At 49.6% G+C, this 60,948-nt stretch overlaps 12 protein-coding genes across 12 annotated transcripts; 7 read left to right on the top strand and 5 right to left on the bottom strand.

The window, feature by feature from the left end:
- Positions 1-255: 255 nt before the first annotated feature.
- EI90DRAFT_3114957 (uncharacterized protein) lies at positions 256-4,433 on the top strand (the record flags this gene model as incomplete). The annotated part of the gene is made up of 5 exons (XM_039062728.1): positions 256-426; positions 486-631; positions 684-834; positions 889-2,481; positions 2,529-4,433. 5 exons carry the CDS (start codon positions 256-258, stop codon positions 4,431-4,433), a joined length of 3,966 nt encoding a protein of 1,321 aa, XP_038924090.1.
- Positions 4,434-10,366: 5,933 nt separating this feature from the next.
- Positions 10,367-14,528, top strand: EI90DRAFT_3114956 (uncharacterized protein; the record flags this gene model as incomplete). Its single annotated transcript, XM_039062727.1, has 5 exons — positions 10,367-10,660; positions 10,719-10,864; positions 10,917-11,064; positions 11,119-12,714; positions 12,762-14,528. 5 exons carry the CDS (start codon positions 10,367-10,369, stop codon positions 14,526-14,528), a joined length of 3,951 nt encoding a protein of 1,316 aa, XP_038924089.1.
- Positions 14,529-15,432: 904 nt separating this feature from the next.
- On the bottom strand, positions 15,433-16,194 carry EI90DRAFT_3114955 (uncharacterized protein; the record flags this gene model as incomplete). Its single annotated transcript, XM_039062726.1, has 2 exons — positions 15,433-15,890; positions 15,990-16,194. 2 exons carry the CDS (start codon positions 16,192-16,194, stop codon positions 15,433-15,435), a joined length of 663 nt encoding a protein of 220 aa, XP_038924088.1.
- On the bottom strand, positions 16,034-19,015 carry EI90DRAFT_3028678 (uncharacterized protein). The gene is made up of 7 exons (XM_039058072.1): positions 18,778-19,015; positions 18,543-18,710; positions 18,237-18,431; positions 17,984-18,181; positions 17,353-17,934; positions 17,023-17,295; positions 16,034-16,959 (listed from the first exon to the last, which is right to left on the bottom strand). The coding sequence occupies exons 1-7, from the start codon at positions 18,929-18,931 to the stop codon at positions 16,457-16,459; spliced, it is 2,073 nt and encodes a 690-aa protein (XP_038924087.1). The 5' UTR covers positions 18,932-19,015; the 3' UTR covers positions 16,034-16,456.
- An 8-nt stretch (positions 19,016-19,023) lies between these two features.
- EI90DRAFT_55780 (glycosyltransferase family 21 protein) lies at positions 19,024-20,969 on the bottom strand. Its single transcript, XM_039067793.1, has 3 exons — positions 20,579-20,969; positions 20,222-20,478; positions 19,024-20,153 (listed from the first exon to the last, which is right to left on the bottom strand). Exons 1-3 carry the CDS (start codon positions 20,692-20,694, stop codon positions 19,099-19,101), a joined length of 1,428 nt encoding a protein of 475 aa, XP_038924086.1. The 5' UTR covers positions 20,695-20,969; the 3' UTR covers positions 19,024-19,098.
- On the top strand, positions 20,877-22,017 carry EI90DRAFT_56108 (uncharacterized protein). Its single transcript, XM_039067799.1, has 3 exons — positions 20,877-21,118; positions 21,267-21,552; positions 21,645-22,017. The coding sequence occupies exons 2-3, from the start codon at positions 21,311-21,313 to the stop codon at positions 21,856-21,858; spliced, it is 456 nt and encodes a 151-aa protein (XP_038924085.1). The 5' UTR covers positions 20,877-21,118; positions 21,267-21,310; the 3' UTR covers positions 21,859-22,017.
- EI90DRAFT_2902425 (guanine-N(7)-methyltransferase domain-containing protein) lies at positions 21,938-23,348 on the top strand (the record flags this gene model as incomplete). The annotated part of the gene is made up of 4 exons (XM_039054089.1): positions 21,938-22,522; positions 22,624-22,808; positions 22,890-23,242; positions 23,302-23,348. The coding sequence occupies 4 exons, from the start codon at positions 21,938-21,940 to the stop codon at positions 23,346-23,348; spliced, it is 1,170 nt and encodes a 389-aa protein (XP_038924084.1).
- A 2,680-nt stretch (positions 23,349-26,028) lies between these two features.
- On the top strand, positions 26,029-27,312 carry EI90DRAFT_3114951 (uncharacterized protein; the record flags this gene model as incomplete). Its single annotated transcript, XM_039062725.1, has 5 exons — positions 26,029-26,158; positions 26,220-26,406; positions 26,466-26,760; positions 26,826-26,963; positions 27,049-27,312. The coding sequence occupies 5 exons, from the start codon at positions 26,029-26,031 to the stop codon at positions 27,310-27,312; spliced, it is 1,014 nt and encodes a 337-aa protein (XP_038924083.1).
- Positions 27,313-27,735: 423 nt separating this feature from the next.
- EI90DRAFT_3143312 (vesicle-mediated transport-related protein) lies at positions 27,736-30,451 on the bottom strand (the record flags this gene model as incomplete). The annotated part of the gene is made up of 10 exons (XM_039065005.1): positions 27,736-28,209; positions 28,266-28,565; positions 28,615-28,972; positions 29,026-29,239; positions 29,290-29,504; positions 29,558-29,922; positions 29,984-30,060; positions 30,129-30,191; positions 30,248-30,344; positions 30,398-30,451. 10 exons carry the CDS (start codon positions 30,449-30,451, stop codon positions 27,736-27,738), a joined length of 2,217 nt encoding a protein of 738 aa, XP_038924082.1.
- Positions 30,452-30,529: 78 nt separating this feature from the next.
- On the top strand, positions 30,530-31,087 carry EI90DRAFT_55326 (uncharacterized protein). The gene is made up of 2 exons (XM_039067782.1): positions 30,530-30,981; positions 31,036-31,087. The coding sequence occupies exon 1, from the start codon at positions 30,547-30,549 to the stop codon at positions 30,880-30,882; it is 336 nt and encodes a 111-aa protein (XP_038924081.1). The 5' UTR covers positions 30,530-30,546; the 3' UTR covers positions 30,883-30,981; positions 31,036-31,087.
- Positions 31,088-33,767: 2,680 nt separating this feature from the next.
- On the top strand, positions 33,768-35,635 carry EI90DRAFT_3010979 (uncharacterized protein; the record flags this gene model as incomplete). Its single annotated transcript, XM_039056429.1, has 8 exons — positions 33,768-33,867; positions 34,124-34,166; positions 34,221-34,282; positions 34,409-34,535; positions 34,636-34,688; positions 34,897-34,960; positions 35,335-35,514; positions 35,560-35,635. 8 exons carry the CDS (start codon positions 33,768-33,770, stop codon positions 35,633-35,635), a joined length of 705 nt encoding a protein of 234 aa, XP_038924080.1.
- A 615-nt stretch (positions 35,636-36,250) lies between these two features.
- Positions 36,251-39,935, bottom strand: EI90DRAFT_55362 (uncharacterized protein). Its single transcript, XM_039067783.1, has 6 exons — positions 39,917-39,935; positions 39,732-39,863; positions 39,527-39,672; positions 39,326-39,473; positions 37,679-39,271; positions 36,251-37,631 (listed from the first exon to the last, which is right to left on the bottom strand). The coding sequence occupies exons 3-6, from the start codon at positions 39,613-39,615 to the stop codon at positions 36,417-36,419; spliced, it is 3,045 nt and encodes a 1,014-aa protein (XP_038924079.1). The 5' UTR covers positions 39,616-39,672; positions 39,732-39,863; positions 39,917-39,935; the 3' UTR covers positions 36,251-36,416.
- Positions 39,936-60,948: the final 21,013 nt, after the last annotated feature.

The raw sequence follows: 60,948 nt of genomic DNA, 5'->3' as shown, positions 1-60,948 counted from the left end.
CCGTTTAGATACTGGTTATCGTGCAATTAGACTGGATGTACCGATTACCTTAACGGGTCCGGGTGATGCCGCCGCTAGAATTCGCCGCTGGTGTCAACCAAATAGTCAATGCATACATCATATCCTTCCTCGATATTCCATAATCAGATGCATGCCTCGTGGCTCTAGCTTCTGGGCATTTAGGGGCTCACACCTTGCGTTGCGCGCCCAAAACTCTCTTTCCTCCATCCACTCGTCCGCTCTCTAGTATCAACCATGTCGTTGCGGCAAAAGGCTGACACTCTCAGACAAACGATCGATAATCTCCTCGTGGCGGGGGTTGACATGGCGGTTCCAATTCTCAGGGTTGTCAATGCTACCGCTGATTGGTGTCCCCCTCTAAAGATGGTCACTGGCGGTGCACTCTCCATCTTCGACGAGGTTAAAGTTGGTAATGATTCAAGCTTGATTATGGATGAAAGCTCATGCTAGTTTTCCCCACGTAGAAGTTCAAGGAGGACAAGGAGCAATGGGTTGGTTTTGGTGAATACGTAGCTAGCACTACGGCCAAGGCAGTTTCAGCCATAAAGTCTTATGATATGTCAGCGGGGGAGGCAGGGTCATGGGTAGAGGGTATCGCGGAGCTTGGGAGGTATGTTGTATTGGTTTTGGTTTTTCCGATATCATCTTACGTCCAGTACCAGCGCGTTACAGGAGATATTGTCCGAAATCGGACAAAGACTTAGAAAACTAGAGGAACGGTCGGCTGTAAGAAATGCATGGTCCCACTATCGAGACCCTGGAAGAATTGAGGGCCTAAAGAGGAATTTAGGCAAGGCGTTGGCATCGTTTCAGGTAGCTCTCCTCGCAGTGTTGTTCCATAACCATTCTGAATTTCGACCGGTGCAGTTTAGGACGAATTTAACAATTGGTGTCAAATTATCGACCATAGAGGACAGCTTAGACCATCTGAAGAGTGACCCAATCCTCGGTAGTCTTCGATACCCTCAAATTGCCCACCACGATTCAACAGAGGCGTGCCTAGAAGGCACTAGGGTGGATCTCACGGAGCGTATTATGAACTGGTGTCGTAACACCGGGGACAACGAGAACCGGTTGATGCTACTGACCTCCGTCGCTGGTGCTGGCAAGACTTCGATTGTACACACAATTGCAGATAGATGTAACAGGGAGGCTATCCTGTTGCTGTGCTTTTTCTTCAGGGTTGGCGAACAGCCGCGGCCGGACTGTTTATTCAGCGGCATTGCTCGAGCTCTAGCAAGCCGTGATGCAGATTACCGCACCTTCATTATCTCTGCCCTTCGAAAAGACCCCACCCTCTCAACAGCTCCGTTCACGATGCAGTTCGAGGAATTGGTGGTTTCACCTCTCCATATCCTCCGGCGTCCCAGCCATCCTATGGTGGTCATTATCGATGCTTTGGACGAATGTGACGAAGAAGCATATCAGCCCCTTGCTAAGATTCTCTGCGAGGAAGTACCCAAGTTACCAGCTTCCATAAAGTTTTTCGTTACTTCGAGACATGTTGATCTCGTTAATCGCTCCCTCTCACGTCATTTCCCTATCGATCACCTCACCATCGATCTCCTCGATGACACAAATATGCATGACTGTGCTGCATACATCCGTTTCCAGCTACAAGAGCTTAAGAATTGGCATCCCAATTTAGCGCATAAACTCCAAAATGAGGATAGTGCGGTGCAGGAGATCTTGGATCGAGCGGGTGGCTTGTTTATTTGGATCAGCACCATCTTTCGTTACATGAAGAAGCCTAGGAAGGATCCTATGAGAACACTATCGAACCTGCTCGACACCGGCACGGAACGATCAAAGGTGCCGACTGAGAAGATGATGGATGACCTGTATACGAGGATTCTGAAGAAGTTTGATTGGGAGGATGAAGATTTCGCGCACGACTACCCGATTGTGATGGGGGCGATTTTCGTTGCTCGGCAGCCTCTGTCTGTCACAGCCTGGGACGCAATATTGTCACCTTCTCTTAATTCTTCGGTTCAATATGCGTTGGCCGAACTTGCTCCTCTGCTCTCAGGAGTTGAGGATTCCCACATTCCGGTTCGCATCTTACACCAATCTTTCCGCGATTTTATTGTCAATCGGATCAATCCTCAAACAATCAGCTCTCATTGCACTCCCGTAGCGGTGGGGGTGGAGAATGCCAGGGTTGCCCTGCGATGTACCAAGATTTTGAACGAGGGTCTCTGCTCTGTAAAGGGCTTAGGACAAATCGAAAACTTGACCGAAAAGGATGAAATGCCGTGCATTCCTCCAAAGGAGTTATCTGAGCACTTTCGTTATGCATGTCGCCACATTGTCCATCACCTCAGTGAGGTCCGGGAACCATCAGAGGAGCTTTCTGGGTCAATTGGTATGTTTCTGAGTCAGGAAGCAACTCGGTGGGTGGAAGTCTGCGTGAGAATGGAATGCTATGTCAGTATCTTGTTACTCCCTGAGTGGGCCAAGGTATGGGTTATGAACTGTGTTAAAGAAACTATCTCATGGTCTTCCAGTTGGCTGTGGACCACAGCGCTGTTTGGGCACTGGCTAATGTGCTTACTCAGCTTTCGTCGAATTTGGTATTTTTTTCAAGATTCCAGGAGGCATATGAGGCAGCAAATGATTCTGTTGTGCTCTGCCGTTACCTTTTCTCTGTGGACTCAAGTTCCCACACCCCACATTTGGCCGAATCACTCAGTAGTCTATATAGAGCCCTTCACAAACTCGGACGGAACTTGGAGGCACTCTCATCTGTTGAAGAAAGTGCCAAACTCTACCGCCAGTTGGTTGCCATTCACCAAGGATCATACACCCCAAATTTGGCCATGTCACTCAATAATCAATATTTCGCTCTTTCCAATCTCGGACAGCACTCAGAGGCACTCCCATTCATTGAAGAAAGTGTCAAACTCTTCCGCCAGCTAGTTGCTGTTCACCAAGGATCATACATCCCGGGTTTGGCTGCATCACTCAACAGTCAATATTCAGCTCTTTCCAATCTCGGACGGCACTTGGAGGCGCTTTCATTCATCGAAGAAAGTGTCAAACTCCGGCGCCAGCTAGTTGCTGTCAGCCCAGAATCATATATGCCGGATTTGGCCATCTCACTCAACAATCAATATTTTGCTCTTTCCAAGCTTGGACAGCACTCGGAGGCGCTCCCATTCATTGAAGAAAGCATCAAACTCTACCACCAGCTAGTTGTCATCCACCCAGGATCATACACCCCGGATTTGGCCTTGTCACTCAACAATCTATATACTGCTCTTTCAGATCTCGGACAGCACTCAAAAGCGCTTCCATTCATTGAAAAAAGTGTCAAACTCTACCGCCAGCTAGTTGCCATTAACCCAGAATCATACACCCCAGATTTGGCCATGTCACTCAACAATCTATGTGATGCGCTTCACAACCTCGGACAATACTTAGAGGCACTCCCATTCATCGAAGAAAGCGTCAAACTCTTCCGCCAGCTAGCTACCATTCACCCAGGATCATACACCCCATATTTGGCTGTGTCACTCAATAATCTACGTAATGCTCATTCGCATCTCGGACAGCACTTGGAGGCCCTCCCATTCATTGAAGAAAGTGTCAAACTCTACCGCCAGCTAGTTGCCATTAACTCAGGATTATACACCCTGAATTTGGCCGTGTCACTCAGCAATCTATGTAATTCCCTTTCCGATCTTGGACGGCACTCGGAGGCGCTCCCATTCATCGAAGAAAGTGTCAAACTCCGGCGCCAGCTAGTGGCTGTTAACCCAGGAGCATACACCCCAAATTTGGCCATGTCACTCAAAAATCTATGTAGTGCTCTTTCGAATCTCGGACGGCACTCAGAGGGGCTCCCATTTGTTGAAGAAAGCCTCAAACTCTACCGCCAGTTAGTTGCCGCTCACCCAGGATCATACACACCGGATTTGGCCATGTCACTCAACACTCTATTTAAAGCTCATTCGGATGTCGGACGGCACTCGGAGGGGCTCCCATTCATCGAAGAAAGTGTCAAACTCTACCGCCAGCTAGCTGCCGTCCACCCAGGATCATACACCCCGAATTTGGCCTTGTCACTCAACAACCTATATGGTGCTCTTTCGAATCTCGGACGGCATTCAGAGGGGCTCCCATTCATCGAAGAAAGTGTCAAACTCTACCGCCGGCTAGTTGCCATCCACCCCGGATCATATGCCCCAGATTTCGCCATGTCACTCGACAATCAATCTTTGGCACTTTTGAAACTCGGACAGCACTCGGAGGCGCTCCCATTCATCGAAGAAAGTGTCAAAATCCGTCGCCAGCTAGTTGCTGTTAACCCAGGAACACACACTCCTAAATTGGCCAAATCAGTTGAGATTCTACGTTATGCTTTCTCCAACCTCGGACGTCATTCCGAGGCACAAATGGTCCACATTTGAGCATGCTCTCCTCATCATTGCATCAGCCGCTTTACTACCTGCACATGGCAGGCAAGCTTGAACTGGATATTCGGCTCGAGAACACCAACCTCAATTACTTTGATTGCAAACTATATTGATAAAATATTCACAGAGTTCACTAGCCGCAACTGCACCCATAACAAATCACAGTCACATCTTTCAATTCTGATATCGTATCCATTTCTTTCTCTAACACATTTTTCATCGCATCGTTCATCGCTGATGTACTGATCTCCGTTTCTGCATCCTAACCGATGACATCGAGGTCTGGATCGATCGGCACGTTGGCACAATGGAAGGACGAAATCGTCGACATGTCGACACTGTCTGGCGGGAGTGAAAGTCGAGAACCGGTGAAAGCATAATGGTGTGCAGTGACGGGGATGTCCAACTCCACTATATACGTCAGGGACACACACATCAAGCTTTGACTTGACACTATTATCTTGATATGGCGGGCTTCATGAGTGTCGGGACTTGGCGCATTCCCCGCATCAACCGTTTCCATTCAAATTACCTACGTACCACCACTGGCCACTCTGCATAGCCTACCGAGAATCCTGCTCAGAATTGGATGAAGGGACTCCTCGTACTGTTCGAGTTCGAGGTAATTCTTTTTCGACGCGTATCATACTCTTTTTGAATAAGAAGGATAGGGGATCGTGGACAAGGCTGTAGTGGGACGGAGCGGTGGGAATGCGGGTGGTGTGGGGAGGCGGAATGGGAGTGCGGGGAGGGTCAATGAGGATGTGAGTGAGCGGAGTGTGAGGGGTTTGGGAGAGCACCTAGTATATTTCTGGAGTATACCGGCAGGGCCGGGCAAGAAGGATTGAATAAGGCAGCCGAGGTTTTCGCACGCGAATAGCCCGAGGCTGGGTATTTCTCAGTAAGTTTTCGTTCCACAGTTTTTTTTTTCTTTTTTGTTCGGTCTTGTATAGGGCTAATGATGGTGATTTTGGTTGGCCTTCTAGCTTGACTCAATTCAAGTGACTGATACGACACATGTGTGTAACTCGTTTTCGCAGCGGCGAAAGAGGTGATACTACATAATGCGCTCGGAGACGCTGGGATCATCGCATGTAGACGCACTGGACTCGACTTGGCTCGGTTCTTCCTTCTAAACCCACTAGTAACAGTAACATCGCCTCCCTCTGCATGCCCCGCTTTCGATCCAAGGTCTGTGATGACCTAGCTCATAGATCGAAGCTTGTCCACTTTTTCTCGCTCATTACAAGCCATCTTCGCATGGAACCCCCCTTGTCCGCACCCGTCCATCCTTGACTGCCAGGCACAGGCAACAAACTTGGCAAAGATTTTTTTCTTGCCTAATAGCCGAGTTCCACCACCTGAGTGTCGAGATGTTCGACCTGATTCGGACATTAGCCTACCGATGGGGGCCTACTACAGTGATGCTAACCCATCCCGTCTCTGGTTCCACTCCTTATGCCCCTAATTGCTTCACCAACTCCTACGCACAAATTGCCGTCCCCATCATTGCTTTGTACTATTACACGATCACCGTTCGCTATGATGCACCCTTAACTTTCACTCATGCCAGCCGGGTTGCACACACGCACACGTATCAACAGACAATTCGACCCAAATTATTCGATCCTGCGTTTGGGTGAGATGGTGGTGCCGGGGCTGGTCGTGTGGATGATGCGATTTCCATTCTCGCTGGAGAAAATTAGGTGTGTCGTTTAGGAAGTGGATCATGCTGGTATCTGGAATTGTGAGGTTATCCCCGATCCGCGGCAGCTTTCCTCCGACGGACAACGACAGTTGAATTCACACTTTTGATATTCTTAGCATTCTCGGACGTTCAGAAGCTAAGGTGAGCCACCCTTGCGAATTGAGTGTGTGAATACAATTCCAGTACGGTCACACACTGTGTGCTATATATGTTGGAAAATGACATGGAAATGGTGCGAAAGTGCATGCTGCGGGGGCCAACAATCGACGACCAAGTGAACACCACAGTCGGCACCGAAACAGCTCGATCTAAATGAGGACGTTTTGCCGACCGATAGTGTTGTATATATGACCTTGTACTGGATGTCGTTCATCAAACGACGACATCCAGACATGATTCCCTACCTGGCCTGAAGGCTCTTCCCGCCCTTCTCCTGCTGAGATTTTTTGTTCAGTAAGCGGGATAGTAAGGTTGGTCCTAACCCTGGAATGGACCGGCTCCGGCGACCGTGCGCCACCCGGATCATAATTATTAGGAAGTTCATGTCGATCTTCGTGAATCGATCAACATAAAAGCGCGATGATGTAGTACTTATGTCAGCAGAGAGTAGCGATCAATTAACGCCGCTGCCCAGTTAAATAATATTGCTCGGCACGAAAAGCCACCGAGATTATCGCTAACTCGATAGTGTCAGTACATACTGTCTCTTTGCGTCTGATCAAGGTCAACCTTGGCAGTACGTTATCCTGCCGTACTCTTGTTCGTGTTCAAGTGTGCAATCACCTCAAATCCCCACTTCTACAACGAGCTCAGACAACGACCGCTTTCTCTTCGTTCTCCAACTCACTCTCAGGCTGTTTCCGAAGGCAACAGTTTCGGATATGATTGCGCTAACATGCTTCTAAGCTCGCTACCTTGGCTGATGGTAGCACTTGCACTCCCTAACTCGTATGTATGGCAACACGAATGACCTTAACACCTACAGATGCACCACCCATTAATTCGATGGCCTGGATTATTCTGAAAGCCATCATGTCTACCTATTGTGCGCGTGATACTCGTGGAGACCCTAGGGTATTCGATAGCGTCGTTGCTGAGTCTGGAGGGCCATCTGCTTACTCCTATCCCACCCTGTGCATCAAATTGGATCCCGCCGGCGGATACAGTATTACCACACGGCACAACTGAGCGGAGCCGTTCCTCGGCAGTATTGAAAAACGCCATTGTTGAACCAAGCGGCGACTCAATGGACAGCGACATTGATCATTGAGATCGTTCCGTTGGGAGCATGTTCTCCTTCATGCGGAATTCCCTTTGTTCTTTTGGTGCCATTCCATATTCGTTACCAGTCTCCTTCTCACGTTCCTCCGACTCCTCATTACACCACGTTGCGCAGCCAAGTTTGCCAGCAGTCCAGCCGTATTTACTTTCTGGCGCTGCCGTCCCCTCCCCCGTGCAGCTGCTAGCTCAAAGGCTTCTTGGGGTGCATAGGCTGGCCCAAGGAAGCGAATTGAATGATCATTGCCTCCTCCCTCCGTCTAGAGCACCCCTTCCTCGCATATTCACCGTTGCCAGCACTTGTCCCTCCATCTGGCAAGAGAATCAGCATTTCGGTCAGGGCAATTCACACAATCTGAGCGAACCAAACGGGGGGGGGGGGCTTACCCTTTCTCCAAGTTAATAACGATGACGCTGGGACGACTCGTTCATTCCGTGGATTTTCTGGCTCGTCAGACAGTAAGAGTGGAACTTCGTTCGAGTGGGGTAAAATGGTTGATGAGACGAAAGAGGACTTGGTGCGACATTCCTGAATGTGGAAGACCCCTTCAAGTACGCGTCTGGGATGAGCCTTTTTTCCCGCTCATGCTGGTATCAGTTTCTACGTACTCGGGTCATTCTAGCTTTCCATGTTGTTTGCCCATGGACTCATGCATAATATAATCTCAACGCTGTTCAGTTTGTTTTACATGATAGAGCCGTTTGATCTCAAGAACTGCTTCTGAAGTACTGGTCAACCATCTCCGCAGTCAGGTGGGGTACCCATCACGCGCATAGGATACCTTCTCCGCGGCCCGAGTGACAACGACCCTAGTACTCTGGACTCCGAGTTCATCTGTGGAAATGCTATTGGATCCTAATCGAACGGGTTTACGTGCCCAGCACCTGGTTTCAAACAGCTTTTAACATTGCTGTCTAACAGCCGAATTTAAGGCCCAGCTGAGGCACCGCTGAGTGAGGGTTCGGCATTGCATGTATCATACACAGTCGGTGAGAAAGATCTTTATGCGAGTGCTGCAATGTCATCTTTGAACTTGGTCCACTCCATCTCTACCAAGCAAGTAGTAGATTAACCATTGATCGAAGCCATTTCCGGGTAGCTAACAGCACACGTCAGAGTTCTTGCATGCTGCACTTGGAAGCACCATGCGCAGACATTGTAATTCCTACTCGCAGTTCGAGAGGTCAAAGCACCCTTCAGAGCCTTCGAACGATCTGCCGCACGCTCATCCCTGGAATCAGTTATACTCGGGGGGGGGACCAGGAATAATGGTGATGAGACATCAGCGGAGTCCTCGTTACAGCAAAATGTCGTAGAAAATCAGTCGCCGTCGCCTCTGCCTGCTTCCCTTGCAAGTGTCCAGACGTAGGGCACTTGACAATAATTGTGAAAGGGCGGAGAGGGAGGGTAAGAAGAAAAACAACTAGAACGAGACCGTTACGGAAAATGGCATAGTGAGGTGCAATAGGATGGTGATGGGAAGAGGCGCGAGGGCAGAGGAAGAGACCACATCATCATTGGTTGAGCTCCTTGTGCAGTTCAGTAAGAACCAGCGTCAACCACGGCTCAACCATTGTGGGACCCTTCGACATTCAGTACACCGATAGAAGTGAAGGAGATGTTCCTTCAACGCGCCCATTTGGTGTCGAGCACAGTAATTCGGTAATTCTGAACTGTGTCCTGTGACCGCTTGGATGTCAGGCTCGATTTCCAGGCGTTGTGAGCACAAAACCTATGCCTGAGTAGGAGTGCCACATGGACACATGCATGGGTTGAACGTGCGTGTAAGAGGCAGGATATCTGTGCACACTCACACTTGACGAATTAAACAAGGATACCGGAATGGAACGTCGCAACGAAATTGCGTTGGAGTGTCTCAGCCAGAGTGAGCATAATTGTATGGTTATGTATCGGCTTGAGTCAAGCCTATATAGATGTTGACGAGCACCGTAAGGATTGACTGGATTGACATGGTGTTTGACATGGTAGTGTTAAATAAGATAATTTCGAGCTCGGTGATCGCGCAGTCCTAAATGGCCAGCCAGTACATAGCCAGGGAACGAAAGCTAATTGCTGCACCGTGATTTTAAACCAAGAATTTGGCGAAAGAGCCTGGGGCCCCTTCACCGCGGGGAATCTTTGCTGCGTCGGAGTTGGCCGAACACATTGCGGATAGATCCTCGATTTCGCATCCCGTTTGCTTTTGCTCGATTGTGGTTTCACGAAAAACTGGGCTACTGGGCATCAGAAACTGGTGCCACTGATGTGTCGGCGCATCGCCAACTGTCAGTACATATACTTAGGTTCAGATTGAGTGGTGGCACTTTCTCGTTATCACCGTTTTCGAGTGGTTTGGTACCCCAGTACATACATTATCTCACACACTGTCCTATGTGTTTCGTAGGAGCAGAAGCACATGTTGAATTCGTTTGTGCATCGGGCCTTTTTTTGCGAGTCGTGAGCAGGGGAATATGCACATGCATATTGAGTTCGATGTCGGAAACGTTGTAATGCGTCACGAATTTTGACCGGGTGCTACAAGGTGTGTTACAAATTTTTATGCGTGTTACAAGGCGTTACGAAGTTTTATGAGGGTGTTAGGAATCTTGATACGCATTAGTCGCTCGAATCTATGAATTATAATATAATCAGCCTTTGTCCGACGCGTGCGCGTGCCATAACCGGCGCTTACCGTCGACCTTCTGTACGAAGCGAACGCCGCGATCTGTGCCGCAATATCATGTTCCATAGTGTCCTTGCTAGTTCATATCTAGCTTGCACACTCATATTCCAGTTCTAGGTGGCCGCATACTGGTTCTCTCCGATAGAGCCACCTGCCCAGGTTCCCCATAAGCCAAGTCATGGATCGTTGTTCTGGATTTTTAGCGTGCAAGCTATAGGTTGCTCATGAAAGCGCCAAAAACCTGTGGTGTCAACTAAATGTATTCAATACTGCTATCCTCAACTTCCATAACCGTACAAAGGCCTCGTGGCTCTGAGCATTGGCGCCCACACGTCTGTTGCGTGCCCAAAGCTCTCTCCATCAACTTGTCTACCACCAACCATGTCGTTGCAACAAGAGCTGAAACTCCGAGGCAAAAGATCAATGATCTCCTCGCAGCGGGGGGTAACCTGGCGGTGTTAACTCTTAGAGGTGTCGACGCTACCGCAAGTTGGTGCCCACCCTTAAAGAGTGCGACTAGCGCTGCACTCTTCATCTACGACGAGGCTCAAGTTGGTAACGATCATGCTCGTTTACGAATGAAAACTCACGCCGATTTGCGCCACGTAGAAGTTCAGGGAGAACGCAAAGGAATGGACTGATTTCGGTGAATACGTAGCGAGCACCATGGCCAAAGTATCTTCAGCCATAAAGTCCGATGATGTATCAGCGGAAGAGGTAGAGCCATGGGTAGAAAGTGCTACAGAGCTTGATGGGTAAGTTTATTCATTCTGGTGCCTTCGATATCGTACTTACATCAAGTCCCAGCGCGCTGCAGAAGATTAAGTCCGAAATCGAAAGACGGGGAAAGGTAGAGAAACGATCGGCTATCAGAAAAACATTCTCCTACTTGAGAGACCCGGGAAGGATCGATGGCCTAAAGAAAGACTTTGACAAAGCGTTGGCATCGTTTCAGGTAGCTTTCCTTACAGTATCGTTCCATAACCGTTCTGATTTTCGGCCATTGCAGGTTAGGACAAACTTGATAACTGGTGCCAAGTTAGCGGCCATAGAACGTCGTCTACACGAAGACAAAATTCTTGATAGTCTCCGATACCCTCATATTGCCCATGATGATTTCACTCAGGTGTGCCTGAAAGATACTAGGGCCGCCCTTATTGAGCGTATCATGGCATGGTGCCACAGCACTGGGGATAGCGAAAACCGGCTAGTGCTGTTGACTGCCGTGGCCGGTGCCGGCAAGACTTCGATTGCACTCACGATAGCCGAACGATGTGCCAGCGAAGGAGACGTTACCCTGTTACTTTGCTTCTTCTTTAAAGCGGGCGAACGGTCGCGGCCTGATTTCCTATTCAGCGGCATGGCTCGAGCTTTGGCAGACCATGACCCTATTTACCGCACTTTCATTACCTCTGCTCTTCGAGATGACCCTAGTCTCTCAACAGCTTCATTCGCGACGCAGTTCAAGAAATTGGTGGCTCCGTCTCTCCTCCATAAACCTCCAACTTCCAACCGTCCCATGGTGATCATCATTGACGCTTTAGATGAATGTGACAAAGAAGCATTCGAGCCCCTTGCCGAAATCCTTGCGGAGGAAGTGCCCAGGCTGCCATCCTCCATAAAATTCTTCATCACATCGAGACAATTTGATCTCGTGAATCGCTACCTCTCCCCCGATTACCCTATTGATCGTCTCACTATTGATCTCTTGGATGAGGCAAATGTGCAGGACTGTGCTAGATTCATACGATTCCAACTGCAGAAGCTAAAGAAGTTACATCGGGATTTACAGCGTAATCTTAAGGATGAGGATAAAATGGTACAGGAGATCTCGGAACGAGCAAACGGCTTGTTTATCTGGATCAGTACCATCTTTCGCTACATGAAGCTGGCCAACAAGGATCCTATGAGGACACTAGAAAGTTTGCTTGACACTGGTGGTGCCAAACGACCAGAGGTCCCTGCCGAGAAGATGATGGAAGACTTGTATACAAGCATTTTGAAGAAGTGTGCTTGGGAGGATGAAGATTTTGCGCACGATTACCCCCTTGTGATCGGAGCAATCTTCGTTGCTCAGCAGCCTCTGTCCATCACAGCCTGGGACTCAATTTTGTCGCCTTTCCTCAAGTCTTCTGTTCGATATGCGTTGGCCGAACTTGCTCCTCTGCTCTCCGGAGTTGAGGATTCCCACATTCCGGTTCGCATCTTACACCAATCTTTCCATGATTTTATTGTCGATCGGATTAATCCTCAAACAATCAGCTCTCGTTGCACTCCTGTAGCGGTGGGGGTGGAGAATGCCAGGGTTGCCCTGCAATGCACCAAGATTTTGAACGAGGGTCTCTGCTCTGTAAAGGACCTAGGACAGATTGCAAACTTGTCCGAAAAAGAGGAAATGCCGCGCATTCCTCTGAAGGACTTATCTGAGCACTTTCGTTATGCATGTTGCCATATCGTCCATCACCTCAGTGAAGTCCAGGAACCATCAGAGGTGCTTGCTGAGTCAGTTGGCATGTTTCTGAATCAGGAAGCAACTCGGTGGGTGGAAGTCTGTGTGAGAATGGAAAGCTATGTCAGTATCTCGCTACTCCCTGAGTGGGCTAAGGTATGGGTTATGAATTGTGTTAAAGAAACTACCTCATGGTCTTCCAGTTGGCTGTTGACCACAGCGCTGTTAGTGCACTGGCTGATGTGCTTACCCAGCTTCCGTGGAACCTGAGATTTTTTTCAAGATTCCAGGAGGCATATGAGGCAGCAAATGATTCTGTTATACTCTGCCGTTACCTTTTTTCTGTGGACTCGAGTTTGTACACCCCACATTTGGCTGAGTCACTCAACTGTCTAAACTTCGCCCTTGACGGACTCGGACGGTACTTGGAGGCACTCCCATTCATTGAAGAAAGCGTCAAACTCTACCGCCAGCTCATTGCTATTAATCCGGGATCATACACCCTGGATTTGGCTGTGTCACTTGACAATCTATACAATGCTCTTTCCAAACTTGGACAGCACTCGGAGGCACTCCCATTTATTGAAGAAAGCGTCAAACTCCATCGCCAGCTAGTTGCCATTAACCCAGGATCATACACCCCAGATTTAGCCTCGTCACTCAACAGTCTACACAATGCTGTTTCCAATCTTGGACAGCACTCGGAGGCGCTTCCATTCATCGAAGAAAGCATCAAACTCTACCGCCAGCTAGTTGCCATTAGCCCAGGATCATACACCCCAGATTTGGCCATGTCACTCAACTTTCAATATTTGGCTCTTTCCAATCTCGGACAACACTTGGAGGCACTCCCATTCATCGAAGAAAGTGTCAAACTCCGACGCCAGCTAGTTGCTATTCACCCAGGATCATACACCCTGGATTTGGCTATGTCACTCAACGATCAATATTTGGCTCTTTCCAATCTCGGACAGCACTTGGAGGCACTCCCATTCATCGAAGAAAGCATCAAGCTCTACCACCAGTTAGTTGGTGTTAACCCAGGATTATACACCCCAGATTTGGCCATGTCACTCAACAATCTGTACAATGCTCTTTCGGATCTTGGACGGCACTCGGAGGCGCTCCCATTTATCGAAGAAAGCATCAAACTCTACCGCCAGCTAGTTACCGTTAACCCAGGATCTTACATTCCAGATTTGGCCATGTCACTCAACAATCTATGTATTGCACTTTCCAATCTCGGACGGCACTCGGAGGCGCTCCCATTCATTGAAGAAAGTGTCAAACTCCGACGCCAGCTAGTTGCCATTCACCCAGGATCATACACCCCGGACTTAGCCGTGTCACTCAATAATCTACGTATTGTTCTTTCAGATCTCGGACAGCACTCGGAGGCGCTCCCATTCATCGAAGAAAGCGTCAAACTCTACCACCAGTTAGTTGCCATTAACCCAGGATCATACACCCCGGATTTGGCCATGTCACTCAACAACCTACGTAATGCTCTTTCCAATCTCGGACGGCACTCGGAGGCACTCCCATTCATCGAAGAAAGTGTCAAACTCTACCGCCAGCTAGTTGCCATTAACCCAGGATCATACACCCCGGATTTGGCCATGTCACTCAACAATCTATGTATTGCACTTTCCAATCTCGGACGGCACGCGGAGGCGCTCCCATTCATCGAAGAAAGTGTCAAACTCCGACGCCAGCTAGTTGCTGTTCACCCAGGATCATACACCCCATATTTGGCCATGTCACTTAACAATCTATCTTATTCTCTTTCGGATCTCGGACGGCACTCAGAGGCGCTCCCATTCATAGAAGAATGTGTCGAAATCTGGCGCCAGCTAGTTGCTGTTAATCCAGGAGCATACACCCCGGATTTGGCCAACTCACTCGAAAATCTACGCAATGCTCTTTCCAATCTCGGACGTCATTCCGAGGCACAAATGGTCCACATTTGAGCGTGTTCTCTTTGTTATTACATTTTCATTTTGCTCTCTGTGCACGCTTGAATCGGATATCCGGCTCGAGAACACCAAAAAAATCCAACCTCATTTTTTGATTGCAAACTATCGACAGAGTTCACTGGCTGCGCTTGCACCCATAACAAATTGGAGTTGCATCTTTCAATTCTAATTCCAGTTGTTTTGCTTTTCCTACTTGCATGCGCGGACGCCTGGTTCGACTGGGCCACGGAGGTCTGAAGAACCCAGAAAGGAATGACTTGAGGCTTGTTCCTTGCCACACATTGTGAGGAACGCGAATGAGGCATGGTGTTGTAGAACAATCTGATGATGTACTTATTAAGTGCCTAAATGGAAGCTACGACATAGACTCCCAGGAATGGACTTAGTTGTTTGAAGAACAAGCTCTGCAACCATAGAAGCGTGTTATAGGACTACCGTGGCCAACGGGCTCTTCGCGACGAATGAATTTTTAATGATACCCCATAGTTCCAAATCGCTTGTTTCTTTGCTCGAACTTCTGCTAATTTACGCGTATCTTACATGTGAGCGGTCTGATGATCTGACAAACCCATGATCATGCTATATGGTCACCGCTTTAGGTACCATACGTTCATTAATTTCCTTTTGATGTGAGTATGCGGATCATGACGTGTACAGTTCGCCACACAGCAAACCCTATGCATGACAATACTGCAAGAAATATAGCAAACATGGATGAGCAAGTGGGGGAAAAAAACACGGAGACAACACTAGTACAAGCACACGTATACGTACTTAACGTAACACTAAGCAATCAAAGAAAACAATCGCAACCCAAACTAGATAGTATTCCGACCAAACCCCACGATGTCCGCCTTCCAACGCACTCTTGCACCTTGAGTATCCACCCAACCTGCCACTAAGCCCTACCCCAAACAGAAAGCGTCCTTAATGCAGCATTCCTAACAAGCTGCGGATTCCTCCCCCCAATTATCCCCGTGCCCGTAGAAGTAGTCGAAACAGGCGATATCGGTACGCTATCACCCCCTCCGACACCTCCACCAAAGCCACCCTGCTCATTAACAAGCGCGAGAATAATAGGTCTGGCTCTCCTCTTCACTTCGTTCAGCAAGCCCGCCTTCCCCTTCCCACTCGATTCGGTCACTGCCGTCGCAGAAGATGAAGACAATAAATTCGAAACCTCGGCATCCTTTCTCCCAACACTACTTAAGAGTGAGCACGCATTCGATCTAAGTTCAGGCGGGAAGAGTTGTTTCCCCTTAGGTCCTAATATGTAAAGTATCATATCTAACGGTGTTGAAATCGTTGGGTGCTGTGTTTGCTGCGTTTGAGGGGCTGGTGATTGAGTGTCGGCACCTGAAGAAGCAGTTAGAATTAAATATCATATGAAATACCAAGCTGTGCCAAAAGTAGAGAAGACGAGAATGAAGATGAAAATAGAAGACAATTACACACCATTAAGAACCGAAGCCCCCACATTCGTATTCAGCCTCAAACCCGGCGCGACAGCCGTGGCTTCTTCGGAAGTACTTCCCGGTAGAGACGATTGCTGTTGAGGTTGCCCTTGTTGTTGCGGTTGCTGTGGTTGCTCGGGCCCAAGAGGCACAACAAGGGCCGAAAGAACGTGAGATACTACAAACCCCACCGTCACCATCGCCATAGTGCACGTATGCCCGACCCGAGGGGAGAAAGAGGGAAACGGTTTTGGTCAGTAAGGATCTCGGGTTCCTTGCGCCTCGGGCTGCCCCCTAGGTGAGAAAAGGGCAAAACAAAACGTGGAATGGAGACGAATCAACAATGGGGGTTCCCCAGCAACGGGGGAAAGATCAATGAAGGCACACAGCGCCAATGAGATAACAAGCGAGTGCGCTAGGGGGGACGACGAGGGACGCAAGGGAATGGGGACAGGGAGCAGAAGCGGATTACATACCTCCAGCAGCAGGGCTAGCCAACAACGTCAACGCCATAATCCCCTCATTCAGTAGCACAGGATACTTCACGTTTCTCCCAATCATCTCACCCAACGCATCCGCCACTTCCTCACACGTTAGAGCTCCAAAGGCGTTCTTCCTCAATGAACTCACTACTGCAGAATCATCAACACCGCTAACACCTGTCGTGGCTACAGTGACCAAACTTGAGGTGGTCGGTGTCCGATTGTTATTTATAGGAGATGCTGTCGGTGACGTTGCCGCTGCCGCAGAGAAAGGTGGAGGAAAGGGAGGTGGGTGTGAGACTGAAGGTGAAGATGAAGGTGTAGGTGGGATCCACAGCGTTTTGATGAGGTTTACTAAAATCCGAGTTGCTTCATTCCGGATAGCCAAAGAATCTGTGCGACGGATAAGGTCCAGAATTTGGTCTATTCCTTTGGAATCGGCGCCGTCATTATTCTCAGGCTCCACGAACAACTTCAAGGCATTCCAAACTAAGCAATCCACCGTAATTAGTGCGATGCCCCAATTAAAAGGAGTCATCATCAATGACACACCATGACTGGTAACGAGGTGTTTGACGATCCCAATCGCAGACAATTGTACAACATCCGCCAAATCCGCTGCATTATCCCATACTTTCGAACGAATGATGGCCTCGATAGTACCTAGTTCCCCCAGATAATTGCGATTCCTTTGAGGTTGTGACAAGTGCTTCAAAAGTCCAAGAACACCATGCTTAAGCTTGAGATCCATCTTCGGATCAAGCAAGTTTAATAAATTCGGAACGAGTGACACCGGAGGCTGCACCAATGCAACGCATCGAGCTTCTAAAAAAGAGAAGGGGTCAGAGTCCCCGGCGTTTCGAAACCAAAGCCAAAACCCACCCCTTCTCGCTAAGTTCCCTAAACACAAAGTCGCACAAATCACCAGATCATCCCGCTCCTCGTCTCGTCGCGCCTCAACGGCGGCAGGGTAGTCCTTAATCCAATGAACCATTTTCTGAACGAACCACCCCCCAAGTGGATCATTCTGACCCCATAATACGTTCACTTGCGCCTCTTCTCCAGCAAGATTAACGATCCCTCGGATGATTGCCCCTTTACAAAACCCAAATGTCTTCCCCCATCCCTTCCTTTCATTCTCACTCTCGTCGTTCCAATATGAAGGTGGCTCACCACGTTCGATAAAGACGAGTAATTGTGTAAGTGGAGTATTCGGTTCATTCAGTGCATTACGTGATGAATTGATAGGTGTGATTAGTTTCCCTCTGAAGTCATCATCCTCTGAGGGGAGAGCCTCTATTTGAACGGCGTATTCTTGGAGTGTATCAACATCCGTGTTTATGAGCGCTTTTCGGAGTTGTGCGTCCGATGACGCGAATGGGGGCGTGGAGGATGGGAATGGAGGAATGAATGAATTTAGCGATTGGGTAAATGATTTAAGAGATGTTGCTTCCCATGCCACATCTGTAAGGGAGTCAAGGAGCAGTTAAACAAAATGACATGAGTTCCTGACCATTGTCTGATTGGGCCAAAACCTCTAGAACGCGCCAGGACCATGCGGCTATCCCAGACCGCCAGGACCACACCTCGGCGAGTTCTGTCTGTGGTATCTTGGACGGTATTCTCCATACGCCCGGTGGATATATCGAGGAAGCGAGGCTTAGAACTAGTTGCTGCGTCTTCATCTCCCTCAGAGCACTCTGCACAGGTTCTAACTCCAGGGTTAGCTTCCTCAGGGTCCCAATGGGTGAATGAAGGGAACCCACTGTAATCTAGTCCAGCGTTCAGCAAGAAACCGAATGCCGTCTTCACGATCTTTAAATCTTGTAATGATAGTATGGAGGCGGGATCGGGAAGGGTCGAAGAAGCAGGAGTCTTTTCCAAAAGAGCGACGTAACTTCTCAGGATTGAAAGGACAATCTGAGGAAACTCTGCATCCAAAAGACGACCTCTGTTGATGTCTACCCCAACATAAAACGACGTGCGCAATAATGGGGTCCGAGGGAACAATAACCAAATCAACCGTCGCGATGCCATTCATGAAGGGTATCAAAACTTCGCGCTTTACTCACCATGATCCATGCAAAGATTTGCACTAACGCGTAAGATCTCAAAGACGGCGCTAGCACTGGTCCTTGAAATAACAGGTTCGGTTGTTTTGTCGGCGCTTGTTTGAGAATACTTCAACAAGGTCGTCATGGAAAAGGGGACGCTCGTTCCCCCTATAATTCCATGATTATCTACACGCATTCCGTCATGCATAAGCTTCCAAAAGTTCAAAACAGAAAGGCGGGAGGCAATACGAACCTATCGAGTCCTTGGATCGAAGAGCATTTGCGAGATTTCTCGCGATCGATTCTGCGCTGAACCAATCCGGGGTGGAAGTCTTGGGTGACAGGGGCGTTTTTCCAGGAATGCATGTTTCCAGTTTTTCCGAAAGGCGGACAAGGTCAGCAGCCATTGGAGTGAGTTGTTAAATCGCAGTGCTTGGCTCGGGCGAAGTTGATGGGTGCGTTTTCAAAACAGGCACAAAACATTCGAATTGCCCAATTAGGGTCACAATTCAATTTTCCTGGACATCACAGCAATATTGTTCCCATCATCACAGAATCGAAGAGAGTACAAGTACTAGGGAAAAACAACCCCAAGCAATGTCCTACCAGGCAGATACTTTGCAGAATCCTGTTCCCGTCTGCGCACTTTCCCATTTCGTCGAACTGTGTAGGTTTGCCCACGCCAAACCACATCACTCCCAAGCACACCGTACAGCCATATAGGAAACGCCATCAATTCCCTGAGCAGCCAGGCAAATAAGAACGCAAATCGCTTTGATGCCGGTAAAGGATGTCCAGCAACAGCAGCGTAAACGCCCAAATCCAATGCCAGCCACCCGCCAATGTGGACCAACGCGAAGGCCCAGAACGGTACAATACCACTGACGGAGATGACGTACCACCCAATGAACAGCAAGGCTAGGCATTCGGTGAACGGTTCGAGGAGCGTGGCGGTCAGGACCATGTGTTTTCGAACGCGAATCCAACGAACTCTTCGCTCAATGTAGTCATAAACTGACATCGGCCCGAGGGCATTAATAGCAACATCACAGCTCATACCGTGCGATAAACCCAGTTCATGCATCATCGAGGCCGCGATCATGTTGTCTTCCGCGAGAAACTCACCAAATGCGGGAAGGCCGGTGATGATCTCTGGTGGGTAAATCGGCGGTTCTGGCTCGCCCGTGTCGGTAATTCTCTGTCTCTTATATTGACCGCGAGATGAAGGTAATGCAGTGAGGCGTTCAATGTCCGAGCGGCGATACATGTTGGATTTACCCATGACGCAAGACTCGATGGCGAGGTAGTTGATGGCAATGTACATTTTCGCATGAGTAGTGTTCAAGAAAGCTTCCTCTATACGCGAGCCAAGTGATTGAGAGGCGCCATAGGTCATTGCGAAGGGAACGTGGTGGACAACGCCGACGCGCGAACGGCGCGTGGGCTGAACGGTGGTAGGAAGCGACCCTGAGCGGGGAGATGGCCGCGTCAATGCGTCCACTGAACGCGTGAGTGTCCCGGACTCAGTGCATACGTTTGAGTCTAGAATCCAAATTATATTGTGGCGAGCTTGTTGGAACGACCGCACAAGATTGTTAACTTTGGGGTTGCTGCCAACGACCTCATTACCTGGCAGAACAATACCATGAACATAAATTAGAATCATGATGGGATAACAAAAAAATCACCATGCTCACCGACAATTATCTGAGTAGGCACTGATGGATAGTTGGCAATGAGGTCTCTCACGACTTTCAACGCTTGGTCATCCGGGTCTTGCACGGCGAAGATAACCTCGAAGTTGGGGTACTCCTGCCTAAGGGAGGACTCCAAATTTTCATACAAGTTTGGGTCTAGCCCTCTGAGAGGACGAATGATCGACACGCCAGGCACAGGAGTGTCTGGGCGTGCTGAAGCCAACGGCGAACGTGGGCGGCGAGTATATACAGCCCGACTGTACCGGAAGAGGGAAAAGGTTTCCCGAACGTAAGCTCCATGTGCAGGGGAGCAAGGGCCGGGTGATTTGCCAGGATGGAGAGGAAGGTTGTACTCACGCGACGGACCATCCCAACATGCTAATTCCCCAAAAGGCACCATACCATCCCGAAGCGAGGAGCAGGGTGGACCAGCGGACAAAGTCCCAGGTTGTATAGGTTGCCTCTAACACCATATGAGTTGCACGCAACCAGCAAACGAGCAAGTTGTTGCTCTCAGCGCTTAACTTGACTGGGCTCGGTGTTAGGACCGCGGCTTTTCAAAAAAGCGGCGGGTCAAGCGTTTACACGTTCAGGAACAAGGAGAAGGCTCGTTTTGTTGTGGAACCAGCGATCTGCCTCTCAGGCCTCTCGCCAACGGGGCCAATCGTTCAACCCCCAGTGGCAAGTAAGAAAGTATTTCTCCATTGTGGTCCTATATAGAACGGATACATTGTTTTTGTGTTTTACATATTTCCACTTGTACGGCTTCACTATGTCCTACGATGAGGTAGGCGGGCCAGGGAATGATGAAGACGGCGAGGAGGTTGGATGGTTTTGACTGTCAGGGACTGTGTTGACGCGTTCGGCGCCATCCAGATCTCTTGACTCTTTTTTCGAGTGCGTCAGTTCGACACGACTCGTCGTCGCCCGAGAACTCTTGCTCACCAGCCACAAATCATCCATTATTCTCGACCGTCACGCTGGCGGTTCCTGGCTAAATAAATCACTCTTCGCGCTCTCGTGATGCCGTACGACCCGATCCGAGATGCCCACTCACAATCCCCTACTATCCGCCGATTGGACGTTAACATGCTTCTCAATGACAAGGAAACCCCTCTAGCCACTCCCATTACCACTGTACCAACCCAGAAACGCCCTAGATTCGATCCTGTTCATCACCCCGACGAACCCTCTAGTCCGCTCTTCGAAACTACTCCCCGTCCTTCCTCTTCTTCTTCGAACGCCTCAGGTTACTTCCCAAACGCGCTCCGCCTCGATGCATCGCCAGCATTAACCGACCAGGCGTTGCCAAAACCCCTTGGCGAAGCAATGCAAGTGGCATTTGAGAATCATCACATTTCTAAACCCTTGGATAGCGCCGGCTCAACTCAGCGATCCATTACTAACTCACCAACGCTAATAGTTTCAGAACGCCGCTCGGTCGCTCCTACTACGTTATCCCCTCTTACATCACCCAGCATCCTCCCGCGTGCTTCTCCCACGATTTCCACGATCATGGCCCCTCCTCCTCCCCCTCCCCCTGCACCCTACAACCCGCGCAAACGAATAACACCAGCCTCTTCTCTTCTTGTCCCTATCCTCCCAGAAGAAGCTCAGCGTTTGAAACGGACAAGTAGGAATCCCTTACGTTATCCGCCTGCCGCTGCTGCGGGTAAAGGCGTGTTATCGTTCCAGCCGACTAACAATGCCGATGCAATGGAAGAGCATGGGTCACAAAGCAGCGTAGCATTAACTTCGGGTTCCTGGTCCCCATCTCGAGTCCCCGACGCCAATCAGGCTCAACCACATCTTATCACTGAAGAACCAACCCCACGAAGTAGTAAACGTCTTGCGCCGGACGACTTTACCTCGGATCATGAGCGTCTCCTTCATCCCTCACATCGTGAAAATGCCGAGCTTGTGGCAGAGCATTACAATCAGCGGCCGGAAGTGGGTAAACTTAAACGCAAAGATTCTCCCATCATCGGGCTGAAGAACTTTAACAACTGGATCAAAGCCGTGATGATCGCCAAGTTCGCACGACCGCCGATCGAGGAGACGAACTCGAAGCCGCCACCCTTCGTTTCCGTCAGCCAGAGGAAACAACCAAAACATCTAGGGCGTGTATTGGACGTTGGTTGTGGGAAAGGCGGGGATCTAGGTAAATGGGCTAAAGCGAATATAGCACTCTTCGTCGGTGTGGATATAGCGGGTGTATCAATAGAGCAGGCACGTACCCGGTGGAGAGATCAGAAGCGGAAACAGTTTCAAGCGGAGTTCTTCGAATTAGATTGTTATTCTGTGAGTGAGCCTCCATATCGTCTTTTTTCCCCTATTCCATTTCACTCTGACAACCTCGACATGAGGCGGGTACTTACTCGGATGTTTCTGGGGGTTTGTAGCATCCGCTGGCGGATGTAGTACCTGCTCCGTTGTTGACTGCTTTCGATGTTGTATCGATGCAATTTTGCATGCACTACGCGTTCGAGAACGAAGAGAAAGTGCGTATGATGCTCAAGAATGCGACGGATCACCTTCGCCCCGGAGGTGTATTTATTGGTACGATACCTAATGCGAAATACCTACTGTGAGTGTCAGGCTTGAAAGGGGCTGTATTTCATTTTCGCGTTTCGCACGTTCGTATTCAAATGTTGATCTTCTGTTTCAGGAAGCGGTTAAAAAAGCTGGGGGACAAAGAGGAAGAACTCTCTTTTGGCAATGAGGTCTATCAGATTCGGTTCGAATCAAGACATCCTCCGGCCAAAGGCGCACATCCCTACGGACATAAATACAATTTTTATCTCAAGGATGCTGTTGACGCACCCGAATACGTTGTTCAATGGGATCCTTTCGTAGCGCTTGCGAAGGACTATGGCCTTGAGCTTGACTATAAGAAGGAATTTCACGATATATACCAGAGCGAGCAGGAGAGTCCAGAATTCGCAGCAATGTTGCAAACAATGAACGTTGTTGATTCGAAAGGGGAAAGTTTCTTGGACAATGATCAGTGGGAAGCTGCCAGTGAGTAATTTGTGTTTACTGCAGGGACTGTGGGACGACTCAATATTTTTTAACAACAGACATCTATATCGGATTTGTCTTCAAGAAGGTTGCTCCGACAGAGTAAACCTATGTTTGCCATCACGCCAACATGCCCTTGCCTGTTTTTCGTTCCTGTTCTCTCCTGTCTTATTCTACGGCTCTTTTGTCTTTTCGTAAAGAGGATCTCTCTCAATGGGTGCGCATTTGTTAGTGAAATTTATCTATCTATCCATCATTGTCGTATAGCTAATGGCTTGATGTGCCGAAGTAATGCATTCCACCCCCCAAGTTGTTTTCGATGCCACTGCTGCGCTTTTTCCAGCTAGGGACCCGTTAGGCACCTCGTCCCGAATCCCGTTACATCAAATCTGAAGGATATCATGAGTCCTCGAATTAGAATGAAATTCCGTCGTTTTGGTCTTGTAAACTGATGGCCGGCGACTGTCCGACGCCATTTGTCACAGCCTCGCATTGAGAGATCAGCTAGGGGGAAGAAATTTTGCTTATCTCTCACCGAGCATGATTGAGGGTGCAGATGGAGTTCTCAAATGCAGATCCGTGCCCTGAGCGGTCTCGCATTTGTTTTTGGCATGTGCGTAGCCGACCGTCGCCCAGGCAGTTGCCCTACCTTTGTCCTCCAACGCCCCTCTCCCCCCTCGGAGGGAAGGAACGGATTTTCTGCGACGAGGCGTGAATGTTCATTCCGGACGGATTGGTAGTATAGTACTATATCTCGAACATTGCGGAGGATGTACAAAAACCCTCCAACGTACATACATGGTGTTGTAATAAATCATACCGCCCTGACCTTTTTGAGCATTGGATTTCCAAGGGAGAGCGCACGTTTCTTTCACACAATCTGTGTGTGTGGACAAGGAATATTGTCTATTTAGGGATTGACGAGGGTTTACGTAATATCACCATGGGTATTGTGGCGGAGTCGGCCGTCTCAATTATGTCTTGTTGAACACTGCGGACGGTTTTTGAACCCCACTATGGGTTGCTGTGTATTGCTGCCTGCTGTAGTTGGCAGATCAATCAACGCGCTGATCATCTCACTCGGGGTATAATTCGAGTTCCCAGATTGGCCCAGCGACCGCGTTGGTAAAGCCTGCTGGTCGCCTGCCTACGCGTACGCTGGTTGCCCTACACAGGTGTTCACTCTCACCTGAACAGGGTTTTGATGTTACGGTATCAGTGTGGAAACACTCACTTATGTTAGGGGTCCGTCCCATTTGAGGCGGTGGCTAGTGAACATGGAAGCCGACTTAGCTAAGATGCCGCGCGTCGTGATTAGCGAGCATCGCCGATTAGCGGTGGGGCCGCCGCAAAGCCCATCCTGCAATGGCATTGCTATTGATGTTAGATTTTGCGCGCGCCTTGCTCTGTAAGAGAGCCGCAATGCCTTTCGCTTCTTTCACAACACCATTGTGCTTCGTCGTGTGTTCATGCGCGCGTTCTTCCAAATGGAGGCGTGACGCCACCCATGATGGCTACAACACCCAACTTTGTCAGTAGATCGCTTTTCTAAGTTGGAGTGATTGCCCCGGTCTCGGAGCGGCGCCAGCATCTATTCGGGATGGCGGCCGACCAAGCAAGTTGATCGGTCAGGGATTATGACTGATGGTGGAATGCCGAGCCCACCGTCCTTGTGTTTACTGCAGTTCCCTGCGAGCCCACTGCAGGAGCGTCTCATGCTCGTCGCTTAACAAACACGGTGCCAGCTTTGGTTCATCCGCAGTTGGCAATAGTGTACCTGAGGAGGACAAGGTCAAATTCGTCCACACCCTCTATCCGACCCCTCTTTCGTAGGTTCTGCTCTCGCGACCAACCCCCTGGGCCACCAGTAATTTTCCAGTGACATATCTATATATGGGAGGCAAAGGCGTCCCATGTATTTGAGGGACCAATCACATCCGCGCCACAGCCGGGCATCCGTATCATGGACTTATCTGCTTGGTCAGGTAAGGACCCTGGCCTCGGCGTAACATCGGACGAAATACTACCACCATAGCATGGCCCCAGTAACGGAGAATCGGATTTTCCAGCATCATTCGTAGCTGTGAGAGTCCGTTGTGAAAACGAGGAGGGGGGGTGGCTCGATCAACCAACAACGGCGCCCGAGAGTCAACAGGGCTCGTCGGAATCAGTCAAATAATGTTATCGCACTTTCTTGAGCGCTTTTCCAATACTGGTCTCACATGCCCCCTATTTGCATATTGAGAAACTTTACAAATACTGCAGTGTCATTCGCGCCGATATCTGTCTAATTGAACATATCTCGGCGGCAAAAACCATGACTTCCGATAAGAACTGCTCAAATAACGCTGTTGGAGCATGCGGCAGCCAGTTCCCGAAGCCGTCGACCGGCGTTTTGGGTTGCGTCGGTAGAAGCTACTGATGTAGTGAAATCCTCCTAACTCCCACGGAGTCGTGTGCTCCTCCGCATCGTTTGGACTCTGCCTATTTCCGTCTTAGGTCTCTAAATGATGGTCCCATTCACTGTTAAAATGATGGATACGTAGTTCCGAACTTCTACACCTTCGTAGTGATTGGGAACAAACTTCCCCCCTGTTGAGCCTTCGATTGCTGATAGCGCCCCATAGAGTAAAGAAGACATCCATTCGGTTGTGGTCTTAATGAGGTTTCTCGGATTCGGTTTTGGGGAACTTCTCAACCACATTTCGTAGTATATAAAGTTGTAAACCCTGTTGGTCGCCCACTTCGTCTGACCTGGGTCCCCTTCGTGGCTATCTCGTTGGACCATGAGCGATCTATCTGATTTATTGATGGACAGTCCATCTCCGCCATCCACCCCCGACAGGGCTGCTCTGGACGATATCCCTGACTTATCCAACAGAGTCGTATTTGTGACACGAGCGGACACGGACACTGGTGCGTCAAACTCACAATCCAGACCTTTAAGAACCCTTTCATGCATGCACACCCGTTACAGGCAAGGAGATAGCGCGTGTCTTCCTGGAGCGCAACGCGAGGGTCTATTTAGGGTGTCAGGCTTCAAACATCGGTAAGAGACTGAGCGCAGAGCTCAAGATGATAACGGCAAAGGGCGCCGCCCCCTGGCTACCTATCGACCTCTCCAATCTCCGTACAGTCGAAGCTGCTGCTCGCGAGTTTCTGAAGTAGCGTACAACAATCGTTTGCCTGATAATACTGTCTGATAGGTTCATTTTCATGTCAGAAAGGAAACACGGTTGGACTTCCTGTTCCTCTCCTCGAGAGCACTGGGCCCTCCAGGCCAAACGCCGAAACGGAGCCAATTAGATGAAAGAGCGAACACGGACATCCTCGGACGGTTCTATCTTCTCCAAATCCTTACCCCAAATTTGATTAATACGGCCGATTCCATGTGTTTGGATGGCAAACCTCGTGTCATCAATATCTCGACTCTCGAAAACAACGGAAGAATACCTCGCTCCATTGCCCCGCACTTCACCGTAGTCACGAAAACGTTCGGTGCTCCCCGTCGCAGCCAGGTCAGCCCGCCTTTGACGTTTCTCAAAAGACCTTTTGATTTTGATTCCAACGTCACCTACGTTAGTTTCAAGAAGAATCTCTTTTCTCCGATGCGCTCGCCCGAAAGTACGGCCCGCAAGGACTTATCTCCATCTTCCTGCGTGAAGGGGCCTTCATGGCCGGTTCTCATCAAGAGAGGTCCATTTTAATTTCGAGTTTCATTGTGAGTGATGCATATCTGGGGTTTTAGCTCAGGGCCCACGTTATGCTTTTACCATATATGAGTAATGAGTATCTTTTCCCATTAGAGCTGGATGTTGTGGCCGGTTTCCCGAGGCGCTATATCATCTTTGTATGGCAGCTCATCATTCAATGAGGTGGGTATCGCCGCCTTCGCGACCGTGTCGATGGGGGCAAGTACAAGGCTTCTTACTTACTGGTGTCCTCACCTCCAGAATCCCACACCCTTGGCACGTATTGGACGCGCCAAAGTGACGAAAGATGAGGAGAAAGAACAAGAGGATTTCTGGTCTTGGCTGAAGGCTGAAGTCGAAATTCACGAGTCAGAGTAATTGTGCTTTATCATATCATTCCTTTCCAGGCACTGCTAGGATTCGTGCTGCATTAGTTTCCCTCATTCGCAATGTAATCTCACGCACAGGATACATAGATAATGACATCCACTTGCAAGTTCCACTGCTGAGATGTGGCCGATGTTCTCCAGGAGGATAAACTTTTAGGGATAATGTAACTGAAACGGCCCTTGTAGTTGCGGTTTCAAACATCCTTAACCCTTGAGAAGATATGCATAATATCTGTGGGGGCCCTCCCACGCACATACAGATCCTTTTGCTTTGTCCCGCGAGTTTCCATAATCGAGAAAAAAAACTCTGGCGCTTTGCGATTCAGGTATCCTGACCTCCCTGTCCAATTATCCTAAAATGCACTAGGGGTAACATACTATCATAACAACAATGGGTATACGAAGCGTTAGATCAGAGCAGTAGATCATCTTGAGGACCCCTCCTTCCGTTTGTTGCAGGGACGTTTAGCGGCTGAGGAGTTCGGAAAAGGCCATCAAGGTTGGCATAGGGATCGTAAGCCGCTTGAACCGGTACGTTGGGACTCTCACTAGCGAAATTAGGAGTTGTCGCCATCGGGGACGGAGTGAATTCGTGATCGGTATTGGCTGCTTCATCACCAGCATCACGGCTCCCAAGAAGAGACTCTTCTTGTTCTGGAGGGTCCATATCATCCCCTGCAACTCCTGTTGTATTGTCCGGTCCAATGAGAAGTCCTTGATGAACAGCAGCAAAGTCTGACGGTCCCCCAGGCGTCGGTCGATATTCTGGCATTCGTCGGGGCCCCAGATCCGATTCATCAGGCAATCGGATAAGCACTGCGCGAGATGCAGAATTCAATGCAGGGCTGTCAGGAAGTTGCTTTCCTTTTGCTGACCGAATGAAGGTCTGCACAAAAGCTTAGAATGGATAGGAGGAGGTATGAGCGAAAAAGGGGGACTCGCCTCGGGATTCTTGTGGTAAATGGAACCCAAGGTACCGGTATGTAGCAGGAGTTGATCTAATGTCCCTCTATCCATTCTGTCCGTCTCGGTGGAGATTGGCGGCTTGTCGGACAAGACAATCACCTTGGCAGCGGTGGCGTTCGTGGATAAAAGTCTCCAGTAGATAAAGCCACGATCGCGAAGGTCCGGGTTATCAATCTCTTCTGTCGTAATGCGCAGGACTTTGGACACTAGTTCTTTTGAGGCATCGGGTTTTTGGATGAATAACTTAACTACAGCGGTGAGGAGGGCGAGCTGAACCTATTAATGGCGTCAAGAGGGATCGGAAGACCCGGGAGAGACCACTGACCTCAGTCTGCTCCTCGAGGAAAGAGAAAGCGAGCTCATCAAGTAACTCCGTGGCATTTTCGATCCGATCTGCATACTGGCCGATGATCCATATGATGGCGGCTTTTGGTTCAGGATCCGTTAATTCATTCATGTTCTCGCACAAGGTGGGGATGATTGATTCATATTTGTTTGGGTAGCGTCGAAAGATGTCGCGGATGACCACGACAACTTCCTGAATGACGTAGGAAATTTTTGTTTCGAGAAGTTGTAGCAAAGTCTGAATGCACAGGTCTGCAGCCGCTGGAACCTTGATTGCAAGCCGACCGATAGTGCGCACGGACTTGCGGACGAAATCGATATCAACCTCCGTGGCATACCTGTCAGGTTGCACAGTCAGTGTTGCGCATCGAGAGCCTAGATGGTCGCTTACTCCTGCAACTCCGCAAGGATAATCTTCGCATTCTCGGCATGAGACAGGCGGTACATAATTTCCAGCTTGGCTAATTTGTTGTACACGGGGTCGTTGTATTTGCAGAAGAAGACCTTCACACTGTCCCGCAGTATGGCTGGCCGCCTTTGTATGACTAGCAAAATATTGCGTAACGCTACATATTGGACTTCAGGGCCAGCCGATAGTAACGTAACTATATAAGACGTCAGGAAGTTTCCTTGTATCGATTCTTGGATCACTGACCTAAAGGAGGCCCCATTTTCCGACATAGAGAATCTTTGAGCTCCGAATTACCCATGTAGTTCATCAAGTATAGGATTACTTTTATTGACGTCAACACTACCGCAGAATTTGCGTGCTGGAGGCGGACGGATATTCGTTCAGCTAGCAGTTCAGCCTCGTCATGTGTTTGGGGGACGAAGTACATTAGTGAGTCTAGTATGTATACCTGCCCCCATCTGCAGACTGGTTCGTCAATGAACAAGAAGAAATGATCGCCTCGGCTACATACTCTGATGCTTCGGCCAACGCTGTCAGCAGTTTGCTCGCGACAGTGATATTGAGCTTCAGGGTTATCTCATCACTTCTTTCGCTAATCTCAGTTAACGCTGCTACAGCGTTTGCGACGACCGTGGGATTGGGGTCTGCCAGCAAGTCACGTAACTGAGTGATGAAGCTCTCTTTCTCCACAATACGAGCATCGTGGATCCATAGTTTGGCTACGCAGATCGCCGCCGTCTTCCGAACATAAGGATCTGCATCCTTCAAGCAATGCCGCAATGGTTCACGAAGACCGCTGAGAACAATGGGTAGCGGTATGTAAGACATCGTCCGTATTGCAAGGGCACGAATCAGGGGATTCCGATCATTACAATCCTGCTCGAAGAACCACCTCTCAGTATTTATACAAAAAAAGCGAGTATATGTGCCAACTTACGGTGAGAAGGGACGGCATGGCGATTGAGATACTATCAGGTTTACTGCGACCATAGCTCACAAGGAAAAGATAAACCACTAGAATGAGCATTGGTGTCCAAGTCAATAATGATAGGAAGTACGTGAAGTTCATATGGACCTCGTACTCTTCTTGATTTCCAGGACTTGGATCGGCATGCATCGAATGATGTCGGGGAAGAGTGCTGACACTTCACGAGCCATCAGCAGAAGCAGGAGAGAAGCCGAAAGCAACCGTCCAGCTCACTGTCGTTCCCCATAGTGATATTGGCTACTATCTTCTTGAGTACCGTCTTTCGCTTAATGAATTTCTTGTCCTTTGTCGACTCGGCCTCTTCGAGCTCCTAATTCTCACATGTGTGTTTCTGGTGCGGGGACGATGTAGAATCAATCAAACCTTCCGGAACTCCTGAATCTTTCCTCGGGCGAAAAATTTGGCATCGCTAGCCATGACCCTGGGCGCCAGAGAATGAAGTGACAGGTTTATTGTGTGAAGTTGTTGATAGTTATTTATAGATTCCTTGATTTGGGAATTTCAAGCGCCCGATGAGTCGACCACGCTCGTCTCTTCCTTATTCGCTTCATGCATCCATTACTTCTTGCCTTGAGGCCATAGAACGGGTATCTGAGCAACAGGGCCCCCTAATCACGTCAATGCAAACAGAATTGGCCGTTTTGGATCGTTTATACTGCAAGTTCAATAATCAGCACCGTTCGGCCGTCTTCCTGCGCAGGGCCGTCGAAGCACGTCGGATTCTCAAAAGGATACAGGATTCTCGTGGGCTTTTCTCTGCCTACCGTGTGTATGCGTCTTTTTTCGGGGACTCTAAAAGGTGCCTGCAATTTGCTTCACCTCGATCGTGGCCACATCCGTTAAAATAGACCAGTAAACAAAGCATTTCCTGGACACATCTTCCTCCCAAGCGCCTACTTCCGTCCTCCCTGCACGCCATTCATGAATTATGCCTGCTCTTGAATAAGGTACTGTCTCGGCCTGGTTTATTTCTTGGTTTCTAATGCTAATTGCCAATGCAGGCCATGACAGTTTTACGAAGTGCTTATACGTGCGCATTTCCTGTCCAAATAACAATTTTTGTAGCTAACTCTATGTCCTCAGCTTCTCTGAACTACAGCATGGGACAAAAACATTCCGCGCTCAAACATCGGTGCTGGTGGCCATTTTTAGCCGGGTACACATGGTATGCGTAGAGCTTAGGAGCGCTTTTGATGCAATATGGGAACATTTTATGCAACTTTGTAGGGTTCTTCGGGTCGGTGAGATTCCTCTCATCCCTCACCGACGACTGATTTGTTTTTCAGTGCGACTACGGTGGACCCATGAAGCTTCCTCAATCACATCAGTCCCCTGACCACCCGAGTCCTTCTAAGCCTCTTGTCATGTCTAATCAGGATAATTTCAGGGAGAACATGAAGGATGCAGGAAAAGTGATTCCCAAGTCGACCAAGGACGTTAACAATCTTGATGGAATCGCAACTGTTGAAGCTACCACCTCTATTCCCAGGAAAGACGGGCGCCCACTGGGCACAGCACCAATGAAACAGAACTCGCGCCCCATGTTGCCCTCGTCGAAGACTGGCTTAGGCGCTCATCGATCAGGGCCACTCCCTCAGGAACTCCGTGGGTTATACTCAGATAGCCCCCCTGTGGTCTCTACTGAAGCGGCAAGTGCATCGAAGAAGGCCAAGAAATTGAAAACCAAGAAGAATAAAATGAACGAAGAAAAAGACGAGATTGATGACATCTTTGGCTCGCTTTGACGGATGAGTACCTTTCGGATACCATATGTTCTTCTATCCCTGGCACAGAAATGAGTACTGTTTGTCACAAATCGCCGGAACCAATACCATGTATTAATTCTTGCTATTCCACAGCGTGCCTTGCTTCGGAACGTCACGCGAAAGTTCTACCCCCGGAGAGACGACCCTCAATCACGAAATTTGATTCGTGTCCACTGGCGCAGTGATGTTAACCTATGTCGGTATGCGACGTGGGCGGAGTTCGTCCGGGGAGAGACGTGTGTCTCGTTCGATTTGGCACTGTCTAGACTCAAGCTATTTGACAGATCGCTATCTGGACACAGGGCTGTGTATTTGTCAGTGTTCTTTGGGGGGATTGGTGTTGATTGTTAATGTCGAGGGTGCTGGGGCAGCCAGTACGATGCTGTTAAGGATAGTGAATAGAGACCGTCGCCTGAAGTGATTGACAGAATCCTATCCATCATGAATCCCCCTAAGCCACGAGGTCTAACCGGTGTCAATCAAAGGTAGACGGAAAATATCCCAGGCCAGAACGTTGGGCCAGTTTGTCTGATCTAAGTGCCACTTCAACCGTTTACCTGCGCACACGAATTAAGAATTGATACCACCCAGTAATATTGCATCACATTTTCTCTCATAGTCATGACATGATGGTAATAGCGGGTGCGGGTCTATTAGCCAGTTCAGGTGAGGTTTTTCCGCTCCTATGGGTAATGGATTTGTCGCCCATTCTCCTTCTGATCTCTTCGCCCGCTGCCCTGAACCCATCATTTCCGCATCGAAGATTTCCGCGTGTTCCCTTAGCCATTTCCTTAAAACACAGGTCTGCTGGCGCGTAACCAACCAAGCCGTATTTAGTCCGCTTGCGCTTGGACGTTCCACTTTCACTGTTTGACGAGCCAGAAATCCACGGAATGGGGACGAATCATCCCAGCGTCATCGTCATCAAGGAGAAAGGGGCAAGGAAATAGCCCTCCCTATTTGGTTCGCTCAGGTTGTGAATTACCCTGACCGAAATGCTGATCTCCTGGATGGAAGGACACAGTGCTGGCAATGGTGAATATGCGAGGAAAGATGCTTTGGACAGAGGCAGGCGTCATTTTGCTTCCTGGGCCAACCTATGCACCCCAAGAAGCAGTGGGACGACAGCATCGGGATTTCTCTTGAAGAAACCATACTGATACCGCCTGGTTGCCAAACTTATGAAGGTGGATAACGAATTGGAATGGCACCAAAACAAGGAGGTTCCACATGGAGGACACGCTCCCAACAGGAACGACCTCAATAATCATGTCGCTGTCTGTTGGGCCGCTTGGTGCAACAATGGTGTTTCTCAAAAACGAGGAACAGCGTCCACTTTGCACCGTGTGATAACACTGTATCCGCGGGGACCCAATGTGATTCACAAGCTGAAATGGGAATGGCAGGCTCAGCAACGACGCTGTCGAATACTCCACCACTCCCTAGGGCCTCCACGAGTATCATGCGCACAGCAGGTAGACAGGATGGCAACGAAGGCTTTCAAAATAAGCCAGGTCATTGAATAGCTGGGAGAGCTGGCTAGGTGTTGGTCATTCTTGTTGCTGACAGAGTCTGGGAGTGCAAGTGCCATCAGTCAAGGTAGCGAGCCTGGAAATATGTTGGCGCAATCATATCCGAAACTGTAGCCTCCGGAAACAAAGCAAGTTGGAGAACGAAGAGAAAGCGTATGTAATAGGATTGTCTGAGCTCGTTATAGAAGTGGGATTTTGAGGATTGCACTTTTGAACATGAACAGGAGCACAGCAGGATAACTGCCAAGATTAGACGCCAAGAGACGCTGACATCATCGAGTAGCGATAACCACGCCGGTTTCGTGCCGAGTGACGGGGCAAGCGGCGTTAATTCTACCTCTGCTGACATAAGTGCTATATCAGCGCGCTTCTTCATTCAATCCAGAGCGTTAATCGATTCACGAAGATCGACATAGCAATCAACACTTCCTAATTATGGTCTGGGTGGTTGCACAGTCACGGAGCCAGTCCATTCCAGGGTTAGGACCAGCCCTGTTGATTTACTATCCCCCTTACTTTCGGCAGGAGAAGACAGGTCAGTTGTAGCGTGAAGGGCTGGTCCTGAAGAACTCCCACTGTCCATGATTCCCTTGATGATTCACACGTGTTTTGAGACAGATCGCTGTATCGAGTACAAGAATACGGCAATTCTCATTAATTCCGCTCCTCTTACCAAGCCCAACCCCTAGAACTTGAAGATAACATGTCAAGCCCCGCCATTCATATTCGCGCCCCAGAGTCAAGAAGACCTATCAGTAGGGATCCTAGACATCAATTGACATCGCGTGTAGGTAGCGTTGGTAGTCAGATCGATCCACTAACCGAGCTAGCGACGTGAGGAATTCATAGATGAAAAGAAGGGACTATTGAGGCAATTTACACCGATAGAGCCGAAAGACTGGACGATGACGGAGCAAAATTATTGAGAATGAATGATGGAGAGTACGTCGGTGAGTAACATCGGTCATCATCGGTCCCAGGTGGAGTGGAAATATGATCTTACCGTACAAATCTGATGGCCCAGTACTAGGGGGTTCAATGCGCAGAGGTGACACCTCTGCGATGGTCGTCTCTAGAAATTCTGCGGATGAAGCTTAACAGAGTCGTTACTCGGGCGGAGAAGGTATCCTATGCGCGTGATGGGTACCTGGCTGCGGAGGTGGCCAGTCAGAAGCAGTCTCCTGACATAAGCCGCTCTCATACGTAAAACAAACTGAACAGCGTTGAGTCAAGAGCCCAAGGGCAAACAACATGGAAAGCTGGAATGACCGAATACGTGGCCAAATACTGATCCCGGTATGAGCGTAAAGGGGAATGGCTTAGGCTACAACCCAAATGAGGGTCTCCCATATTCGGGTATGTCGCACGAGTTCGTCTCAACCATTTTTCCCTGCTTGAACGTTCCACTCCCACTGTCTCTCGAGTTGGCAGGAATCCAGGGAATGAAGTGATGGGAACGAATCATCGATCATCATTAAGGAGAAAGGGGTAAGGAAATGGCTCCCTTGCTCAGATTGTGAATTGCCCTGACCGAAATGCTGATTCTCCTGGGTGGATATGCGAGGAAGAACGCTGTGGATAGAGGCAGGCGGTTTCCTGGACCAACCTATGCACCCCAAGAAGCAGTGGTCAGTTCATCACCAGCCACGGGGACGGCAACGTCGGAAAGAAAATACGGCCGGACTGCCAAACTTGGTTGCGCACATGGTGTGAAGGAGGAATGTGGGAAGGAGGCTGACAAACACGGAATGGCACTAAAACAAGGAGGTTCCGCATCGTGAAGGAGGACAGGCTCTCAACAGGAACGATCTCAATGATCGTGTCGCTGTCCATTGAGCCGCCTGATGCAACAACGGTGTTTCTCGCGATACCGAGGAACGGCGTCCGCTTTGCAACGTGTGGTAATACTGTATCCGCCGGGATCCAATTTGATGCGCAGGCTGGGATAGGGATAGCAGGTGACCCTCAAGACTTAGTAACGACGCTGTCGAATACTCACTAGGGCCTCCACGAGTATCACGCGCACAGCAAGTAGACAGGATGGTACCGAAGGCTTTCGGAATAATCCAGACCATCTAATGGCTGGGAGAGCTGGCGCATCCGTAGGTGTCAGATCATTCGTGTTTCCGAAAGAGTCTGGGAGTGCAAGCGCCATCAGTCAAGGTAGCGAGCCTGGAAGCATGTACGTTAGCGCAATCATATCCGAAACTATAGCCTCCGGAAATAGTGAGTTGGAGGGCGAAGAGAGAGCGTATGCAAAAGGATTATCTGCCACTGAGCTCGTTGTAGAAGTGGGGGTTTGAGGATTGCGCTTTTGAACATGAGCCAGAGCGCGGTAGGATATCTCCCAAAAAATTGCCCTTGATCAGACGCCAAGAGATACCACCGACTCGCAATATCAAGTGACGGGGTAAGCGGCGTTAATTTATCGCTACATCAGCGCGCTTCTTCATTCAATCTAGAGTGTTAATCGATTCACGAAGATGGACATAGGTCAGGACTAACCTTAATCACTGTTCCGCTTACTCGCCTGGACGTGCACGTCATGTCTGGATTTCGTTGTTTGATGAACGACATCCAGTAGTAGTACTAGTCATGTAGTAAACAAGTGGTTACCAGGACCATGCGCCACCTGAATTTGGTAGCGACGAGATGTGGTAATACAGCGCAGATCAAAACTAACTAGGGAAGGCATGGTGGAATACCAATGGGTAGTATAGTCATCATAGGATCCGAAATTCGGTTGGGTCATAATGTGTTGGGAACAGCGTACGGTAAGCTAGAATTTGAATGTAGTGGACCAAGTGGTTGCGTTCGACCGCCATTTGACTTGGGCTTCGTCTCAACCAATTTGCATCATCGATCGATATATCGAAACCTCGACGTCACCCGCGATGCAGAAATGCAACTGTGATTTGTTACGGGTGTAGCGTGGCTAGCGAACTGTGTAAATGTTTTATCAACGGTATACAATTAAAAAATTGGATTTGGATTTGTTGGTGTTCTCGAGCCGAATATACAATTCGAGCTTGCCTGCCATGTGCAGGTAGTGAAGTGGCCAATGCAATGACCAGGAGAACATGCTCAAATGTGGACCATTGGTGCCCCGGAATGATACCCCAGATTCGAAAGAGCATTATGTAGATTCTTGAGTGAGTTGGCCAATTTTGGGGAATATGCTCCTGGGTTAATGGCAACCAACTGGCGCCGGATTTTGACACATTCTTCGATGAACGGGAGTGCCTCCGAGTGCCGTCCAAGATTGGAAAGAGCAATATATAGATTGTTGAGTGACATGGCCAAATCTGGGGTGTACGATCCTGAATTAACGGCAACTAACTGGTGGTAGAGTTTGACACTTTCTTCAATGAATGGGAGTGCCTCCGAGTGCCGTCCAAGACTAGAAAGGGCATGATATAGACTGTTGAGTGAATTGGCCAAATACGGGGTGTATGATCCTGGGTTAACGGCAACCAACTGGTGCCGGATTTTGACACATTCTTCGATGAATGGGAGTGCCTCCGAGTGCCGCCCAAGATTGGAAAGAGCAATATATAGATTGTTGAGTGACATGGCCAAACCCGGGGTGTATGATCTTGGGTTAACAGCAACCAACTGGTGCCGGAGGTTGACACATTCTTCGATGAACGGGAGCGCCTCCGAGTGCCGTCCAAGATTGGAAAGAGCAATATATAGATTGTTGAGTGACATGGCCAAATTTGGGGTGTATGATCCTGAATTAATAGCAACTAGCTGGTGGTAGAGTTTGACACTTTCTTCAATGAATGGGAGTGCCTCCGAGTGCCGTCCAAGATTAGAAAGGGCATTATGAAGACTGTTGAGTGACATGGCCAAATCCAGGGTGTATGATCCTGGGTTAACAGCAACTAATTGACGGTAGAGTTTCACACTTTCTTCGATGAATGGGAGTGCCTCTGAGTGCCGTCCGAGCTTGGAAAGAGCATAAAATAGATTGTTGAGTGACCCGGCCAATTCTGGGGTGTATGGTCCTGGGTTGATGGCAACCAACTGACGCCAGAGGTTCATGCACTCATCGATGATTGGGAGTGCCTCCGAGTGCTGTCCGAGTTCGTCAAGGGCATAATATAGACTGTTTAGTGACCTGGCCAAATCCGGGGTGTAGGAACTTGAGTCCACAGAAAAAAGAAAACGGCAGAGCACAGCAGAATCATTCGCTGTCTCATATGCATCCTGGAATCTTAAAAAAAATACGAAATTCGGTGGAAGCCGGGTAAGCACATTGGCCAGTGCACTAACAGCCCTGTGGTCAACAACCAACTAGAAGATCATGAGGTAGTTTCTTTAACACAATTCATAACCCATACCTTAGCCCACTCAGGGAGTAATGAGATACTAACGTAGCGTTCCATCCGCACACAGACTTCCACCCACCGAGTTGCTTCCTGACTCAGAAACATACCAACTGACCCAGCAAGCTCATCTGATGGTTCCTTGACTCCACTTAGGTGGTGAACGACGTGGCGACATGCATAACAAAAGTGTTCAGATAACTCCGATGGAGGAATGCGCGGCATGGCATCTTTTTCGGACAAGTTTTCAATCAGTCCTAAGCCCTTTACAGAGCAGAGACCCCGGTTCAAAATCTCAGTACATCGCAGGGCAACCCTGGCATTCTCCACCACCACCGCTACGGGAGTGCAACGAGAGCTGATTGTTTGGGGATTGATCCGATCAATGATGAAATCACGGAAAGATTGGTGTAAGATATGAATCGGAATGTAGGGGTCTTCAACTCCTGAGAGCAGAGGAGCAAGTTCAGCCAACGCATATCGAACAGGAGACTTGAGGAATGGGGACAAAATTGAGTCCCAGGCTGTGATGGACAGAGGCTCCTGAGCAACGAGGATCGCTCCCATCACGATTGGGTAATCATGCACAAAATTTTCAACCTCCCAAGCGCACTTCTTTAAGATGCTTGTATACAAATCTTCCATCATCTTCTCAGCAGGGACCTCTGGTCGTTTGGCACCAGTGTCGAGCAGACTTCTTAGTGTCCTCATAGGATCCTGGTTGGTCATCTTCATGTAGCGAAAGATGGTGCTGATCCAGATGAACAAGCCATTTGCTCGTTCCGAGATCTCCTGTACCATTCCATCCTCGTCCTCAAGGTCACGGTGCAAATCCCGATGTAACTTCTTTAACTTTTGCAGCTGGAAGCGTATGAATTTAGCACAGTCCTGCACATTTGCCTCGTCCAAGAGATCGATAGTGAGACGATCAATAGGGTAATTGGGGGAGAGGTAGCGATTCACGAGATCAAATTGTCTTGATGTGATGAAGAATTTTACGGAAGATGGTAGCCTGGGCACTCCCTCCCCAAGAATTTCGGCAAGGGATTCGAACGCTTCTTTGTCACATTCATCTAAAGCGTCGATGATTATCACCATAGGACAGTCGGAAGGCGGAGGTTTATGGAATAGAGACAGAGCCACCAATTTCTTGAACTGCGTTGCGAATGAAGCCGTTGAGAGACTAGGGTCTTTTCGAAGAGCAGAGGTAATGAAAGTGCGGTAAACGGGGTCATGGTCTGCCAAAGCTCGAGCCATGCCGCTGAATAGAAAATCAGGCCGCGACCGTTGGCCCGCTTTAAAGAAGAACTGAAGTAACAGGGTAACATCCCCATCGCTGGCACATCGTTCTGCTATCGAGAGTGCAATCGAAGTCTTGCCAGCACCGGCCACGGCGGTCAACAGCATTAGCCGATTCTCGCCATCCTCAGTGTTGCGGCACCATGCCATGATACGCTCAATGAGATCAACCCTAGTGTCTTCCAGGCACGCCTGAGTGGAATCATCATGAACAAGATGAGGGTATCGGAGACTATCGAGAATTTTGTCTTCGTGTAAACGATGTTCTATGGCCGCTAACTTGGCACCAGTTATCAAATTCGTCCTAACCTGCAATGGCCGAAAATCAGAACGGTTATGGAAGGATACTGTAAGGACAGCTACCTGAAACGATGTCAATGCTTTGTCAAAATCTTTCTTTAGGTCGTTAATTCTTCCCGGGTCTCTCAAGTAGGAGAATGTTTTTCTGATAGTCGATCGTTTCTCTACTTTTTCCCGTCTTTCGATTTCGGACTTTATCTTCTGTAGCGCGCTGGGACTTGACGTAACTACGATATCGAAGACCACGAAAACGGATAGACTCACCCATCAAGTTCTGTAGCACTTTCCACCCATGGCTTTGCCTCTTCCGCGGATACATCGTCGTAATTTATGGCTGACGATACGTTGGCCATGGTGCTCGCTACGTATTCACCGAAACCAGCCCATTCCTTTGCATTCTCCTTGAACTTCTACATGGCACAAACCAGCGTGAGCTTTCATTCGTGGACAAGCATAAATCATTACCAACATTAACCTCGTCGTAGATGAAGAGTGCAGCACTAGTCGCATTCTTCAGGGGTGGACACCAATCAGCCGTGGCATTGACACCTCTAAGAGTTAAAACCGCCAAGTTACCCCCCACTGCGAGGAGATCTTTTGCCTTTTGCCTTGGAGTTTCAGCCTCTTGCTGCAGCGACATGGTCGATAACGGACAAGTAGATGGAAGAAAGAGCTTTAGGCATGCAACACACGTGTGAGCCCCTAAGCGCTCAAAAGCTAGAACCACGAGCCCTCCGTCTTATTATGGAAGGTTGAGGAAGAATATGATATATGTATTGACTATTTGGTCGACGCCATACAGACCTCTGATCCAGTATCGGCGGCGAATTCTAGCGGTGGCATGACTCAGTATCATGCCGATCAGAACTGGAAGCAGGATGAATGCGATTTGGAATAAGAACTAGACATGAACGAGCAAGGACTATGGGACGTCATACGGAGGCACTGGTCACTGCGCTCGATACGTACCGAGAGCTGGCAGTAAGCGCTGGTGGGGCACGCGCACGCGATGTATGTCAGTGGAGGCAGGGGATCCAGTCTGGCCTTTTATCAGGGTCTTGGAGTGCAATCAGCTATAAGTACCCATGTCAATCACCATGTCAATCTTCCAGGTCTAATCCTTACGGTGCTCGTCAACATCTAAGCTTGACTCCAGCTGACACACAACCATACGATCGTGCTCACTCTGGCTGAGATAGTCCAGCGTAGTTTCGTTGCGACGCTCCATTCTGTATCCCTGTTAATACACCAAGTGTGAGTGAGCACAGGAGAACCTGCCCCTTACACGTTCAAACCATGCATGTCTCCATGTGGCATTCCTGTTCACGCATGGGTCTTGTACTCACAATGCCTGGAAATCGAGCTTGACATCCAACCGGCGACCACAGGACACAGTTCAGAATTACCTCGGGACCGCTCGACACCAAGTGGGCGCGTTGAAGGAACACCTCCACTTTTATCGGTGTACTGAATGTCGAAAGGTCCCACAGCAGTTGAGCTGCGGTTCGTTAATGCGACGCCGGTTCTTACTGAGGTGCACACAAAACTCACTTCAGACCAAGGGACTCAACCAACGATGATGTGATCTATCCCTTTCCTCTTCCTCGCCTCTTCCCGCTGCCATCCTAGTGCATGCACCTCACTTTGCCGTTTTCCGTAACGGTCTCGTTCTATGTTTTCTTACCCTCCCTTCGCCCTTTCACAATTCTTGTCAAGTGTCCTGCCTCTTGACATTTGTAAGGGAAAGCAGGCAGAAACGACGGCGACTGATTTGCTAGGATATTTTACTATAACAAGGACTCCGCCGATGTCGCCATCGCCATCATTACTGAGTATAACAAATCTTTTCGCAGATTACCGTTGTGTTAGGAACACAGGGCTTATCCACTTCTTTTCCGCGAAACTTGGCAACGGGACTTTGGAATCCCCGAAACGTTAATTTCTCAGGACAACCATTTCGAATTCATCTGTGCGTCGGGTCGCATGTGTCTGGGCAGCGTGTTTTGTAAATGGTTTGGGTGGAACGGGATGTTTGGGCGCCTGTGTCTCAATCTTCGGCAAATCCGCACAAGAAGAGGGCACCCAATGTCAGCCAAATCCCCGACTCTCTCTTTCGAAACTTCGCAGGCCCATTGCCGTCTGATTCGCATCGCTCTTGAAAGTGAATGACATAGGAGTCATCTGGGGCCCTTGTTTTGATCTTGGAATCGTGCAATTATTTCTGCTGACTGACCGCTTCCATCCCTACACCTTATTCCCGCATCTATGATTACTCTTTATACCGAAGGCTTCGATTCTTGAGGTCCATTCGGAATATTTTCGATTTACATCAATCAGAGACGACGCTCTTCAGATAGAACGTCCATGTAGCCCGTTGCTGTTTGGGATAGGAGAACGGTTTTCTAGATTAAGCGGCAGAAGGTGGTTACACTCTAAAAGAGTTGGTGATACTGTCGATATCCGTGGTCTTGGTGGACGGTCAAGTGCCCTGCTCAGTGGCGTTTGATATCTAAAGCTGGCAATGATGTCAATTCCATCCTAAGTAGACTTTTGGTAGCGACGGCATCACGTCCTTCCAGCTGCATTTGCTTCAGCAAGGTGGTGCGGGTAAAGAGATGGCGAAGCCACATGTTACTCTGCTTCATTCTTTGCCTGGTCTTGCCGAACTCCCACTGCCCATGATTGCATGGCGCTTCAAACAAGATACTTAATCCTATGCCACTTGTCGTGCAAGTCACTCCATATCAGTCAACGCTCACCATAAAATCTGGCAGCGGAAATCAGAGGGACGTGGTTCCTCAGAAAACAGAGAGCTTGCACGGTGATTGAGTCAAATGTCATATCCATACAATCCCGACCTCCGCTCCGGGCTCCTGGAACTCCGAACTCCGACTTCCGGAGTCCTACTTCCCTTCCGTCACTTTCTCCTTGCCGACTCCCAAGAGGTTATCCCACCTCCAGCTCGGACACCACCTTCGGTCCGACTCCGGAACATTCCGGGTCCGACCCCAACCTCGACACCTTCCAGATGAGTACGCAAAACCTATGCTCCCGACTCCGGACCTCTGCTCCGGAATCCCGTTTGCGTCTCCGTCTCCGGAACCTCCGGTCTTAGCTCCGACCTTGGACTTTGACCCCACCTCCGCTTATACCCATTGTATTGGTTAGCTCATTCCATTTAATTACGTTTGCCAATATTCCGGAGTTTAACTTCTGAGTTCGGACTTTCCAGACTTACCTCGGACCTTGCAACTATTGCATTGTCCTATTCAATTCCGCTATTCTCCCTCATTCCTATTTGGGCTGCTGCTTCCTTTCTATTCAGTCAGCTAGCCATTCCCCACTCCCATCCTCCTTCTTTCCTCCTTGGGCCTTGGCCCTTCATTCCTCCTTTGAGAAACACCATTGAGTCAAACCCTTGACCCTCGGTGTTGTTCCTCTTTCCATCTCCCTTTGTCTCCTTTCATCCTACCCTCGCTCCTTTTGATTCCGGACCCCTCCTTATATACAATGTACATAGTAACTTGTAACCTCAGTCCGAAATCGACATGAATTCCCCCAAGAGACTTTCCCTCTGCTAGATCCGAAATTAGGGACCCCTAGGACAACCAGCAATGGCACAGCGCTCCGCCTGAGTCGCTGAGGCCGAGGTCCTTCCATGCTAAGTCTCCGATTCCACTCCGGAGTCGTCCGAATCTGCACGTTCTAACACCAAAAACCTTATTTGAAACCACAACAATCATATGTATAGATACTGACAGTGTCATATCCATACAATCCCGACCTCCACTCCGGGCTCCCGGAACTCCGAAACTGATTCCGGAGCCCTACTTCCCTTCCGTCACCTTCTCCTTGCTGACTCCCAAGAGGTTATCCGACCTCCGGCTCCAACACCACCTTTGGTCCGACTCCGGAACATTCCGGGTCCGACCTCAACCTCGACACCTTCCAGACAAGTACGCAACACCTATGCTCCCGACTCCGGACCTCTGCTCCGGAATCCCGTTCGCGTCTCCATCTCCGGAACCTCCGGTCTTAGCTCCAACCTCAGACTTTGACCCCACCTCCGCTTATACCCATTGTATTGGTTAGCTCATTCCATTTAATTATGTTTGCCAATATTCCAGAGTTTAACTTCCGAGTTCAGACTTTCCGGACTTACATCAGACCTTGCAACTATTGCATTGTCCCTTTCAATTCTGCTATACTCCCTCATTCCTATTTGGGCTGCTGCTTCCTTTCTATTCAGTCAGCTGGCCATTCCCCACTCCCATCCTCCTTCCTTCCTCCTTGGGCCTTGGCCCTTCATTCCTCCTTTGAGAAACACCATTGAGTCAAACCCTTGACCCTCAGTGTTGTCCCTCCTTTCAGCTCCCTTTGTCTCCTTTCGGAGTACCCTCGCTCCTTTTGATTCCAGACCCTCCTTATATACAATGTACATACATAGTAACTTGTAACCTCAGTCTGAAATCGACCTGAAATGCCCCCTAGAGACTTCCTGCTTGCCTACTGTGAAATTAAGGACCAAATGGACAAACAGCAATGGCACAGCGCTCCGCTTGAGTCGCTGAGGCTGAGGTCCTTCCACGCTAAGTCTCCGATTCCACTCCGGAGTCATCCAAATCCGCCCCTTCTAACAGACAGCACTCCTTGCATCTACTAATCTCATTGTCCTTGTGCTGAAACGCTGAAGACACTGCCATTCAGTTTGAGGGGAACCGTCATAACAGTAGTAGCCCAGTCCAAAAGCAAATTGTGTTGTTGCACACATGTCCCCAAATGATGACGATGGGGTACGAATATGGAAGAATGTCACTGGGGATGGGAGGATGTTTCGGAACATGGCATTAGAATGATTAATACTAGATACAAGGCAGATGACAACTATGTGGGCTTTGTTGCCCAGGAAGAACCTTATTACTTGGATAGAACTGAGATGCGTCTGCACTAGCGGTATGCAGTCTTTTTTTTACACCAGATGCAAGTGCTCTGAACTCTTCCAGCCTTTGTTGATCATTCATATGCTTTGACGGAGGGTCTTCCCAGTACATTCGAAGGCGTTTCCAGCCCTCAAGATGCCAGATATCCTGGAATAGAGTGACAAGAGTGCACGGGGCCCATTTTAGCCCCCCTGTTGGCAGGTGGTACCCATGCTTGTTTGAAGATTTCATAAGGCTTGCTAAATAAGCATTGCTGAGAAAGAAGTACAATGGATCTTGGCCCCACACCGATAACCTGGAACCCGGTCTCAACTTGAGGCACTTTCCATCGGCCTCCTGTCAGGGACAGCTCTGAAAGCGGCGAGGTCCCTGCATGTGGGACTCGGTGGGATGGATAGCAGCTGTGCGTAGTGGCGATCCCATCACGGGGTGAGCGTCCCCGACCACTTAGGCTGAAGTGGGAAGTTGAGAAGAAGGCTGCTTCTTCTGTTCCCACCCCAGGCACTATTATATACATGCGGTCAGGGTCACGTGGGGGAGGCCATGTCATCTCCGCGCACAGCCACACCTCCCCGGGAGATCCCGGAGGCGGCCACTCGGTAGGCAGGAGTGTGCACGGCGCATGCGGCGGTCAGGGGAACGGGGTTAGGTATGTAGTGGTACATGGAGAAAAGGGAAATCGACCGTAGAATAGAAATAGAGAGAAAAGGGGAAAAGTGAGGAAGGAGGGATGGGGCTGATAGCGGGGGTTGCGGAGTAGGGCAGTACGGCGCGGGGGCGCGGTGCGGTGTTACGGATACGGAGTCTCCAACGACCATATCCGTCGCATGGTCAAAGACTTCCCCTCTCTATCGCTCCTCCCCTCTTTCTCCTTTCCGTCCTCTATCCCGCTACCCTATCCTCCTTACCCGTTCTACCCCTTTCCCCCCCCTCGTGCAAAGCTTTCCCCATTGGGGTTTTGGTGCTGGCCGAGGTTGTTTGTGTTTCGCGGGATTTCCCGCGACCTTACCATTTGTAGATAGTCACGCGTCATGTACGGAAACCGCCGAAGGCGGTTCCCGCTAACTAACAACTGCTCTACAACTGTCTCGTGTACCGTCTTCTGTAACAACCCTCCCTGTGACTCAACTGAACCTGTGTGACTGTACAACTCTCAATATGTCTTATAAGTCTGGTTATATCGAGTCCTCTAACGGCCCTCGCCGCGAGAACTCGAAGTCGAGAGTCGAAGACTCTCGACGTGTGTATCGTCCTATTGAACCTGTACCCTATGGGTCTTCATCACTCCGCTCTCCCCCAGTACTCAACATACGACGTCCCATCACGATCATGGTGATCGTGAACACTATGAGGCCCACTTCCCTCGATGCCGGCACGTTCGCTACGCGAACGCCAAGTAGCCGCCCATCCACCGTCTGTTTCTTCCTTTGCCAGTCATCATATGTCCCCGCCAACGGTACGTTCCCTTTGGGAACGCCAAGTCACCGAAGGCCCTAATAGTCAGCCCTCATTGCACGCCTACGATATCAACCCGCTACCGGTACGTTCGCACTGCGAACGCCAAGTACCCGATGGCAACTACGCGAAGCTCTCACCCATCTCACCAGTCGCGACCTCGCACACGGTACGCTCCATTGAGGAGCGCCAAGTATCCGTGGCTGACCCATCTGTCCTGATATCTCCGACTATCAATCATCAATCCCTTAATAGCTCACTACATCACCCATCGCGATCGATGGGAATTCGATCGTCCACTCCCAGGTCAGACTGGGATCACTCATCGATTACACTTCCAGTTATGGTACAAACTAGACATGACCTCGTCTTCCCACTATAAGAACGGATCGAGGAATGGGGAATTTCCCCCATCCCCGTAACATTGGTGCCCCAACCCCGGTGCGAGAAACTCGCACCATGCCACCCAAGACGGTGTCCCTGTTGGGAGACGAACCAGTCACCCCGGCCCAAATGACGCACGATTTGTATCCTCCTTCCCGCCCCACGAGGATTAGTCAGTCAGATCGTAGATCCAATTCAAGAGATACCTCGCCAGTAGGCGAAGACGTGCATTCCTCGCCTGGCGCATTCCTACGACAACAAGCTCTCAGGCAAGTCATCGAAGCTCTTGGAGAGTTTGAAGGTGGAATTTTTGAGGATTCAAATAACTACATGAAACGTATACGAAATTGGCGTCGTCTCGCTCCCGCTGATCTCGAGAAAGAGTCTGTTGGAGCCGGTCTCGAAGGAGAGCCTTTGAGATATCGACTAGGGACCGTCTGGCGGGTCGAGCTAACCGACCTGCTCATGAAAATTACCGAGTTCACCCAGCTAGCCACCAAGGCCAACTTAGCCGCAGGTGATTTCGTAGTGGATCCCCGAGGCGACCTAGCCCTGATATTCACTATAAGAGGATGGTCGTCACCAAAGGAGTTCAGTATTGCATGGAACTTCCTAGACCAGCGTTTCAATTCCTTCGAAAAACATTTCGATGCCATCAAGAAAGCTGCTCGTCCTTCACGGGAATTTGACGAGTCGCGCATGAGTGGACTCAGGTTGGCGAATGTCTCGCCCGCCAAGTTTACGGATCCTGGGCAAGTCGAGGAGGCGTGGTCGACCGAAATGCGACCCACACGTCAACCTGAAGCCCTCCCGTCGGGATGGACTACTTTTGAAGATCTCATATCTCCCGCGGAAGAGACCACTTTCGTTCGTAAACGCACCCTACCGTCCAGGGCCTTCCCGGTGCCTAGACCAAGCATTAATGTCGCTGCAGGGATGTTACTCAGAGACGAACCCTCGATGCCATTCGTCACAGTTCGTCGAGAGACCAACGCTTTCGAGAACCCCAAGGAGAACGTGGGTTACACGGAATTTGTGAAAGGTCTGAGGGTCGGAAGGAAGACAGAGTTGGGACCTATCGAGGAGAGACTCGATCCCGACAACCGTGGACCCGAACCCCCTCGTGTCCCTCACCATCCGGCGAATGAAGGACCCATTGGATCCAGAGATCCAGGTCATGATCCGAGACAACCGCCTCCCGACCCCTGGCAGCCGCCACCACGAGATGCGGGTCCACCACCCCCATCAGGACCACCACCTCCACCTGGACCACCCCCTCCGCCCGGTGGGGCTCCCTACCCGGGGCACTTTCCACCCGTCAGATACGCTGGGGCACCGCCCCCTCCCCCGCCTCCCGGACCTGGAGCGTTGGCAGCGCCTCAGCAGAATCCTGGATACAGACCTCCTCCTCTCGACCGCACGCAACCTTACGTGGATCGCAAATATACTGCGTCAGACTTCCCGGAGTTCGATGGTTCGATCGACAGCTATATAACGTGGTGCAGCATATGTCGGAACCTGGCCAGGCACTCGCCTGCTTTCGCCCAACAAATGACCCGCGTACTTCCTGATCGTTTCAAAGGCGCTGTGGCAGACTGGTGGTCGACTGTACCGGTCGCCGACAAGTTGTATTTTACCACCAATTGGGAAGATCTACACGGATATGTGCTACACTTCTTCTTAACACCCGCCTTCCTCGACAAGATTCGAGATCGATTCCACGCTTGTAGGTACCGTAAGGGTGAAAGGTACTCTAAGGAGTCCCCACACGACTTCGCGACACGCAAACTACGACTCTTACGCATCCTATATCCACTCGCCGATGTTCCCGGACCAGAGGTCTTGAGGGGCGAGGCCCAAAGACTTCTAGAAGACATCCCGAAAGGATGGTGGGCCCATCTCAACATCGATCAGGTCGACACAGCCGAAGAACTCTTACGGTTGACTAAACTTAAGCATGACGAATTAGTAGCTAGCGACGAGTTCAGTATCGACGCTTTAGCAAACCGAGTCGCCCGCATCAATTTGGAGAGGAATAAACGCGGAGGAGACCGTGTCGAGACCAGAAGTGTCGCCGTCGCGTCCGGAAGCCAGACCTACCCTACGAGCGACTTCAAGTCGCGGAAGAAACCGCCCAGACCGTGTCGGCACTGTGGAAGTGCGAACCATTGGGACAACGACTGTCCCCCTAGGAAGGCTGATCGAGCCAGGAACGACCGTAAGGAACGTGACAACTCGTCCAAGTTGGAAAGTACCTACCGACGTGCTTATGCTGCCTTAGTGGGAGGTCAGGAAGCAGAATTCGCAGTGGCTTACACAGAGTTTTGTACCCTGTCCGATTCCGAATCGTCGGACATACCTGACATAGATAATGCCGAAGATACTTCCTTTTCTTACATTGCGGCCTGTACGTGGAAGGAGATCCTGCCTGACGAGAGACTCATTGGGGCCGCCCTGGTCCCGGGTGAGATATATGAAGCCCGTAAGATATTCGAGCGACCCCCAGGCCAGCAGTCCTTAGGATCTGACGCTTGTCGAGTCCGTTGTCGTATCAACGCAATAGACGGGATGAGATAGAAGCGTTGGCCGACTCCGGGGCAGCATGCACGCTAATTTCGGCTGACCTGTACGACCGTATTAAAGGAGAAGGCACCCGCATTAAGCAAGGATTGAAATTGAATTTGGTTCAGCTAACAGGGAAGGCTAAATGCCAAGGCTACACGACGATTGACTTATACCTGCCCTCACAACGAGGTCACGTCCTGCTGAGGAGTGTAGAAGCTTACGTACTCAAAGGGATGACCATCCCTCTGTTGATAGCCGAAGACGTGCAGACAGCGTTCCAGCTGCATACCATGCGTCCAGCTGAACGAGAATTCTGGCAAGTGGCAGACTCAGACCACCAGGTTCCCCTTAAGAGCCAGATTCATCACGCGCCCGTCTATCCAGTTATAGCCGGTCCTTCTCATTCTCATGAACCTAAACGAGTGAACGTCTCGGGTACAGGTCGACTAAAAATCACGGAGGATGTGACCTTAGAACCGTACACAGTCCGCCTGGTTGGGGTCACTGGTAACTTCGACCACAACTCGGGAGTACGCCTCGTCGAAGGACGGAGGACGGGATGGAAGCAGGGTGACTGTCTGCCACCTCCGACCATGCTCGTAAACACCGCCCATCCCTTTAGGCTACCCTTGACCAATCCAAACCCATACCCGATCAAAGTCCAGAGCGGGACAACGATAGCATCCATGTCCAATCCCAACGAGGATCTAGATGGCGCCGAACAACTAAGCGAACCTCAGATCCGTGAGTTCCAGAGTAAAGGACTATTAATACAGGCTGTCGCAGCGGAAGCCAATGTCCTGGGACAACCTGAGGAAGCCCATGATATCGACGGAGCTTTAGTCGGACCAAAGACAGCGGAGACGATACCTGGAGACGAGGTCCTCCCTGAAACCTTAGTGGATGTGGTAGACGTAAACCCAGAGTTATCGCCCGAGGAAAAGAAGCAGCTCCGAGCCTTGGTGCAGAAGCACGAGAGGGCCTTCGCTACGGCTGGGAACCTGGGACGATATGATGCACGCGTGCATATATCATTAAGAGAAGGCGCGAAACCCATCTCGCTTCCGCCCTACCACGCCTCCCCTCTGAAAAGAGAGATCATCGATAAACAATTAGACGCCTGGTTAGAGATGGGAGTGATCGAGCCGTCCCAGAGTCCTGGGGCGCCCCGGTTATAATCGTCAGCCAAAGAGGGAAGAATAGGCTCTGGTGGATTGGCGAAAACTGAATGAGGTCACTATCCCGGACGAGTTCCCCATTCCAAGACAAACGGATATTCTACAGGCCCTTTCCGGCTCCCAATACATGTCAACCTTCGACGCGCTATCAGGGTTTACGCAATTGGAGTTCGATCAAGAATCGAGAGACAAGACGGCCTTTCGTACCCATCGCGGATTGTTTCAATTTACGAGGATGCCCTTCGGGTGGCGAAACGGCCCACCCGTGTTCCAGAGAGTCATGCAGGAAGTCCTAGCTCCTTTCCTGTGGCAATTCGCCCTAGTGTACATCGACGACATCGTAGTATACTCCACGTCTTTCGCCCAACACTTGACACATATAGATCGAGTTCTTGATGCTATAAAGAGGGCTAACCTTACGCTTTCGCCGCCCAAGTGTCATTTAGGATACCAGAGCTTGTTGCTACTAGGTCAAAAGGTATCCCGCCTGGGACTCTCCACTCACAGGGAAAAGGTGCAAGCCTTACTGGAGATCGAAGAACCCCAAAACAGGAAGGCGCTGCGCACCTTCCTTGGAATAGCGGTTTACTTCTCCTCGTTCATACCTCAATATTCACTCATTGCCAGACCCCTCTTCGACCTATTGAAAGACGGGGCTCCCTGGATCTGGCACGAGCCGTGCAAACAAGCCTTCTCATTGTTGAAATACGCCCTAGCCACGGCTCCGGTCAGGGGACACCCCATGAAAGGGTTGGGTTATAGGCTCTATACCGACGCGTCTGACGTAGCTTTGGTGGGTACGTTACAGCAGATACAGCCGATGACTATTAAGGACCTCAAGGGGACGCGCGCCTACGAGAAGTTGAAACTCGCATATGATCAACAGGAGCAGATCCCTGAGTTGGTAAAGAAGTTGAACGCCGGACGAGACGATCGCCCCCCATCTGCACAGTGGGCGTCCGCTTTCGAAGATTCTACTGTCCAGGTAGAAAGGGTTATCGCCTATTGGAGTCGAACGTGCAAGGGTCCCGAGACCCGATACTCGGCAACAGAGAGAGAAGCCTTAGCAGCTAAGGAATCGTTAGTCAGGTTCACGCCGTTCATCGAGGGCGAGGACCTACTCCTAATCACGGACCACACGGCATTACAATGGGCGAGGACCTTCGAAAACTACAATCGTCGCCTAGCGGCATGGGGTCTAGTCTTCGCAGCATTCCCGAAGATGACCATAGTCCACCGTCCGGGACTTGCACATTCTAACGTAGACCCTTTATCTCGCTTGGCCCGGACCCCGGAGACGATATCCCCGAACGTGGAAAAGCTACTCAGTCTAGAAACCAGCCTGGCTCAGGAGGACCTTATCCAAAGCTGGAGCACGTATCTGCGCAAGGACCCAGCGAAAGGAGCCTTCGTGGTTACCAGGGCACGGTCTCGCGCCGTAGACAAGTTAGACCTATCGCGTAGCACGGACATCGTGGACGAAAATCAAGTGGAAATGGGCACGACAAGTTTATGGTTGGGTTTAGCCCCGAGAACAGCCGAGGAATTCCGTCTGGCCTACCACACGGACGAAGAATTCGGGGACATATACCGCAAAACTCTTGACGGCGGTGTAGCAGGAGGTGCCTACCAAGTGTCGGAGGAAGGGTTGCTACTTTGGGACGACCCGCAAACCAACCGACGCCTATGTGTCCCGAGAAGTCTGAGGACCACGATCCTCAAGGAAATTCATGACACCCCTCACGAGGCCGCCCACGCGGGTATAGAAAGAACGCTCAAGCGCTTGAAATCTAAGTGTTATTGGAAGGACCTGGGAAAGGATGCTCGACAAATTGCCTTACCACACGATAACCTTGGATTTCGTGACTGGATTACCCCCTCCTAAAGGAGCCACGCAGCCAGACGCCATCTTAGTAGTGGTAGACAAGTTCACGAAATATGGGCATTTTATCCCATGCTCTTCCACCACAGACGCGACGGGCGCTGCAGACTTATTATGGCGCCATGTGATTAAACATGTGGGGTTGCCCGCAGTGATAGTCAGCGACCGGGATCCTCGTTTTCTTTCGACGTTCTGGTCTTCCTTAGCGCATCACTTCAACACTAAGCTGGCGATGTCTTCAGCTGCGCACCCGCAAACGGACGGACAGACGGAAATAATGAACCAGCAATTAGAAGTCATGCTACGAGCTTATGTCAATAAGGACAGGGACGACTGGCATGAATTCTTGGACGTTCTGATGCTAGCGTACAATAATAGTCCTCACACTACTACGGGAGAAGCTCCTGCTACGCTACTGATGGGTTTCCGGCCCCATCTGCCCAGTTCATTCCTAGTTCCTGAGGAGTCCCTCAACGTCAAAGCGGAGGAAAGAGTGGACGCGCTGAACGTACGCAGAAGATGGGCACGAGAAGCGATCCATCTGGCACAATTGCGTCAAGTTAGGGCGCACAACGCCAAACACAGGAGAGTAACGTACGAAGTGGGAGATTTGGTACTGATCGATCCCCATAAACTCAACCTCCTGGAAGTAAAGGGTACAGGAAGGAAGCTAATGCAGAGACGCATTGGACCATTCGAGGTGACGGAGGTGATAAACGAGAACGCCTACCGATTAAAACTTCCCGACTCCTACCCTATGCATAACGTGGTGAATGTAGCGCACCTAAGGCCTTATCGTTCACCCGGTGACGTCTCAAGACCGCTACTGTCCAACCCCAGGGACGATATGAAAGCCTCGGAAGAGTTTGAGGTAGAAGAGGTGGTGGGGCACAGGAAGCGGAAAGGGAAACTCCTGTACAGAGTGAGGTGGAAAGGATATGGGGCGCAAGAAGACACCTGGGCAACCGAAAGAGACCTCCGAAACGCCCCCGAGATCCTCGGAAGGTATAGATCGAAGGCGGGCCTGAGCAGACGTGAATAGGCGCCCACTTCCCGATCGGGTATTCACACGAAGTCGATTAGCGGCACGTGATTAGAATACACTTCGATCACCTTCCATCTCCATCGTTTTCCCCTCGCGATCCCATCAACGAACCTAACTGACGATGTCTCTCGGACTGGCAAGTATGAGCTGCAGGCCCACCCCACGTAACTCTGTTGCGATCACGGACGATCACAGACGGGACTGCCCAGGTCTCGAAGCAGCCGAAGTGTCATCCGAGCCCTTCAAGAGAGCCCCATCCGACCCTATGTGGTTAAACGGGCAGCTGGGACCTCTCGACCCTACTTTCTCGTACGTCGCTTTGCACCACGTAAGACCCGGTGCTCGATCTCTGGATCGATTGTGGCTCTTACTACCGGAGTATCACCACCTCAACGAGGCCGAAGTGCTGAGAGAAAACGGGAACCAGAACGTTCCGCCCCGAGCTTTGACCCCATTGCTGGAACGCTGGGAGTCTTCAAAGGCCGCCGCGCTCAAGGCTGAGGCCCTCACGAAATTACGATTGCCTAACGAATTGAGGGAAGTAATATACAAAGTCGAGTCCAAGTCGGGCGGCGAGCACGAGTTGGACGGTCACATCTTTGCCTTCCAGTTCGCTCCTTGGCAACACCCCTTCACCATAATATCTCGATACACCTACATATTCCGGATCATTTCCCTCCTTACCGCTTCGTCAATTACACCCGAATCCATGAACACCTGATGGAAGAAGAAGTCCAAGAGGGACGCAAGATATCCTGGTTGGAACCCCCGAAAGGAATTTTTCTCGAAGAAAGTTCGACTGATGATCGATTGACGGCAAATTCACCCGAGTTCGCTGTATACCTAGCTTGTCAGCTGCCATGTCACGTAATCAAGAATGGATTGTTCGAAGAACTGGACCTGAGCGGACATGCTGAGGCTGCTCGTAATTACCGACTCCCGTTGGCTCAAGGGACTGAAGTTCCTTGGTTCCTCGACTGGCCCAAATGGGAAGATGCGCCCGAACCATTGCCTGGTGTTGAAGACAGGGAGGCTTACGAATTCCGACTCGTGTGGCCGGGTCCACCCCCATCCAACAAGGACCCGTCCACCCTCAAGTTGGTGGAGAAACGTCGTCTGAGCCGGACATTCTACTACCCGGATACCGGACGCTTCATGACTCGCGCCGAGGCACAAGAAGTGGACATGGATGACGCTGAGCGACAACTGGCACAGCCAGATTCACCGACTCCTTTCGACGAGGGCTCAGACGAGCTGACGTCAGGAACGCTGGGCTTGAACCTGGGAGACGCTTCCGTACCGCCTCCATCCCCAACTGGCCGGGCGCGGGGAGTTCAGTCTTCCTACCCCCTCCGAATGTGTTGGTGCCGCAACCAAGCGCTCATCCCACCAACACCCCATCCACCCTTTCCACTGACAACTCTTCCGCCTCATCCTCTCCCTCGGGTTCGTCGAACCATAACCGCTGGAGGAAATTGCCTCGAGAAGAGAGAAGGTCCCATCCGTATCCCGGCCGAAGAGAAGGATCAGCCTCGGGTCATTCGGACAGGCTCGTTGGCAAATGGGGAACGAAACCCGTCGAACTCGGATGGACTCTTATCGCCCCGAACCTAGCCGATCCGACTACGACAGAGATGTGGATAGAAGGTGGTCTTCTCGACCTACGTCTCGAGAGTCGATTGCTCGAAGGGATAACCGCCCTAACCCGAGAGACTCGAATCCCGATCCTTCCCCTTCTAGTATGGTACCGTATAGCGCCGGAGGGCCACAGTCAATTCCGCGGACGCCAACTTTCGCGATGCCAGTCAACCCTACGTGGGTGGTGGACAGCAACACCAACACCGCCGTGCCCGCCTTCGTCGTCAACCTGGCAGCTCCTCCAGCGACTGTTCATCCTCCTCCTACGAGCCGGCCCTACCCCCCGCCCGTGCAGTACCCGGGATCGGATCCGCACCCATCCTCCTCCGGTGGGGCTCAGTACAATTCCCTCCATCCGGATTCCTATCACGAGCGCTCGAGAAGCCGGTCGCCCTGGAGAGACGACCCGCGGAGATACGCCCCTCGGGGACCGCGTCATGGTCGTTAGGAGACTGGGGGGCGATGTTACGGATACGGAGTCTCCAACGACCATATCCGTCGCATGGTCAAAGACTTCCCCTCTCTATCGCTCCTCCCCTCTTTCTCCTTTCCGTCCTCTATCCCGCTACCCTATCCTCCTTACCCGTTCTACCCCTTTCCCCCCCCTCGTGCAAAGCTTTCCCCATTGGGGTTTTGGTGCTGGCCGAGGTTGTTTGTGTTTCGCGGGATTTCCCGCGACCTTACCATTTGTAGATAGTCATGCGTCATGTACGGAAACCGCCGAAGGCGGTTCCCGCTAACTAACAACTGCTCTACAACTGTCTTGTGTACCGTCTTCTGTAACAACCCTCCCTGTGACTCAACTGAACCTGTGTGACTGTACAACTCTCGCTATGTCTTATAAGTCGGGTTATATCGAGTCCTCTAACGGCCCTCGCCGCGAGAACTCGAAGTCGAGAGTCGAAGACTCTCGACGTGTGTATCGTCCTATTGAACCTGTACCCTATGGGTCTTCATCACTCCGCTCTCCCCCCAGTACTCAACATATGACGTCCCATCACGATCAGGGTGATCGTGAACACTATGAGGCCCACTTGCCCTCGATGCCGGCACGTTCGCTGCGCGAACGCCAAGTAGCCGCCCATCCACCGTCTGTTTCTTCCTTTGCCAGTCATCATATGTCCCCGCCAACGGTACGTTCCCTTTGGGAACGCCAAGTCACCGAAGGCCCTAATAGTCAGCCCTCATTGCACGCCTACGATATCAACCCGCTACCGGTACGTTCGCACTGCGAACGCCAAGTACCCGATGGCAACTACGCGAAGCTCTCGCCCATCTCACCAGTCGTGACCTCGCACACGGTACGCTCCATTGAGGAGCGCCAAGTATCCGTGGCTGACCCATCTGTCCTGATATCTCCGACTCTCAATCATCAATCCCTTAATAGCTCACTACATCACCCATCGCGATCGATGGGAATTCGATCGCCCACTCCCAGGTCAGACTGGGATCACTCATCGATTACACTTCCAGTTATGGTACAAACCAGACATGACCCTCGTCTTCCCACTATAAGAACGGATCGAGGAATGGGGAATTTTCCCCATCCCCGTAACATGCGGGGTCAGGCAGGTGTGCCCTGACACCTCCATGGAAGGAGGCAGAGAAGTGTGGGAGACAAAATTCATGTTGTACAGAAGGTGAGTCCATCCCCGTTCATTCTCATGTGGACAGGTGTGATAGAAGAACCAGAGCAGTACCCACAGCAGAGACTCTAAATCATCTACACCAGATTGTGAGTGTGTCCGCCCCAAATAAATTGCAATGAGTACTGCTTCCGACATGAAGGAGGATGTGCCCTGATCGAGAGGATTATAAAGTGCACAAGACCAAAAGTCTGGAACAACATACAGATAGCTTGGCTTTCTCAGTATCGTCTCCATCCAATCTGTCAACACACTCAAATTCAAGATCACCCAACCATGCCTTGTTCTTTCCGTCACGAGTGCCAGTAAAAATGTTCCCTTCACTGACATCCCCGTGGTATAAGCCTATATCCTCCATGCATCAAAGGAGAGAATGAAGGAAGGTCAGTTGGGAGGTTCAAACGAGACCACCACCAAGCTGTTCCCTGGTTCTTTAGTTAGGATGGGGAAGTGTACTAGTATTATTTGTTGTAAATATAGTACCAATCCGAGTGTTTTGGCTAATTCTATTTTTATGGGTTAGTCTAAAGTTTTCTGGGAATTGACTTACAGATAAACCAAGCCCTGTGGAGCTGTTTCTTTATTGAAATTTATTAATTTGTCTAGGTGTAATTCTGTGTAGCGTTGTTTAATTTGGAATTTAACTTGAATTAAATCTTCTACTTGGTGAAGTTTCAAAGATTCTATTCAGTTAATGGATTTGGATTGTGTCTGGAGTGTCCCTTGAGTTTGTTTTATTTTTGTTTTATTTTATTGCTTGTTTTAACAGTAGCAAGATAACTGTTTTGTGTTTGTCAGAGACCAGATTTTAAGACGAAGGAATGTCTCCGTAACGGAGGGCTTTGGCCTCAGCGACTTCTGCCAGGAGCGCTGTGCCTAGTGACACGTCCGTGCCCTAACTTACTGACTGGCACTTAGAACCTAGTGGGGGTCACTCTAGTTGATTTATTTGCTGGGGCGTAACCTATGTACAAGTAGTGTATATATATGGTTACAGCGGAGGCGGTTCCGCAATTGGCGGAGCCGGACGGAGCGGAGCTAACGGGGTTAAGACATTAGCCGACTGAATATTACCGACGAGTCGGTTCGCGGGGTTAGCGGAAAGGCAGGCGTTAACCCAGAAACGGAAAGGAGGGATAAGCCCGAAGGTGGACTCTGCAGGGCAGGCGAGTGTATTGCCCAGCGGAGGCGGGAGTGCGCTAGCGGACGTCGGAGCTGTCCGGAAGTCTTCGGGGCTCCGTACTTAGGGAGGCGTAGGTAATAAATTGAAATGAGGGGGTGGTGGTCATCGAGGGGCACTGGGAGGTTTGCGGAATACAGGGGCTCCGAGGTTGGTGAGGGGGGAGCGGAGTGAGGATGGGGGGGTCGGAGAGCCCGGGAGTCGATGGCCGGGGATGGATATGACAGTGTTTACACTTTGAAATCTGGAGTGTTAACCAGCTCTCCTGTTGAAATATCTACTTAATATTTCTCTCCTTAATTGCTGCCTTTTACTACAGTGGCAATCTTAACTGTATATCACTTTTTCGCACTGGAGTGACAACCAGAAATGCTTGAGAAAAATAATACTCTATTTTCTTACTTCTCTGAGGGGGGCGAAAAGTCACAGAAAGGGTCTCCCTTTTATACTCCTTGGGTCGCCTTCCTTTTTCACACTCTACCTTCTATTTACAGTGTATTTTTCTCAAACTGAATAAAAAATGAAATTTTCACGCTATAGTTCTACTGCACTTTTGCTGTGCTGAACTGCAGTTCTACTGCGGTCAGACTGTGCCTAGAATCCTTATTGTCCTCCCTCGCCTAAGCTATTTTAATGGTTAATTAGAACTTGGCTGCACTGCATTTGTCACAGTTACCTATTTCAAATTCCATATATATGTGCTATGACTCGGTGATTCTGAATTCAAACTTCGCATTACTATGCGTATGGCTGTGCTGAGACCTTCAGCTGATTTATTCCATTTTTATTTAGTGACATTTAGTTAAAATGAGACTGAAATGGTAAATGAGTAAATTATTCAGGTTTAAAACTGAAAGAAAAAGTTGCTAGTAGTCAAGAATTACTCAAACGAATGTATTATAGCTCTCCACTTCATTAGAATATTGTTCCCTAAAATTCCTGCCATGGTCCATCGTAGTTTAGTGGTTTTCATGAATTTTGTTCATATTCCCTGATTCCCCTTTGTATTATCACATCCTAATCCTCCATATGTATTGTTCATTGTTATAGTAGGTCGTCCTCGAAGATATCATATTTTTATGTATTTTATTTAGGGCTCTGGACCTCTTGAAGCTGTCTTCCTGCACGTTTTCAGGTTTCTAACTTCATGTCCTTGTATCTCATTCATTTCTGGATGTTTTCTCACGTTCTTGGCATCATAAATTTTCATTTATTCTCACCTTTCCAATGGTACTAAAGTTGTGTTCTATTTCCTGGTATTCGTTGAGTTAGCAAAAGTTCGCACGCACATTCGGTAATCACGTGCGTCGTTCCCATAGTCATTCGTATGCGGGCGCTGTTTCCGTTTAATTGTTCAGGATTTATGATATGCGCGGGTGTTTATATCTTTCATATGGGCTTCTGTGATTTATTTCAGATTTTTCCCTCATGATCTAAGGTTGTTTTGCACTTTCCATGCTTTGTTTTGACCGGGCTCTTCCTTATTTGGACGGAAATTGGTCTTCGTGATCTGCTGAAGTGTGGATCTCAGTTCCGATGGCCAGTTCCCTTTGCATCGCCACCCTCACGTGTCATTAAACATGATGTGGATTTCTATATTCCCGTCATGGGTATAACCTCACAACGGCTGGACCATTTGGGCTGAAAATTTGCATAACTATAGTTCCCCATTTTTCATAATTTCCGTGTAAATTTCGTTGTATGTTTTAATTATGGATCCTACGCAAACATCGTCTTTTCCCTGAGCTCGGACTTTTGATGTTGCTATTTCCGTTATTGGATATCTCATTAATGCATGATCCTTTTATTATGAAAATTTGGGAGGATTAAGATTAGATCCCTTCCTTTCTAATGGGATATCAAGCTTGTCTCGGTCGTTACTGGTTAGTCTTCACGCTTGCTATTTTAGACATTGTCCTCGTTTTGCAGGAGTTTTAGTTTTATCTCCATCGTTTATGGGTAGTTTCCCCTGTAATTACTTTCATTGGGTCCGTTTGGTGGACATTTACATTTCCTATTATAGACACGACTTTGAATTTTGCATTAGTTCCTGAGGAATCCTTGTTCTGTGGTACTTCCATCCTTGGCTACGTGTGCAGATGTGGGAAAGTAGTTTCCGTGGAGGTTCTCTGATTGTTTTTATAGTCAAATCTTGGTCGATTGTCCTAATTCTTTGTTTAATATTTGCTATAAATTTTCCCGAGAATTCCATCTCATTGATGGTAAGCTTGAAGTATTTTTGCTGATTTTCTTTCTTTTGATTTATCGCGTATAGTCATAATAATTCGTAAAAATTCGTAAAAATTCATTAAAATTCAGGTCCTTCTATTTTCTCATATCTACTTGTCGTATGAGGTTTTGTGATTTATCTGGCATATTTCCATAATGGGTTTCCATAGTGTGACCGTTATTTCTCCTACAGCGTTCAATTTCTGGGAAATTGGGTGAGGACTAGGTATTGAGAAGTAACCACTGACACTAAGTCACTTATGCTCGACAATTTCCACCAACGTGTCAAAAATCCGCACAAGTGATGTTTCCTCCCAGATAGAAACCTCAACTCTATTGGTAATTGGCACGCAAGATAAGACATGGTCAGCGAGGGAGTGATGCTTCATATTCCTGAGTGTCGTGATATCGGTCTCAGATTGTAAAGGTCGGAGTAATCCATGCACAGAGAGCTCATCGTCTCCCACAATGAAATACTTTTTGTGCAATGCCTTCAGTAGATTGTCAACCCCTTTGTACTCAATGAACTCCAAAACCTCTCTATAGCACTCTACATGAAATCTGTCTAGCCAGGCTAACGTCTTCACCACACGATCTTTGCTGTTGACAGACTTACGGTGCAAGGTAACAACAGCATGGCCCACAACCCCATGTCTCATGTGGAGGGCATGCAGAAGGCAGAGAGCCTCACGATATCTGGGAATGGATAGCTTCCGGTCCTCCAATGCAATGAAGTCAGCTAACTTGAATGCCCCACCCAGCATGTTCCTCAAAAAGCACATGAATGACCACGTGCTTCTTTTTTTTCGGAGCAGAAATTGTTTATTTTTTGTATGGAACTGATTCCGGTTTCTCACAATTTGTATTGTGCATAATAATACATATTTATGATTTCAACAGCAGCCAATATCGGTGGTTCTTTACCCTAATGGTTAAAACCGGCTTCTGGGTGGTCATTCTGCTTTGCTGTTTGATTCAGAGTTGTTGTCCCTTTTTCGTTGTTGTTGTTGTTTTTTTTTCTTTGGCACCTACCATGGGTTGAGTATTTGGGTTAGTGTCAGGGACTGCACGTCAGTTCACGACGATGGAGGTGTTCCCGAGAATCCTAGTCATTGTTAACGCTGAGGTGCCATCCTCAGCGGAGATAGGGGTTATATACATGGGTACTGCTACCCACTAGAGTGCGGTTACAACGAGATAAGAGCTAACCGATAGAATGACGACATGAAAAGATAGCTATTCATTCGGATAATCGTAAGCAAGGTGTGGGAAAGGGGTGACATGTGGACGGAAGATAGAAGCAGGAGCTAAGCGAGATTACCTGCATTCTTCGGATCTCTCTGGATCTGTCAGGGGACGACTCCCAGGTCCCCATGACCCTCCCCTATGGTCCACAGTCCCAGGTGTAACCAGCCCTGTCCAGGGCACAACCTACTGTGGGTCGGAGATGCTATATAGAAGAGAGGCAAGTATATACAACTTGCCTACTGTGGGTCAGAGATGAGAAGGAAGTTAACTTCTCATCTTCCCACAGTGGCCACAAT

The sequence above is a fragment of the Cantharellus anzutake genome (genome assembly GCF_015039405.1).
Source record: "Cantharellus anzutake strain C23 chromosome Unknown EI90scaffold_1, whole genome shotgun sequence".
NCBI classification, from domain to species: Eukaryota; Fungi; Basidiomycota; class Agaricomycetes; order Cantharellales; family Hydnaceae; genus Cantharellus; species Cantharellus anzutake.
The sequence above is the reverse complement of the archived record's forward strand: the minus strand, read 5'-3'. Positions and strand labels throughout refer to the sequence as shown.

What these genes read in the sequence shown, in the direction of transcription:
- EI90DRAFT_55780 (XM_039067793.1), bottom strand. Translation starts at nt 20,694, where the DNA reads ATGGTGTTAGAGGCAACCTATACAACCTGGGACTTTGTCCGCTGGTCC. An exon ending in ATGTTGGGATGGTCCGTCGC is followed by an intron (nt 20,479 to 20,578) that starts GTGAGTACAACC and finishes CTTCCGGTACAG; the next exon opens with TCGGGCTGTATATACTCGCC. An exon ending in GCCTACTCAGATAATTGTCG is followed by an intron (nt 20,154 to 20,221) that starts GTGAGCATGGTG and finishes TTGTTCTGCCAG; the next exon opens with GTAATGAGGTCGTTGGCAGC.
- EI90DRAFT_3028678 (XM_039058072.1), bottom strand. Translation starts at nt 18,931, where the DNA reads ATGGCTGCTGACCTTGTCCGCCTTTCGGAAAAACTGGAAACATGCATT. An exon ending in TCGATCCAAGGACTCGATAG is followed by an intron (nt 18,711 to 18,777) that starts GTTCGTATTGCC and finishes GAATGCGTGTAG; the next exon opens with ATAATCATGGAATTATAGGG. An exon ending in ACACCTCGTTACCAGTCATG is followed by an intron (nt 16,960 to 17,022) that starts GTGTGTCATTGA and finishes TGGATTGCTTAG; the next exon opens with TTTGGAATGCCTTGAAGTTG.
- EI90DRAFT_55362 (XM_039067783.1), bottom strand. Translation starts at nt 39,615, where the DNA reads ATGGCCAACGTATCGTCAGCCATAAATTACGACGATGTATCCGCGGAA. An exon ending in AGTGCTACAGAACTTGATGG is followed by an intron (nt 39,474 to 39,526) that starts GTGAGTCTATCC and finishes GTCAAGTCCCAG; the next exon opens with CGCGCTACAGAAGATAAAGT. An exon ending in AAGCATTGACATCGTTTCAG is followed by an intron (nt 39,272 to 39,325) that starts GTAGCTGTCCTT and finishes CGGCCATTGCAG; the next exon opens with GTTAGGACGAATTTGATAAC.
- EI90DRAFT_55326 (XM_039067782.1), top strand. Translation starts at nt 30,547, where the DNA reads ATGAGTCGACCACGCTCGTCTCTTCCTTATTCGCTTCATGCATCCATT.
- EI90DRAFT_56108 (XM_039067799.1), top strand. Translation starts at nt 21,311, where the DNA reads ATGCTTCTCAATGACAAGGAAACCCCTCTAGCCACTCCCATTACCACT. An exon ending in AAACCCCTTGGCGAAGCAAT is followed by an intron (nt 21,553 to 21,644) that starts GCAAGTGGCATT and finishes CAACGCTAATAG; the next exon opens with TTTCAGAACGCCGCTCGGTC.